Consider the following 72,089-nt stretch of genomic DNA (forward strand, 5'->3'; position numbering starts at 1 on the left):
CTGTCCCTCTTCAGGGACTCTTCTCATAAGATACTGTTAAAACAAGAAACGCATTCCCTACTAGAACTTGGGGCAGTGAAGGAGATGCCCTTAGGATTCAGGGGCAGGGATTCTCATTCACACTATTGTCTTATCTCAAAGAAGAAAATGGGGTGGCATCCCATTCTGGATCTTTGACATCTTGAATTCATCATTTCAAGTTCAATATGGTGATACTGGCCTTCATAATTCCCTTGATAGATCCTCAAAACTGGTTTGTAGCTTTTGACCTTCAAGATGCCTGCCTTCACATCCATTTGTCCAGGTCATAGGAAATACCTCAGATTGCTAGTAAGAACATTTCATGATCGGTACCCATACCTCACTGTCTGGCTGATCTGAGAGAGATCACCCCATTAGATGACCAACTCAATTCATATAACTTTAAAACTGTTCACCACACTGGGCCTCAGAGTCAGAGAAAAATCTGCGCATACTCTGACTCAAAGCATGGAATTCATAGGAGCAGTGTTAAAGCTGACTACTCGTCAGACAAATTCCTTATTATAGAGAACTTACTGACCAACTTTCAAGCTCACCCAAAGTCATTAGTAAGAGCATGCATTAGACTTTTGGGACACCTGGCCTCATGAACCTACGTGGTGCAATTTGCCAGACTTTACCTATGATGTACATAAGGATCGTTGAAACTCTGGTGACAGATATCTACACTCAAGAATTGGGAACCCATCTAGATTGCCTTTGAACTCAGGGCATATAATCCCCTCAGGAAGCTCATTTTGCAACTCAGAGCAATCCTCTTGCGATGCAAAATATTTCTGCCTTTACTTCAGAGAATCTCAATCTATATGCTGCTGACAGAAAACATTGCAGCTATGAATTATGGCAGACAAGGAGAAGCAAGGTCATTTCCACTCTTGCAAGGAGTCCATTTGTCTCTGTTCTTGATGTATTCCTCACTGGACCCCACCACTGGCCATGCATCTTCCAGGTTTTCAGAACTTGGTGGCAGATAATCTCAGACTGTTCTCAGACACCCATGATTTGTCCATCAGGTTCAAGTGTTGCAGATCCTCTTTTGCAATTAGAGATAGCCCTCAATAGACCTGATAAACAAGAGGGAAGCACGTCAAAGAATTTGCCTTCTCTAATGTCCCTCACTGTAAAAGGCATCTTCCCTCAGATAATTGTCTGCAGCATTGGATATCTTTCAGACTCAGTGCTGTTGAATGTCCAAATAACTAAGGGGGCAAAAAATGCTCACTTCCATCTGAGACTAGCCAGAAGACTGTGCCATGATGTCAGACAGATCTATCTACAGGGCTCCACCATTTGTAACCACTAGTTTTGATTATTGCAATTCATATCCTGAATCACATGTGCTGCAAAAACTCAGCTAGTATTTATGTTGACCACATGCGCAGCCCTCTGCATTGCCTCCCATTCTGAGTCCAATTCATAGTCTCCGCCCTGACATTTAAAGTACCCCATGGAATATATCCTACCTGCTCTCCTACAATCATGGCCATGTGACAGCTGCTTTCCACCGTAACAGTGAAACTGTACACTGGTAAGTAAAGTCTCATGAGCATGAGAAAATATCATAGGAGCTGGACTTAGAGTATGAAAAGGGTAAGAGTTGCACCATTCTCCCAACTACAGCAAAAGTAATTATTTCTTCAACTTAGCTTCCCTCAGTTCTGCTCACACCACACAAGAAAATTCTGAACTAATGGAGCTCTTTCTCTTATAGGGCTGGAAAGAGAAAAGATTCTTATTTGTAATGGAATTTAATTACATTGATGGGAACTACCGGTATGCAGGTACCTAGAGTGAGTTTTACTGGTACAAATGCACACAGAAAATATTTCAAAGTTAGGGCGAATAATTTGTTCCACGAATTTCACCTTTTTCCATTCAGAGATTGTTTATGAACAGATTGCAATTTTCAGTTTTTGTAGTAATTCAAAATCGTTTAAATAGTTTCTTGAAGATAATTCATGAGCAGTTCATTGTCAATACTTGATAGGAGCGCTATTAGATTTGATTGGGTCACAGTTTCATTCTGTATGCAGGGTGGATAAATAACTGATGTGGATACTCATTTAGGCATTCAAAACTTGCTTTCTGAAAATGTTCTAATAGTCCCTTAAATTTCACTGTTTCTATGAACATTCCTATCAGCAAACTCATTGCTGAAAGCAAATGAAAGGAGAAGAAACAGTAAGTGTAAATTCAGTGACAAAGAGATTGCACTACAGTACGTATATGAAGTGAATTGAAATTTTTTTATCATTTTTACAGTGCAACTATTTGTAATAAAAGTAATACACACTTTGATTTCAATTATAACACAGAATACTATATGAAAATGTAGAAAAACATCCAAAATATTTAATACATTTCAATTGGTATTCTATAGTGTAACAGTGCTATTAAAACTCTGATTAATCACAATTAATTTTTTTAATTGTGATTAATGTTTTGAGTTAATTGCATGAGTTAATTGCGATTAATCAACAGCCCTACTCTTAACACAACCTTACTTCATTGAGGAAGTATATTATGAAGTGTGACAGATTTATATCTGGGTAACTCCACTAAAGGGAATGCATTACCACCAGAAATTGGCCTGTTGTTTCAGGATCTAAATTACCTGATTGACTAATTTAAATTTAGATCCCCCCCAGCAAAGAGAGTTGTAGCTATTATGTAGCTACTAGTACAATTTGATTTACAATTAAAGTGCTGTAACTTGAGACACTATGACTGTGAGTGTTGATGAAAATGACAAGTATCTGTGGTGGTAAGCAGCTCACCTTACCTTATGGACGAGTTCTAAAAAATTTAGTAGAGTGTTAACTTACTATAGTATTTTTTAAAAGGTATTAACTATTCTACTCTGTAGGTTAGTTAAATTTTAGAGAAAATATATCCTTTCCTGTCAAATTCTATAAACTTTGTCATTTTTATGGAACCCTGTTTCTTTCATCTTAATTTCTACAGGACTGCTACATAAGGGGGATTGGTGGGAAGGAGAGTTTTGGCTTTGTCAAACTTAGTTTCCACTCTCATGCTCTCTTCTTCACTCACCTGCACAGTTTTTCAGAATGTTCTGTGGAGCAAAGACAGATACTACTGCTTTTGTTTTCTTGTGGACTGAAATGAGTTTAGATCAGTGGTGGACAAACTTTTTAGCCTGAGGGCCACATCGAGTTTCCAAGATTGTATGGAGGGCCGGTTAGGGGAGGCTGTGCCTTCCCAAACAGCCAGGCATGGCCCAACCCCCACCCCCATCCAACCCCCCGGCTTCTCACCCCCGGACAGCCCCCCCGGGACCCCTGCCCCATCCATCCATTCCTCCCTGTCCCCTGACTGCCCCCAGATCTCTCGCCCCTGACTGCCCCCCCATCACCCCATCCAACCCCTCCTCCTTCCTGACTGCTCCCCCAGAACCCCTGCCCCCATTCAACCCCCCTGTTCCCCTCCCTCTGACCTCCATGACCTCTATCTACACCCCCACCCCCTGACCACCACCCCAAACTCCCCAGCCCTCTATCCAATCCCACCTGCACCCTGTCCCCACATGCACTGCCTGGAGCACTGGTGGCTGGCGACGCTACCGTTGTGCCACCCAGAGCACCAGGACAGTCAGCCATGCTGCCCGGCTGGAGCCAGCCACGCCACCACGCAGCACAGAGCACTGGGTCAGGCAGCACAGCTGCAGAGCCACGGCCTGGCAAGAGCTCGCAGCCCTGCCGCCCAGAGGATTGTGCCGGCGGTGCAGTGAGCTGAGGCTGCAGGGGAGGAGGAACAGCAGGGGAGGGGCCGGGGGCTAGCCTCCCTGGCCAGGAGCTCAGGCCAGGTAGGAGGGTCCCGAGGGCCAGATGTGGCCCACGGGCCATAGTTTGCCCACCTCTGGTTTAGATTATCACTTTAAGAACATAAGAACGGCCATACTGGGTCAGACCAAAGGTCCATCTAGCCCAGTATCCTGTCTACCGACAGTGAGTGAACCTAACAGGTAATGATCAAGTGATCTCTCTCCTGCCATCCATCTCCACCCTCTGACAAACTAACAGAGGCTAGGGACACCATTCCTTACTCAGCCTGGCTAATAGCCATTAATGGACTTAATCTCCACGAATTTATCCAGTTCTCTTTTAAACACTGTTATAGTCCTAGCCTTTACAACCTCCTCAGGCATGGAGTTCCACAAGTTGACTGTGCGCTGTGTGAAGAACTTCCTTTTATTTGTTTTAAACCTGCTGCCCATTAATTTCATTTGGTGACCCCTCGTTCTTGTATTATGGAATAAGTAAATAACTTTTCCTTATCTACTTTCTCCACATCACTCATGATTTTATATACCTCTGTCATATCCCCCCTTAGTTTCCTCTTTTCCAAGCTGAAAAGTCCTAGCCTCTTTAATCTCTCCTCATATGGGACCCGTTCCAAACCTCTAATCATTTTAGTTGCCCTTCTCTGAACCTTTTCCAATGCCAGTATATCTTTTTTGAGATGAGGAGTCGACATCTGTACTCAGTATTCAAGATGTGGGCGTACCATCGATTTTATATAAGGGCAATAATATATTCTCCATCTTATTCTCTATCCCCTTTTTGATTCTCTCTATATTATTCATAGTTGGGTTTCCTATTTGTTAGACACACTTAAGGCTTCAAGTGAGTTTGGATTATTTGTTACAGAGATTTATGATGGTTTATAGTCTGCTTTAGTTACCATTTCATTAAATATTCCAGAGTTAGTGAAGCAGAGGGCAACACTGAGTTTGATCTGCATGTGGCTTTTTCCTCAGTACATCGCTCTTTGCATTGCAGTGTTGCTCAGATCCATTTATATACTGGTAATATATATTACCCACAAAATACATTAAGAAGGTTAAATTTGCAAAATCAAGTACAGATAGTCAATATATGGAGTTCCCAAATATCTCTGCAAACTTTGTTTATACATGCAGTACATATTCCAGCAAGGCTATGTTGGATGTGGGAGCTTGACTGCAGAAAGGTAACTAGAGGTGCTGGGCTCTCTTGAATTTATTAACTTCTGAAGTTTACATTTTTGAGTTCTAAAGTATAGATTTGATCTACTTTTGTTCTTTCAATGGGAACTGTGGACAACAGGGTGCTAGGAGGGAGACTAACAACATTCTCGAGATACAAGAACATACCTGAGTAGCATTATATACATTGCTTCTTTCTGTGGTGGCAAAAACATATTGAAACCAATCGTAATTGGGAGAAAAGCATATGTTGTTCTGCTTTTTCCTGATTAAGGGCATAGACCTAAATTTGCTGGAAGATTTCTGCCTGTTAGGGTTTTTTTTTTTTTCCAGTCAAGACTGCAGGTTTATAGGCCCTCTTTGGCTGTCTTTGATATATGAGCTAAAACACCCCATTTTGTACTGGGGAAGGACTCAGTAGTGGTTATTAGTGCAGCTGTTAGACTTTTTCTAAAATATACAGGTCATATAAATCCTAAAAATAAAACTGGCCTTTTGTCAGCATCTGAGCAGGAATACATAAAAAGGTTAATAAATAACCTATATGGATGAGAATACAGTCTGAGTCACTGGGTCAGAGAAAAGAGTGCTGTTGACCATTGTGGGGAAAGTAGTAGTTTAAGCTGTAATTTTATTCATTTTCAGAGCATCAGATTTTGTGTATATGTCTAAACATACACACACCCTGCATGCTGCAATTTGGGTGCTGCAGTTTGGTGTAATATAACCATTACTGCAGAAGATGGTGAGTCAAAAGACCTGGGTTCTATTCCTGCATCTACCACTGATTTGCCTTGTATTTTGGAGGTAGTCACCAATGAGGTGGCCTGTCAAGATCTTGAAATTATCAGGACCTTGCAAATACTTTGTAAACTCCTCACATGTCCATGCAATTGCTCAGTCTGTTTGTGTTTACCTGGACTTACAGTCTGAAAATCTTGAACAATATGTTATAGGCTTCCAAATATCTCTGTGTAACTGGAGGACCCCACCCCACCCCACCAAAGCTACAGCTGCTGACATCAGGCGCTGACTTGAAAACATTATAGGTTACCAAAACAGCTATGTGGCTAATATATTTAGATACTCTAAAAAGCACTCCTGTGCTTAATCTAGATCGACAGAGCATGTTTTAATCAGCTCATAAAGAAATATGCCTTTTAAGAATTGATTAGGTATGAATTTGCTACAAAGTTTTATACCAATGAACCACATCAGTTTGGATACATCTTCAGAAAATGGTATTTCAATTAGAGCTTAGACGTATAGAATTCTGAGTTACAGCCCTTTATTAATCATATGCCCTAAGCATTATAGTGGGGGTTGTTAAATTATCTGTTTCTCTATTTAAGCTTAGCCCAGCAGAACTTGTTTTAAACTGCCACTGTGTTTAACTTGAACTTCATTTGGAACAATTAAGGCCATGTAATATTACATATATAAGCACAAACTTTCTCCTCATTGAAACAGGTGCAATCTTATTGGCTTCCATGAAATTGCACAAATGTAACTAAGCAGGAAGTTTGACCCATAGACCCTTGAAATGCATTGAACTGACATTTTTCTTTTCCCAAAATTTATTTGATTGCCCTATATTCACGTATTCTTAGTCCAGGTAGAATGACCAATGAAAAACACCTTTGACCAGTACTTTGGAAAAACTAAAGAAGAGACTTTCCACCATTCTCTTTCTCTCTGCTCCTTCTTCGCCTTCCCACTCTCCTCCTCCCCCCCAAAAAAGTTCTCTACAAGATTCAGCGCATTTAAGCTTCAGCGCATAGTGGAATGGAACAGGAATCCGTGAGTTTTGGTTGTCCATGTCCCAACTAGAAAGGACCGTCAGGTTTTGCATAGGTCCAATGGTTTTGCTTCACTGATTTTAATTGTGTTATTACTCCTAATTTCAGGCCCTTCAAGTCAATGGAGCTACTCACACAAATAAACGTGCTTAAATTTAAATGCTTGCAAGTTTGGTATGGGAGTTAAATTGGGCCCAATATCACATCTGCTTCTGCAAACCCAGGTTCCAAGATTCCCGTCGACTCAGAGGGCACCCTAATATCTAGGGATTAAGTGTCTGAATAAGAGACAGGAAAAATGGACAGAGGTTGAAGAGAAGAAAATAACAATATAGATGTAAGCCCCAAAGCTAGAATGTTTAAAGGGAAAAGCTCCCCTTCTTTTCTTAGAAGAAGAGAAAAAGCTACTCCGACAGCTTAATTTACATGATTTTTTCTTGTATTCTGATTTTATTAATATAAGAGTTTGTTAATGTAACTATTTATGAAACGTTATCTGAATTGTGCAATATGCATCCTGTAGTAAGTGGAACTGACACGTAGAGGACTGGTGGGTGTGAAATCCAAGTTCAGCAGCCGGGCTCTGAAGGCTAGGCCTGTTTGAGAGAGCAATGACTCTATCCAGAGGTCCTCCTTTGTTCAGAGTTTGTCTTTCAGGATCCTGCTCCAAGCAAAGTGATGGCTGGAGGCCTGAGACCAAAGAAGATTGCCCTCAAGTCAGTAAAGGGCTCAGAAGTGTCCTTATGGCACCTGGCTGCTGGCAGCATGGCCGGCTCTAGGTTTTTTGCCGCCCCAAGCAAAACAAGTTTTGGTTGCCCCCCACCCCAGCCCTGGGCTCTCCCACCACCACCAGTGCCCTCCCCCACCCCCTGCCACCCCAGCCCTGGGCTCCCACCCACCCCAAATGTGACCTCCTCATTCACAACAGCAATCCCCATTTACACTTGATGTGGGGATCAAACCGTTTCTCCTAATTTTATTTCACTTTAGTATAGATCTCTCACACACACACACACACTCTCTCTCTCTCTCTCTCTCTGTCCCCGCAACCCCATCTTTAGTGCTCCAAATGCACATGGAAGGCATAGGGACTAACTCTCAAACCTTGTACCCTGAAAGGGATGGGGATCTAGTAAAGAGGGTTCAGGCAGAGGAGCGGGTGTGGGGGTGCTTGGGGGCTCTACACTGGCAGAGAAGCGGGGCGCGATGTACTTGTGGAGGAGGAGATGGGGTATCAGGAGGGTTGCAGAAGAGGTGCAGGGGAAGGGGGAGGTGCGGGAGGAGAGGGCTGGGGGAGGGTACAAGGGGAGAGATGCAGGTGAAGGGAGACTACAAGGGGAAGGGGTGCGGTGAAGGAGCAATAGGGGGAGGTACAAGTGGAAGGGCTGCGAGTGGAATGGGGGGTGCAAGGGCTGAGAGGGGCAGGCGCTGACAGCTGTTTCCCCAGCCCTGTGCAGGCAGAGCTGAGAGGACAGACACTGACCCCCCAGGTGCCAGAGCCGCGGGGGTCCCCTGGTGGGGCAATATCCACTGCCCCACTTGGAGCTGGGCTCTGCATCTCCCCGCATGGGGCTGAGGTGGGGGAGGTGTGCGGCGGGCTGGGTCTGGCATCAGGAGGGGGCGGTGGCAGTTCCCTGGCAGCTTGGGCTGCCCAGCCACTTGCCCTGGCAGCTCGTGAGCTGGGATCCACACACCCCTGCCCAGCCCGGCGGCACCCTGCACAGCCCACTTGGGTGGGGAAACACCGTGCCACCCTGGGGAGACTCAGAGCAGCAGCAGCAGGACCCCTCCCCCCCCCTTGCATCCCGGGCCTCACTTCCCTCCCTCCCCGGCTGGACTGGACAGGCTGGACTGCAGTTCAGGCTCCCCTGCCCCTGGAAAGCCAGACCATCATCCCCCGGAGCTGAGCCCGGGCTGCGGCAGCGAGAGAGGCTCAGCTCCTGGGGATGATGCTCTGGCTCTCCAGCGGCAGGGCAGCCTGAATTGCAGTCCAGCCTGTGCAACTCAGGCTGCCATGAGCGCCATCTAGCTATTGAAGCCAGAACTGCAGCGTCAGTTCCAGCTCAGCCTGAAAGCCTCAGCTGACAGGGAACATCTTGGTTCAGGGCCAGCTCCGGGCTTTTTGCACCCCCAAGCAAAAAAAAGAAAGGGGGGGGCTGGAGTGCCACCCCTTGGAAAGTGCCGCCCCTAGCACATGCTTGGAGCGCTGGTGCCTAGAGCCGGCTCTGGCTGGCAGCTGCCAGACCTGAATGTTGTGGCACCTGACTAGTGGCAGAGATGGTGGAGCTGAACTTGGAGAAACCAGACCAGATAGCCATAGATCAGAGGGGGTCTTGGTGACACAAGTTTTTCTGGACTGGAGTAAATGGGCTGAGGGGCTGCTTCCTGATGACTGCTTGATCACCACTGTGTGTAATGGAATTGGAGAATGATGATTGTATTGCAGATAAGCATTTTGGTCCCTCAGTAAGCTAGGCAATTAATGATGGGGACAGTGAGGTCAGCCATACACGATACATGATCTGGATTTTGCTCACTTTCTGTTATGTGAATATATGATTGTGTTCTTTTCCAAATAAAAGGCATTTGTGGTTACTTATTCACAAGTGATGATAGGTGGGCAAGCAACACATGTAAAGGTGACCAGAAGGGGCCAAGATTGTTAGTTCCTAAAACTTTATCTGCTCTCAGGTTTTAGATGGAAGCTCGAAATGCATTTCTAAACAGAACCCTTAGACAGCATTGAACTCGGCCCTGTTTCTGCTATGACACCTGGCAGCAGAGTTACGTGAATTAGGTTAGAAAATGTAATAATTTAATATAAAGCAAATAAAATGTGTCTAGCATTGAAACTGGCCAAAATTCAATTTTAACAGTAGCCAATCAACCATCTGTGACTGTTTCTCTATAGTCTAGTCTTTGACTTGGCTATTGAGTTAGTAGAAGGTGTAAGAAATATACAGGACCCTGTTCATAATAGCGTTCCTGGGCATTTTGAAATTGGATTTGTTTTTAAACCAGAGGTGGGTGGAGAGTGGAGAACATGTTTTTCATTTTTAGAGAGAAGTTTGAGACCCTTAGGAGTGCTTAATCCCTGTCAATGGGTACAGGAAAAGGTAGGGCAGCAAGATATATATTATATACACTGTACAGTATCTTGTCACATTGGCTAGATGCCAGTCCTAATAGATGTGAAGAATGGACTGTGCCAAGGAGAAGGAATGTCACTTGTAGATTGTGATGAGGCACCTTGAAAGAGTGGGAGGACCGGCTTGCAAATGTAATAGATGTAATTATACATAGAGGTTACTTGTGGGTTGATCACTTGCTGCCCATTCTTACTTTGAAGACAAAAAGACAATGTTGCAAGGGCAGTCATACCTCATGTTTAAGGTTGCTTACAATGGTTAGGCAGGGAAGAAATTCTTTCCCGCACCACGGTTCCCATGGTACCCAGGATGAGAGTCACCTTGTTACCCTGCAACCCCTGACTCCAGTGAGGGAGATATGGATCAGGATACTCTTGTAACTACCTTGTCAGTTGGCATAGAGGGTTTCATGCATCACAAACCACCACTTGTCTTCCATTTAAATATAGGCCTGATTAAAATAACTGGGTGAGAACTCAGACCGTTGGGAATGGGGATGGATTTGGCATCCAGGGTCTGAGCCTAAATTCCATACCCATCCCTAAAATGTTCTGTAACCAACTCGCTTCAGAGCAGTTAAACCAGTTTAAATTGTTGAGTCACAATCTACTTGCCAATTATAGAGTTTACAGACCTAAGCACTTAAAACCAAGGAAATGAATAATTAATGATTACTGCCCACTTCGATTTGGCCTGGTGGCCCTTCTATCATGAGTGGGACAAACCTGAGTGGTGCTGCAAACCTGTGCACCTGGTTGCAATGCCCAAGGCAGAGAGCTGGACCCAGCTCCATGGGACAAGAGCCATTACTGCAGGGAGAATGGGGGACGGGCTCAGTCTCCAGATCCCACCCCCAGGGACTCCCTTCCACAGTGGGTCAGGATTAGGGTTGCAGTGCCAGGGAAGAGGTTGCTGCTGTGGATGGTCAGTAGTTTATATAGTGCACCTATTGAATTTGGAGGCTGAATCCGCCCCTATAGGCAGGTAATAAGTCTGGAGAAGCCTTAACTCCTTGGGGAAATTGCATATACTAGATTGACCTGGTTCAGGAGGTGTGGCAAACAAGGAACTGAAAACTGTATATAATGTCCACTCTCACCCTAGGGCGAGAGGTCATTCTCATCTCATTCAAGAACAGATATGAAACTGTGACCCAGGAGAACATGCCCTGCAAGAGGGCCAGAAGTACTCTGAAACTTGCTAGGGTTCCCATGTGGAAGATGAGTCACACCAGGTAAAACATGCATATAAGCTGTTTTCAAGATAATTTTTGCTCTGTAATGCTTTTGATCTGAATAATAAATACTCTGTTATATGAAAGCTCACTGGTCACTGGTTAACCCTGTCATTGACCGTGAGAGAATAGAACTACAAGTGCTGAATTAAAATTAGATTTGCTGGGATGATCACAGTGAGCTATAGGAGTCTGCAGCCTAATCCCTAGTCTGGGAGTAGATCACAGGATCCTGCTCCAAGCCAAGTGATGGCTGGAGGCCTGAGAACAAAGGGGATTGCCCTCAAGGAGGTCAGTAAAGGTTTCAGAAGCGCAGTTACCTCAGATCTGTGACACCTGTTCTGGGATGTGTTTAACATCTTGTATATACGATGAAGCTTTTTCCAGTATATGTGCACTTGCTTTTGGAGTTCATCACTGTCATTCATCTTTCACCCTCCCCTCCACAAGTGCTGAATTCCTCAGCCATGCTTTTGGATTGTCTTGCTTATTTATAACTAGAAATTTTAGTTAGGAAATCTTAAACTAACATGGTATGGACATCTCTATAGACAAAAAGCCCGCTGTCTCTCTAATCGCACCATCATCATGTCCTTTGAAGGACCTGCTCATTCTCCTGCCACCTGTTTTCTGAGGCAGCTCCATAGGGCTCTGTTCTTGGTCATCTTCTCCTTTTACACCTTATCTCTGAGTATCTCATCTGCAAACACAAATTTAACTGCCATCTCTATATGGATGATACACAGATTTACTTCTCTACTCCAGACCTGTCTCCATCTGTCCAAACTAAAATATCAGTCTGTCTCTTACCTCTTCTGATGGTTGTCTAGAACTCAGCTGAAGCTCAACATGGCTAAAGAGAGCTCTTAATCTCCCCTCTTCCTGCCACCTTCTTTCTCAATCACTATGTCAACACCACCATCCTGCCTGTCACTTCAGGCCCATAACCTGGATGTCCTCTTATTGACTTGGATCTTTCTAGGTCCTCACATCCAGGCTATGGCAAAGTCTGGCAGTCTTTCTGCATAACATTTCTAAGATATGGTCTCTCCTGCCTACCTGCACAACTAAAACTCTCATCCAGACTTTCATCATCTTGCATCCAAATAACTGCAACACCCTTTTCTCTGACCTTGACAAATGTAGTATTGCCCTGTTGATATCCATTCAAAATGACGCTGCAAAGATCATCTTCCTAGCCAGTCACTTTGACCGTGTCATCCTTCTCTTTGCATTCCATCACTGGCTTTCCCTTCTCTATTGCATCAAACATAAGCTACTTGTCTTCACTGTCTATCAGGCTTTCTCTGCCCCCCTGATGAAGTTGTCAGTGACCTGACAACTCCCTGCTCGAGGAAAGTCCACTTGACCTTTGCTACTAGCAAGACTTAGTGCTTCAGAGAGCAAGAAGGGCCAGAAGGAGACACTGACCAATTGGGAGCCAGCATGGAAGTTAACAAGGCTTGTCTGCTTCTGGGTAGTTGTTGAGACTCAAACAGAGGAGGAATTCCACAGTACTAGTCCAAAACCCTAGGGTGAGGTCAGGGCCTTGCCTTCAAGTGTTGCAAATAACCACTTGCCTTTTCAGATTGATTGGTTTGTTTAAAGGCGAAGACAGTCAAATTCTGTGTTTATTTTTATTTAACTGATTAGAGACTGTTGGAGAGCTTATTGCATTGGCCACCCTACTCTGCGCAGGCAGCTATAACTTGTAAACTAGGGCAGGGAGAGCCTGCAGTACCATGTCTGGCCCCACAGGGGGCACTACAAAGCACCCGCACCTGTGACAAGGCCCATCATGACCTATCCCCACCCAACCTATCATCTTATTCCATATCAAAAAGGTGATTCCTGCCTCCAATTGACCCAGGATGCCAACCTCCTTTGTCCATTTATTACAGTTTCAAACAAACACCTTCATGCTTTCTCCCTAGCTGCTCCTCATGCTTGGGAGGCAGTCCTCATAAACATCTGCAGAACTAATTAATTATCTACCTTTAAAACCCTCCTTCAAACCTCTCAGTAACTGTGAGGTCTACAAGAAACTTGATAATTGTTAGGCTGCTGGTGTACTGAGATCACTACCTGCCATGCTGACTCGTACTGTTTCCTCATATTCCCCCATCTGTCCTTATCCATCTGTTGTCTCTTGTTGTTATACTTAGACTGTAACCTCTTTGGGGCAGGGACTGTCTTTGTTCTGTGTTTGTACAGTGCCTAGCACAATGGGGTCCAGGTCTATGACCGAGACTCATAGATGCACGATGATGCAAATAACAATATTCAGTCCAAATACACTGTAGTGAGGCGGCCTGGCTCCCGACGGCCCCTGAGAGGGAGGAACCGGAACAGCCACCTCAGTGGGCGGAGCCACCGCCGCCTGTTCCCGCCCCCCAGAAGTCAAGGGGCGGGACAGGAAGTATAAAAGCCCGGCCTCAACACTCAGTTGGAGCCCAGCGGCTGGAGGGGACGGACACTCCTGTTCGGGCTCCTGCCGGACCGAGCCTGCCCCGAGCCAGGTACCCTGACGCGGACGGACCGAGCCTCCCTCGAGCCAGGTACCCGGACGTGGACCGACCAAGCCTCCCTCGAGCCAGGTACCCCGAGGTGGACTGGCCGAGCCTGCCCCGAGCCCGGTACCCCGAGGAGCTGCCCGAGCGTTCCCGTGACCCGAGTCCGGAGGAGCAGCCCGACCTAGAGAGCCCTCAGCACGCCGAGGAGCCCATGGTGTGGGACCCCGCTGCAGAGCCCAGCGAGGAGCAGGTACCCATGGAGGGGGAGATGGAGTGTAGCCCGGGGGTAGCCGACCCCTGTCCGGCTGAGGGCACTGACGTGCCCATGTCAGTGTGTTGCGGCCAGGATCCCCACTGACTGCAGCGGATCCACGCCGCTGTTAGGGCCCCGGGCTGGGACACAGAGGAGTGGGTGGGCCTGTGTCCCCCCTGCCACCCCACGCACGGGTGGCAGACTCCCCCTCCTGCCAGCACTCAGGCAGAGAAGCCTGCACTTACCTGGGCCTTGAACTATGGTTTATTGCCCGCCCTGACTAAGCGTCTGGGCTTCCTGAATTGTTGCTGTGGTTCAGCTCCTGAGACAAGGACCTGAGCCCTGGACTGATATTACTGCTCAGCTCCTGCTAAAAAGGACCTGAGCCCTGAACTATTATTGTAGCTCAGCTCCTGATACAAGGACCTGAGCCCTGAACTCTCATTGCTGCTCAGCTCCTGATGCAAGGACCTGAGCCCTGAACTATTATTGTAGCTCAGCTCCTGATACAAGGACCTGAGCCCTGAACTATCATTGCTGCTCAGCCTTGCTGTAAGGACCTGAGCCTAGAACTATTATTGTTGCTCAGCTCCTGCTGTAAGGAGCTGAGCCTAGAACTGCTGTGTTTGGTGCCCCGCCCTGACTGAGGGCCTGGGCTTAGCCTGTTAACTTTGTTACTGCTCAGCCTGCAGGGGGGATCTGAGCTCCCTGGACTCTTGTGTGCTGCCCCGCCCTGAGCTAGGGCTTAGGGCTTACTGACTTTGTAACCGCTCAGCTCCGGCTGCCAGGACCGGAGCTTAGAACTGGTTCGCTGCCCCGCCCTGAATGAGGGCCGTGGCTTATTGACTTTATGGGTGCTCAGCCTGCGGGAAGGATCTGAGCCTAGCCCTAGTGTCTGCTGTCCCGCCCTGACTGAGGGCTGGGACTCATTGCATTAATCGTGTGCCTTCTGTTCAGCCCCTGCTTGAGGGGCAGAACCCCAAGACCTTCAGAACCCGGAGACTGATTTGGGCCGTGTAGTGAGGCGGCCTGGCTCCCGATGGCCCCTGAGAGGGCACGGCCCCAACCGCGGACTATTACATACACTTACGTTCAAAAGTCATTAGAGCAACATATGCCAACTTTCAAGCAATCCTGGGGGCAGACCAATTGGATCACAGGCCAGGAAGTTATCCTTCAAGCCCAAGCCATACTTGGCATGTTACTTTTACCATTGCACAGGTCAACTTCCTGGCGTTTCCTGGGCCAGTTATCAAATTTATGTAGATAATTTCACAAGAGTATGAGTTGTTTTGAGCCATTAACACTAGAAGAGATTGTTATAAATGTGCAGTATATGTCTACAAGAATGAAAATTGTTTATTACAAGGACTGTACCAATAGCTATGCCTGCAGTTAGAATTTAGACGATGACTAAATGTTTCAGACCTAAATTTACCCAAACATAATTTATATTTTGGAGAATGGTTGCATATTCATAATGGACTATAGTTTATACTCCACTAATATACACTTTTACTTGAAAATATATTTATTTTAGTGTGGTTTTTATACCTTAATTACACTTTAGAATGGATTGGTTTAACAGTTAAAGATTTTTTTAAGTGTTCATTTTATTTTTAAACAGTCCAGGTCTAAAATTTTGTAATTGACTGACTAGTAATTTTGGGTGCCCCAGTCTTTGGCTTCCCAACTCAACACCGTAAGAGGTCTGATTTTAACAGGTGTATGCTCAGTATTTATGTAAATAAGGCTCCTTTAGGTTCTCTCTGCTTTGGCACCCAAAAGTTGTTCACTTTAGAATATACAGGCCCCAGACTTTTGGGAATATCAGGTGGTATTTGTAACTCGGTATTTAAATACATAAGTGATTATTAGTAAGGATTGCATTTCAGAAGCTTGTTATATGAAGTTTGTGAAAACTTTGGTTACTGGATAATATATCCCCTGTCTATATTTTCTTCCTCCTTTGCACTCTATAAAAATCCAAGTTTATAAAGCTTAAAAGTCCCCTACATTTTCTACTCTGCGGTAATTTTAATATGCTGGCATCTTCCATGTTAAGGAGATATCACAGTTGTACTGGCTGAGTAGTCAATGTTGAGCTTTTTAATGGCAACTGCTGTATAAAGACTTTGATTTACCATGTTATGAATAACGAATCTGAAATTTGTCTGTTTAGTATTCTGATCAACTGCAATCTGCCAGTAATTCCAAGGCTACTTTGTGGAATATTATTCCATGTAGTTAAATAATTTCAGTCATAATAACAAGACATAAGATAATGTGGTGATGTTAAGATTAGATAGAGCAGGGGGTTTCCAAATATTTCCATAATCTGGAACACATTTTAATACAAGGATTATTATGTGAACCACCTTCCTCTCCAGGGTGATCTTATAACCTCCCTGTGGCATCTATAGCAATTGCTTTATATGGTTAATAATACAGTATGCATCTTAATAAAGTTTAAGATTAGGAACAAAGGAGGAGCCAGCACCTTGTGCCAGCGAGCTATGCACAGAGTAGCGTTTGGGAACCTCTATGATAGAGCGTTAGATAGAAAACCCTGTCAATTGGGACTCTGACTAATGCAAAGCAAGATTATGTAGGAACACAGATGGGAATCCTCTTTCTAAAAATGAGATATAACTGACCTAATGTCCGCTATAGGATGTTAACGATTACAATAGATCTCTTTTAATTATCCACTTTATAAACTACATAGAAATCTTTGCCCTCTCTCAGCAAAGATTTAATAACTGAGGTTGCAATAAAGTTTCATTACCCAGGTGTCATTTTTACACAGTATATTACTGTTTCCTTACTATTACATAGTGAGATATTATCATAAATAAAAATAAATATATGGAGTACATTGTGGTGCATTATTCTTGCTTTGATCACGCATTTGCAGAGTCACAAAATTCACCATTAGCAATACGAATCCCTGTCATTAGGACAAGTGATGTTTTTTTACAGAACAGAAATTAAAAGTAAATATTAAAAGTGATATTGTGAAATACTTTATGAATGTGATTAACAGTTTTAGCTACATTTAAACTGTTTGACTATTTCAAAGCTCTTAAGATCACTAAAAAGCAGAGACAGTATGCATAACTTTTCTTTGGTCGGAAAAAAGCTTAAAATTAAACTTTGCTCAAATTAGAACAGCTTTCTGGAGCTCTCCATTGAGCTCTGCAGAGAGGAAGTATAACTAGGAATAATAGATACAATTAAGGAATTGAAAGATTTGGGTGAATATCAGGAAAAAAAATAAAAAATGAAGTTAGTTAGACAGTGGAACAGTCTCCAAAGCAATGTGAAAGCCCCATTGCTTGGCTGGCAGGTTAAAACTTTACTGGACAAATGTCTAGAAAATGTGCTGTAAGGAACAGTCCTGTATTGGCAGGAGGATGGTCAAGATGATCTCAAAGCACTTTATGAATATTTAGTTAAGTCTCCTCACCATTATGAGGTAGGTAATACATACGGATCTGCACAGGGCATGAATTCTGTGCGTGCACAGCGGTGCAGAATTCTTCCATGAGTTATGTACCCACACTAATTTTATAATAATAAGTTGAAACAGCATGGAGAGTTAGGTTGGCAGCCTTAAAATAAATTTTGGCCAAGATATTGGCATGAACTCTAACCTAATAAGACTTTCTTCTCTACCTCAAACTTGTTTCTAATGGTGCAATGCAACACATCAGGTCAAATTCATATGTAGTGTAACTGTGTTCAAATGAGTGAACCAAATGCTGATCTTTGTTACATCAGTATAAATCTGCAGCAACTCCATTAACATCAAAGGAGGAGAGTTGGGCCTTTGACTTCAAAAGTTACAGCAGGGATTTATTTGGTTTGTTTTATGGAAAAAAATAGACTAGAGACGTTTGACACTGATTCAGAATATGTCCTAGTCTAATATGTACCTTTCTGTGAATTTGTTGTGTCCTATATTCTAGTAAATGATTAAACTTAATTATGTGTTTACATTTAAACTGGAAATTCAATCCTACATTTTGAGTCCCTACAATTATTTATTTGTAAGACTGATGCAATGAATTATTTATGCCCTTCGGTTTTAGACTGAGTGTTTTTTCTGTTAAAGCACTGTACATGACTAATTTGTTTTTCTGCTTATTCAAAAGCAAGAGATTGTCAGAAAGCTAGATCTATAGTGAATTGAAAACATGTTGTTTTGTTTCCATAGTTGTACTGTAACTTGGCCTTTTAAAAAAAAAAGTCATCATATTCCAAGTGTGATATTAGTATATCAGTGAAATGGCAAAGCGATGAACCACTGATATAAAGTGAAGGTGGACACAGTATAGAATTTGTTCTATAACACATTGCAAAAAGATGCTGAGGAATCTGACATTTGCATATTGTGTTTTCAGTTGCAGTAGCTCCCTTGGTTAATGTAATACAAAATGGTTTTAGGCAAACCAATACATTTGCTATTAATAAACAGTTACAATTCGGTGTCCAATATAATAATGGCATCATACATTAATTACTTCCATATCAGTTCTTTGTTCAAAATGTTCTGTGCAATGTCCCATGCAAGAAATTTCTGACTTGCAGCAAAACACGTTCATGTAAAAATCTGGTTCATCTTGCTTAGATTTGAAGTTATATTCTAGTATAGGTCAGGCATGGCCAAACTGTGGCTTGTGAGCCACATGCGGCTCTTTTACAATTAAAGTGCAGCTCGTGGAGTCCTCCCCATTCTCCGCCTACCAGGCTGGGTGGGGTGGAGCTCGGGCTGCCCCTTGGCACGGTGGTGGGACTAGGGACCCTGTGGTGGGATCTCTCCCCTGAAGGGTGGGGAGGGGTATAAACCTTTAGTCCTGCAGGGGAGGGGAGTCGGGGCAGAAGCCCCGCACCCTGGCAGGCGCCGGCCGTCGGTACAGATTGTGTGTGTGTGTTGTGGCTCTCAAGCTTCTGAAGATTATTGTATGCGGCTCCGAGGGTCAGTAAGTTTGGCCACTCCTGGTATAGATATCTGCTGAGTTCTCTGCTTAAGTTAGCTTGTAGCAGAGTCTTTCATTCTGTTATAGCCAGGGTCCTGAAACTGTCCCTATATTGTACTCTATATCCACGCTTTTAAGGGTCAATTTAGTCTTAGACATTTTACAATCTTTATAATCTTTTGTCAATTCTTCAGTCTTCAGAGAAAGATGAAAACTTCTTAGATAATAGTTTCATATTAAACCAGTGGATTCTAATAATAGATATTTTTAATTGATGTTACCTGAAACTGCCCATTAGATCCCATCACCACTGGACTGGTTTCTGTGCAATATAACTGTAGGATTAAATTGCAGTGAATTTAGGGTTGCAAGTAACTACGCTGCAAGCCTGCAAGAAACAAGTGCAGTACTGCTGCAACCTGTAGTTTCCAATATGATTCTTATGGCACAGCAAGCACATTAATCATTTTATATAGCATGAGGAACAAAAGGCTTCTCAGATACAGTGCAGCTGCCGAGAAAAGGATATAAAAGGGATCACTTATCCCTCATAATTTTGGTGAAACAAAACAGAATTACCTGCTGCTGTTTTTAGGTTAGTGTATTATAGGTTACTTTATATAGCATCACTAGCTAAATTGGGAATTGCAGCTGCAGGGGTGATGAATTAAGCAATAAAGAATAAGTCTCTGTACATGATATTTCTTTTCTGGATAGCTATGGATAGTAATGTATGAGTCATAGGCAAGTGAATGAATTTCTCCAGTTTAATATCAACTTATTCTATACCACTAACAGTATATCAGGTGTCCTAACACATTGAAGAAGTGATGCTGCTTTCCCATTATTATTTTATAAAGTCAGATGGCCCTTACGCCTAAATGAAATAATTGCTGGATTAAAATTTTTAATCTTTTATATTATTTATAGAACTCCATGAATTCACAGGGCACGGTGTGAAGTCTAAATATATAGAACAAAGGGAGTCCCTGCTCTTGAAAGGTTTAGGGAGATACAGCCTTGAGATGTCAGGGGGAGTTGGCGCCAGTCAGAACCTTGCAAGAGGTGCACAGCGCCTTGAAGGAAACATCATTACATGATACACTATAAAGTGGGGCAGTGTCTGGTTCCTACTTCACAGGAAATTAGACATAGTCACTAGTGATAAGCACATTTAAGTGGTAAAATCGTGACAAGGTGTAAGGGGAGGTGTTTGTTTCCAGAGATTGCGTGACTGTTGTGACTAGAAATTCAATATGAGGAAAAGATGCAGACAATGTGGCTCTTGTTTGAGTCAGACCACTTCAGCTCTGGAAATCAGCATCTGTGTAAGGAGTCAGACTATTTACTTTAGTGGCTCCTTGATTGTTATGTATTTTGCCACTGAAATAATTGCCACAGTACATGCTGAACAAAGACTTGGAAGTAAACCAGCAAGCAACTTGCTACTTAGTCAAAACAAAAACAAAACAAAACCGTTTATTAATGGCAAGGTCAGCTGGGGAAAGTAATCTGGTTTTGAAAGAGGTGGTAGAAACCCATTCATCAGTACTTATCATAGTATGTTGAGTATCTTTTGGAGATTGTCCAGAAGTAGTGGAGCCCAGTCTCGTTCCTATCAAATCTTGTAGGAGAGTCAGGCCTTTGGGCCTTATCTACATTAGAGAGGTTTTTGGCAAAAATAATCCACCATTGCTACCACTGGAGCAGCTCCACTGGTATTAGAGGTGGGATTCCTAGCAAATGCAGCATTTAAAATTGTTTAGCTGTGCTCTGAGCAGGCTTAGTCAACATATTACCAGCCCTGGTGGCCATGGGCATCTTGTGCATACTTGTACTCTCACCATTGCTACTGCTGGTGGGAAGTGTTTGCATAAGAACCCAACTGTCAGTAGCCTATGATTCTGTCATCCAGTTACACATGCATGGAGTGATGTTTATAGCCAAAAGGGCACCGTAGAAAAGATGCCTATATCTGTCTCAGTCAGAGGCTTCATAATACACAATAGTGTGATTAAAACCCTAACTCTTACACAGTGAAATTTATGGGAGGAAGTGCTACCTAATTCAGACAGTTTTCTTCTTTACATTGTTACACTGCTGTAAATGATATTGCTGAGCAGGAAAAAAAAATTCAACTCTGCATGCCTGATAAATAATACACTCATAACATTTGCAGAAGGTTTGAATTGGAATTTTTTTCTCCTGGTTGGAGTTTACAGCAGGTGAGTAGTGTTAGTTATTGAATTTTCCTTGCATAATGGACCACATTGTTACTAACTTGTTATCCAACTTCCATGGAAGTAGGGTGTGTAACAAGGCTATCTTCTCCATCCTTTGGACCGCTGCACACAGACTGGATGCTTTCACCTTCGTAAGCACCTCTGTATTATTTATTGGGGTCCTCCAGCTCATCAGTACAGGTGACTTACAAGTGAGCTTCCCCATTAGCCCACTCTCCAGAAGCAAAGGGAAAGATTTCCTCATCCTGAGATCCTGTATCCCCTGGCCCCTACCATCCTCCTACCCATACTCTTCTTTCCTCAGCTTTAACTCTTCCCAGCTGATGGGTTGCTTGTTCTCATTAGCTTGTCAGCCTCCTGCCTACTTAAGCCATGGAGCACCCATCTCCAAATTATGTCCACTCCAGGATGGAATAGCTGGTACGTTAGTAACCAGAGTGCTGGGTCAGCTTTACACTACTAGCACTATGTGACAGGGTGTCAAGTTGACACGGAAGCAGCCCCATTGTTGCAGGAATATCTGTTGCAAAATAATCAAACTATAAAACTTATACTTGCTTATTTCTGGTATTTCTAGTTTTTCTATAAATTGCAACTAGGTAGTTCCATGCCTAAGCACCACTGGGGATACTGTGTGTTGAACAGAACGTTGCTGTGCCCTATCAATAGCTGTGTAGATGGTGCCAACCACTGCAGCATGTTGACATATTGTCAGGCAACATAAGTGGCTGTGAGGTTGCCAGTTCTACTGGGCTGCCATGCTCAATACTCTCCCTTGCGTCTTTTTCCAGTCTCTCTGTATTCTCAGGCTACCACCTTGTCCATGAGTAGCTTTTGGGAAAGATTATCAATATTGCCTACAAAGTATAGAAGGCTGCAAGTTTGCTGCATTGAGGTCCAATTTCCTGTCCCATTTAGGTCAATGTGAATTTTTGAATCAAAATTTGGCCTTTAATGCAGCATTGGGATCCAGAGCCCCCATCCTATAATACGGAAATAACCCGATTGCTTACACTGGTTGTCTAGTAGTGGGTACCCCTTCCTACCAATCTCTCAGATAATACGTTAAATGATTAAACCATAATTGCAGCCTGGACAAAATCATTTTCAGCCCAATTACAGAAAATGTGCCTGAGACTTGTTGTGGAATGAGGGCTACCGCATCCCCCGCAGGGCCAACAACAACCAGCTAACACATTTTAAAGGCGTTAAACTGTGTCAACACTAGATGTCAAATAGTGTTTAAAAACATGTTACCTAGCTTTCAAACATGACCTACTTTCCGAGTCTAGATGGCGAAAAAAGAGTGAAGTTGACTATTTCCAGCTGATGATTCTAGACAAAGCCTGAGAGGTTACCTGATCAACCGTGAAACTTTCCTAGAAGATAGGGAACGAACATTCAAAAGTGATAGAGAAAATGACTTTTTCTTTTTCTTCTTTTTTTAACCACAGACCAATATTAATTTCACAAACTCAGGAGTGACAGTAACATCAAGCAATAGTACAAGATCAATTCAGTGAATCATTGTGTGCATATGCTTATATCTGATGTCTGGCACCATGTGAGAAGTTTATTCCTCACACTGCTTTGTAATTCCCCAATATCATCACTGAATTAATAAGTCTGTTTTTACTGCCCAGTACAACTAAAAAGCAATTTTAATGGTATTTTCCCCATTTAACATCTAAATAATCATTAGCTTCCTATATCTAATTTTATAACACAGACATACTGTCTGAGTTAATTACAGCAACACTCTACAATAAGTGGAAAATCATTATGAATTCCTTTGGTATTCGTAACATTAATCATGAATTGTTTTGGTGCTAATATGAATGCACTATGTGATGCTTAATGCGGAGATGAACTACAACAAAGACATTAATATATGTTATAAAATGTATTATTTAAAGATGCAAAAGCAATTGGATTGAGGATTACAATCAAAAATGTATATGGAATAGCAGCTATAGACAGTGCCTTGTGACAACTTGTGACCTGCAGACAACTTGTTGTGACCTGCAGCCCTTGTAGGAGAGATTTGTCATTGAAATACTATTTAATAGATTTCTATAGTAGTGGCTCAAAAAATACCGATCATGCAATTAATCATGTTAAGCTAATTTGTCCTTGCAGCCTCTCTCTTTCAGACTATGCTAAGCCACTGGTTTCTATTGTTACCTGTCCTTGGCAGTGAGTTTCACAAGGTCACCATTCTGTTCGTGAAACAATTCTTTGTTCATTTCCTTATTTTTATACTGTCTAAGATTTTATTGCCTTCCATCTTCACTAGACAGATCAACTGAGCTAGAGCTCTGGTGCTATTGTTTCCCTTCTTACTGAGCACTTGTGTGGACACTCAGCACTGTTAGTGTGATGGAATGAAGGTTTAAACATGTCAACAAATGTTTGTAAGTTGTCCTTTTCTCTATTTGCCAGGTAGCATTTGAGAGTCACAGGTGTAACAAGATGAAAGCTAGGTAACTGGGGTATCTGGTACCCATGTTGGATTATTGTCGCTAAGGACTGACTGATGCTCAATATATGAGTGAGGCAGAATGTGTGACATTACATTTTTGTCTTTTTGGAACATATAAGCAAGCATCACCAGCAAACTTTTGGATCAGGAAGATTGCCAGCTGAACAAACTGGTAATAACTTAATATATATGCATGGTCTTTTGGTTGCTTATGTGTCTGAGGACAAGATTCGCAGCCTGGAAGGTTGAAGCATCTCTTCTCAAGTGACTGCATTTGACTGGTTCACTGCTACTCTAGATTGATGCTACACTGCCTGAAGATTGTGAACTCGAGTCCAACGCCATCATGTTGTGGGTTGAGGTTTTGTTATTGGGGAATTGGGATTCCAGGAGCGTAACATTATTACAAGGAAACCACCACCACTTTCTGCCTTTTCAATGTTACTCTGCCAAACACAACCTAAACAATATACATGGTGAAGTCTGAAGGAGCTCTTGAATGGTTTGCAGATTTGATGGCATTCACTTGTGAATATCCCAGACTAAATTAGTGATACTTTGTGTCCCACAAATTTGGATTCTAGAATTGCATACGGGTATGAAAAGACTATTATTTTGTTGTTGTGACTGGAATTCATACTGACCTCACAAATACCGAAGTTATCGGTCAAGAAGCCAGTTCCATAACTGAACTCAGATGAGCAGTTCCATTGAATTCAGCTGAAGTATACACTCAAGTATAGGTTTGGGTCTCCAGTGATCTACTTCTTGTATCAGGCATATTCCTACTTCTATTTCTACCATTTATGCTTAATACAAGTTTTTAAAAACTTCTCATCTACTGCAGCCTTGACACCTGATATCCAATGTATGTGAACCTTGAAAAGTGTCAGAGTTCCAAAACACACAGAAAAGTATGGAGTATTATTTAAAGCACTGGTTCTCAACCAATGGTCTGGGGCCTCTGAGGGGCCGTGAGCAAGTTTCAGGAGGTCTGCCAAGCACGGCCAGCATTAGACTCGCTAGGGCCCAGGACAGAAAGCCGAAGTCCCACCATGCAGGACTGCAACCTGGGGCTCCAGGGCTGAAGTCTAAGCCTGAGCAACTTAGCTTTGTGGGCCTTGGGCAGTTACCGTGCTTGCTACCCTCTAACACTGGCCCTTGCTTTTATATGCAGGAAAACAGTTGTTGTGTGGTACAGTTGGGCCATGGAGTATTTATAGCATGGTGGTGATGGTGGGGAGTGGGGGAGAGCAAGAAAGTATATGTTTGAGAATCCCTGATTTAAAGCATGGCAGCTGTCTAAATCTGTTTCATCTGCAACACAGAGGAAAAGGTCAGATTTCTAGCTCTAAATTAGTTTTACTTCTCATTTTCGGTTGGGCAAGCAGTGGACAAAGCAGGCAGCTGCCAAAGGACGTTAGAATTGCATCGCACAACTTTAAACGAGCATGTTCCCTAATTGATCAGCAATGTAACAATGAAACAACGTTAACCGGGACGACTTTAAGTGAGGAGTTACTGTATACTGATTGGTTGGCTTGTCATCCACATGCCTCATTTCACTCAACCCATCCACCTATTTTAAAAGAACAAATCCACAATCACCATCTATCCTCAATTTCTGGCACACACAAAAAAACAAACAAAAGTAATTAAATAAATCAAAACAAAAAGCAAAAAAAGAGTAGCTAGTAACAGTAAATACACAGCTCATTCTAATGGCACAGGCCAGACCTTCCTACTGTATTTAAGAAAGAATCCCATGGCATAGTAGCTGTAATCCTAAAAGAAAAAATATGAGATTGCTTAAAACTAATTGATTACTAAATCATTCAAGAGTAAAAATAAATTAAACTGACACTAATGGCAAACAAAATATCAGTCTTGAATACCTAAATGTTTCTTCTGGTTCTCACAGACTATAAGAATTAATCTAAATTGAGTACATAATACAATGAGGCAATCATATATCTAGGTTCTAAGTGCACGTGCATAACAATTACAAGAGCATGCATCGATCCGTGTATTAATCAGCTTCATAACAATGGGCCGCTTCTTTCCTTGAGGAACAAGGTTATGAATTACAACATGTATACTTACTGATCACACTTGAATAACCTAATTAGGTACAACAAAGATAGGTTGAAAAGAAAATAAAAAATCTGTACAGTAATTGCAAATTTCACTCCTTCAAGTACCCTTCTGTAGCATTGCTCTGTAATAAATTCTATGGGAGAAAAAAAAGTTGTCTCATTATCTTAACTTTCTGATTTTTTTCCTGTCTACTTTATCCCATACTCTGCCCCACCACGCCAACGGAACTAAACACACTTACTGAGACCAATCTCTAGTTATGAAGCAAGTGCTGGCTTCTATTTGTTACAATTTACATAAACACACACTGTATATAACTTACTGGTCTATATTGGAACTGGATTTCTGTGACATGAGAAATGTTAAATCAATCTTTAAATATTTATCTTTGAATTCCCCTGCTTGAATGTACTTAAGAATGTTTTCATAAATACATCAATAACTGTCTTGTATGGCTCATTAAGGAAGCTTTTTATCCTTTAATGTAATAGTACAGTTTACAGCTGGCTGTGAATCATTTTTACGGACCTCCATTAAGTATGCCCTTCAAACTGCAATTATTTGTCAGATTTTTTTTAGATACTTGAGCAATCACCAGAGAAACCATGAAAGCTGAGAAGATACACAAACATTTGGAATTAAAAACTGGCCCATTTCCAGCTGTATGTTCTCTCATATAACTAGTACTGATACCATAATATAACAGATTTACTTAACAGATCCGTTCATTTAAGTGAATCTGTTTATCCACGTGAAGGACAACCTGTTCAAATAGACTAAAACATTATCCCTTGAATTTTCATTTCAAACCTGATAGGAACCTTCTTTGAGGTTTGAAGAAGGTTAAGCTGCATTTATTTCATTTTTCCCTAGATACTTTAGTTTTGGATTCATGATGAGCCTGGGAAAGGTAGTTCCAAGTAAGAATATAAGACTGACCATACAGTAACTCCTCACTTAAAGTCGTCCCGGTTAATGTTGTTTCATTGTTACGTTGCTGATCAATTAGGGAACATGCTCATTTAAAGTTGTCCAATGCTCCCTACTAATGTTCTTTGGCAGCTGCCTGCTTTGTCCACTGCTTGCAGGAAGGGCAGCCTGTTGCAGCTAGCTGGTGGGGGCTTGTAACCAGGGTGGACTGCCAGCCCCCCCATCAGCTCCCCCAAGTTCCCTGTGCTGCAACCGCCCAGCAAGGTATCAATTGCCAGCAGTTCAGCTGTCCCTCACTCCACTGCCATGTGCTGCTCCTGCCCTCTACCTTGGAGCTGCTCCCAGAGACTCCTGCTTGCTGTGCAAGAGGGAAAGGGGGGGGCTAATGTCAGGGTGTCCTCCTTCCCCCTGATCCTGCACCCCACTTACCCCTTCTCCATATAGAGCAGGGAGGGGACACCGACGGAGAGAGACATAGAGAGCTTGGGGCAGCAGCTGCTGTCTCCACTTCCTGATCCACTTAAAAAGACAATGCACTTAAGAGTGGGTCAGCTTACTTAAAGGGGCAGTGTGCATTTCTCTCTCTTTCCGCCCCCCCCCACACACAAGGTGTGTGTCTGTCTCTATCTGCTGTTTGTGCTGCCTTGTGTGAAAGGCTACATTAACAACAGTGTGTTAACCTTGAGGGCTCAGCCGAGTGCTAGTTCATCATTTAGCAGCAAGGCATTCCCAGGGAAATATCTCTCCCTCTAACTTCACCACCTCAACCAAGCTTCACAGTCATCATAGCTGTGAACAGTATTAAATTGTTTGTTTAAAACGTATACTGTGTGTATATCTATATAATATATAGTTTTTTGTCTGGTGAAAAATATTTCCCTGGAACCTAACCCTCCCATTTACATTAATTTTTATGGGGAAATTGGATTCGCTTAACATCGTTTCACTTAAAGTCGCATTTTTCAAGAACATAACTACAACGTTAAGTGAGGAGTTACTGTATAGCATGCAGATAACATTGGTATTGGGAAGTTGAGTGGCAGTGGTGGAGGAGGTCCTGAAGTAGCATGGTCAAGTGCCAAAGAAGAATAACAGAAGGATCCAACCAACAAAGTTGTAGGGAGCAATGGATAAAGTAGATTTAAACAGGATGGGGGATTTCTTACTGGACAAGCAAAGAAGGAAGGGGATCACTGTCCTAAGTAAGGAAGAGGAGGAGGAAGAGCTCACTGTGCTTCCTCATCTCTTCTTACTTAACCTCTCTTATTAGAGTATGGATTTTCCCTTTATATCAATGTTCTATCATCTGTTTTGCTAAAAATCTTTTTATGCACTTTTGCCCAATTTTTTTTTGTACATTTACCTTTCTCCATTTATATCTTTCAAACCCACTTTTCATATCTTTTCAGGTGTTGATCTGGACAATCATTTTTTAGCTATGCTAATTAGAATTTGACAAATTAACAGTGACAGATAAATTAAACACACAAATTTAGACATTGTAACTGTCACAGTTCATGAGATAACTGCACCTCTTACCTAACATTGGAGGGCACCCCTCTTACATCTCTGGCCTCTATCTGTTACCTTCATTGGGGCAGAGTCCTTTGACTTTCTCCCTCTAGACCTAGGCCTCCTTAGGCTGTAGAGTCCTACAGTTCTTTGTGATTATCTCAGTAGTCCTGTTCTCTCAGTGACCAGCCTGCTTTCATAAAACCAAGTACTGCTTATTCAGAACAAAAGCATTACAGAGATAACATATCTTAAAAACAGTAAACAAGTTATATGCAGACCTCTTGTAGGCAGTTCTCCACCTTCCACATGGAGCCACTGATAAGATAAACCCTTTCTACAGGATCTTTCTTTCTCTTAGTCACAGCTTCATGTCAGTTTCTGGATAGAGTGAGAATGACCCTTCTCTTAGGTAAGGGCTGTGTCCTTATCCAGTTTTAAGATTTTTGTTTGCCAGGCCTCCTTAACCAGGTCAAACCAGTTTCTGCCCAGTGTGTGAACCTTCTTACGGACTTGTTACCTGCATTAGGGATTTGTATTAATTGTCCCCCAGTGACATTAGTTCCTATGCCAAACATCTTTTAGCTCACCCACTGAGCCAGAAATACAATCACTAGTCAGTCTATAAAGAGAAACATAATACTTGAAAGTTTTTGAATATTCCAGGTGTCCATGGAATCTATCACATCTCAATACAATACTGTATGATTAGTCTATGTTTCCAGAGCATCACAGTGCTCAGTACAACTGTCACAGTAAACATCTCATGTCACAAACAAAGAAGTTAAAGGTGCAATAAAGTTAAAACTTGGGAAAGCTGCAGGTGAAGACTTAGGCCTAGATCCTCAGTGGTATTTAGCCTCCTAACTTTCATTCAAATCAGTGGAAGTTTTGAGCCTTAATACCTTTTGAGGTCCTGGGTCTAAGTCACTGGGGAAGTGTTGAAAGCTTGCAATGAGACCAGTGATGAAATAACCAACCTCCCAACAAAGCATGGAAGCAGGAAAAGGTTCCAGACAAATGGTATTATAGTCAAAATATCAAATAAGGGTGACAAAGTATTGCAACAGCTGGTGAGGTGTTATATTCCTTTCAATGATTAGGTGAAGTCTTCCACAGTATCGTCTTGAGCAGAATAAAGGAAGAAGTTGTTGAGGCAAAGCTTAGGGAAGAGTGTCAACCAGATTTTCACCCTAAGAATAATAATCAAAGAAGGCATTGAATGGTAAAAACTACTTCTTATGAACTTCATAGATGCCAAGGAAGTATGTGATAGGCTTTGTTGTGATTCACTCTGGAACATCCTCAAGTGTTATACGCCAACAAAAACATCATCAAAGCTTTATATCAAGGTGCAGCAAGCACAGGTAAAGTAAGCACAGCCTTAAGTGATTGTTCAGCATAGACTCTGTGGACAAACAGGGATGCATTGTCTCACCTCTGTTGTTTGGCACTGTCATTGACTTAATTATGAGGAAAAAAATGTGGCCTGATAAAACAGAAGCATTGCATGACTCAACAGTATGCTGGAAGATCTACATTTTGTTGGCGACGTGAGAACTAACATGCAAGTAAAGACTGAAAGACTGACCATTATACAAAAGAGATAGGTTTAAATATTAGTTATGAAAAAAACCCCAAATCTAATCAGAAACCCAGCAACTCCCAACTCAAGCATTATTTCGGATGGCAAAGAAATACAAGTATTGAGTCAATTTACAAACCTTGACAGTAATGTGCAAGCCATTGGATATGTCCAGAAGGAAATGATGTCACGAATTGGCAAGGTGGCATCTGTGTTCACCAGTTTAAACAAGATTTGGACATAGAAAAATCTATAGTTTTAAAGACCAAACTACTTCAATTCCAGTTTTATTTCCATCTTAACACATGGATGTGAAAGCTGGAAAATCAAAGAGACATCTAAATTCCTTTGAAAGCAAATTCTTTTAAAAATTAATTCCATGTATTTTTCAGAAATGTGAAGATTCATCATATTTCAGAAACCCCTTATTTTTAAAGTTATCCAGGAAAGATGGAAATATTTGGGACATGTATTAAGAAGGAAGCCAGAGCATCTGCCATGGCAAGCATGTCATTGGGCAGCTGGACGAATACACAAAAGCGGCTGACTGACAGAATTCCTCCATCAAAAACTGAGAGGGAAAATTTTTATGGGGCTTATATGGGTGAGAGACGGGGATGGTTTAACCTTTTTTTGTGCCCTAAATTATATCTGATGCATGGGATTAATTTGGATTCAGAATTGAAATCTGGGCTTCAAAGTAGAAATAAGGCCATATCCAATTTGATTTTGTGTTCTGGAATCTATATTACTTTCCATAAAAGTCAGTATTTGTTATGTGATATTTGTCACAGTTCCAGAGTTGACTGTACCTTTGACCTGCTACACTATGGTCTTCTTGAGGGAACCCCCTCAAGGTTCTAGGATGGGAACATCCATCACCTCTCTTGGTGCAGAGAATCATGTCTTTCTCCCTTCAGACCAGAGGTATAGGCTTGCAGTCCCTCCGCACTTCAGTGTGATTTCCCAGCAGGTCTGACTAGGGTCCGACACCTGTGCTTAACTCCTTCTCCAGGGACTATAACTGTACACAAAGCAAGCTGCATTGATTCTTACGGCAAAAGCATTACAGAGAAATCATGTATGTAAAAAGGAAAAAACTTATACACATACTAAAAGCTTACCAGATATCACTCCCAACTCTAACGTAGGCCCTGGTAGGTGTCAGACTTTCAAACCTTACAAGTGAGTTTGCCCTGTTGGTTACAAGTTCATGTCAGTTTTTAGATCAGGAACCAGACCCCAACTGGTCAGTTCAGCTGTTTCTTTACACAGCTAATGCCTGTGATCTCTAGTCTGCTGGAACAGGTAATCACCAGTCAGGGAGTTGCTTCAAAAGTTGCTTTTCAGGGAGTTGCTTCAAAAGATTGGGTTTTTGCATAAGTGGAGTTGTGGAATTTGTAATAACTGCACCCCAGGGATTCCCCAGGAAACCCATTTAACACTTCTTATCCCTAAAGTCTGTGCCTGTCTAGCATATTTTAATATAGTTGTTTGAACTCCTTCGCTTCCCAGGTCTCCTATCTGTCACAGCGGTACAGTATTTAGTTTTATTGTGAAGAATTTTGCAGTGTTCAGAAGATACCTAAATAGGAAGTTTTCCATAGGCAACATAACACTTCAGAAAATAAAAATTACTTTTCGAGGATTCCAAGATTCCTTCCAATATTACTTTTATTCTGCCACTTCCTTTCTTACTTCCCCGCCCCCATTGGATGGGCTAATTTTGACTCAAAACCTTAATACATTGTGGTTGTCATTTGACATTTGTTTTCCCTTTCTGATAAAGTTCTTTTGCATCTTTCATCACTTCATAAAAAAGATATCAAAGCTAGTTATCAAATGCTGAAAAACTGTTTATATTTATATTTTGGAAAACTGCTTTTCTATAGACCCTCAATCCTCCTCCAGTCAATCTCAATCTCAAACCATCAGCTCTTAAAATGTAAGGATTGAAGCAAATCCAAAAAAACCTGCCTACTTAGGGCCCAATTCTGCAAACCAAACTCATGGGCATTCACTAACCTCGAGTGACATCTTCCCATGTGAGTGAAGGTTGCAGGCTCAGGCACTATCTTTCTGAGTACTAAATTCCTTGAAGTCATTTCCAAATATTGAAGACTCAATCTGTACCGAATATCTGCAACCATACAATCTTGGGCTAACTCCCCATACACCAATTTAAAAGATTAGTTTATACTGATTACTTTGTTAATTGGGAGGATATTTGTTTTAGTTGGGAAAATTAAAAAAACAACAGTTGAGAAATACCACATGTTCACACATTATATTATGTTAACAGCTGCAATGCATGTATTGTAGCATCTTATCTGAGACTGATTTTAAGCTCTTGCTGTTTTATTGCTTGGATGTATGTATTTCAGCCTCATCCTTTCCTCTCTTTGATTGACCTAAATTTTGCCTGTTGGCTAATCTCTATGCCATGCCATTTTTGCTCCTGCTCTTTCCTTTCACTTTTTTTCAGTTTGATAGTTATGGTACAGTAGTTCTAATTTAATGAGTAATTTTAATAATGTCTTTAAAATGAAATAGTTTGTTTAAGGAATTCCTTTATGAAAAGTTGTAAGTAGAAACTGCTGGTTAGTTGCTTGGCTGGAGTGTGAAGGATGGAGAGATGGCTATAGAGAAGACAAAGATTTTGGTACTTACGAAAGTGAGACCTAAACATTTGCTACAGTATGAATTCTAAGGGTTTATACAAATTCTCAGTCCAGCTCTGTTCATGCATCTCACACTTAGTTTGTACCAACCCCTGCTGTTTTCATCTTATAACTCTCTTGAGCAGAGTCTAACAAGCCTGCCTGTAGCAGGGTGATCCCTTGCTCCTGCCCTAACGGGCTTAAAATAGCCCTGGGGGAGGGTTGTGGCTGGGAGCTACTAAGCTGGGCTGATTGGGAAGTGGCTGCAGCTGGGCCGCGCCTCAATCAGGCCACAGCTGGCCTGTATAGAGGCTGGGAGCCAGAAGCTCAGCAGTCTCCCTCTGCCTGTAGAGGGAGAAGGGCCTTGCTGCAGGGAGCTAGAGACAGGGTATGTGAGTGAAGCAGGGCTGGGGACAGGCAGAGGAGCTGGGGAGCTCCAGCCTGGAAAGCCCCAGGCTGTGGCCTAGCATAAGGCCAACAGGTATGGGGGGTTGCAGAGGGCAGTCCAGGGGTAGGCCAAGGCAGCAGGTCCAAACCCAACCTTGCCAGTGATGAGTGGCTGATACTGCAGTCTGCCCTAGGGCATGGGGCTAGATGATGACTGGCAGTAGCCTTATACTGAGGTGAGGTGGGAATAGTGGGTGGGGGTTCCCTGGGGAGGGGAGACGCTAAGACTGAGGGGTTACTGCCAGGGAGCAACACCCCAGATAAGAGGGCACCGAGGTCCTGGGAGGGACATGGGGGCCTGAAGACAGGCGGATCACCAGCCTGCAGAGGGCACTCCGGAGCTGGAATGAGCTAATTCCTGGAAGTCACCAGCAGGAGGTGCCGCAGGGGTGAGTCTGCCCATCTACACTGCACAATTGGTACAAATGTCTGACCTCTTCTAATTGTGACCTAAACTAGATTTTAAAGGTTAGTGTATTTGGCCTACTCTTCCAGTCTTTGTTTTCAAACTAGCGGTGCTGGTATGCAATGTTAAAACAAATTAAGGGCCAGAGTCAGTCCTAGATTCAGTGGCTTGAAGTACTTAGAATACCCTGAAAGAACTCATTTACATGCACACTTCAGCTCTGATATCCTTTACTCTTGCTCCTGTTTTGAAGATGCATTTGCCCTAATAAGTTCCCCTCTGTCTTGCTGCTTTGCAGAAATGCATTTCTGCTAAAGTCAACAGTGGTGCCTTTATTTCTTTCAATGGAAAGAATCTGAAATGTTGTCACTGTAAACCACTCTGAATTCACAAATCTATACATATGAAAGGGACAAGCGCTGAAATAATCTCTGGGACTGTCAGACCATGTTACATTCATCTGTGTTTGTTGCCTTGCCATGTTTTCTTTGGAAGACTGTGGTTCTCAGTTCTCAATGGGGGCATGCATATGTGACACCAAAATCAATTCCTACAGTGCTTTCTACGTTAATTCCAGGAAATTATATGGGGAATACAGTTTTTGCATATTACTTTTTTCTGTAACAGGCTACACCTTTCAGGAGGATCTTTTCATCTTCAAAGTGATATACAAACAGTTTCAGACCCTGCGAGTTAAGTATTATTCCCATTTTGCCAGGCAGGAAGTTGAAACAAGTTGTGACAAACAGGGCCCCAGAAGGCAGGAGTTCCAGTTCTATACTGAGGCCCTGACATTTGCTAAACAGTTCTGGTAATTGACATACTTTTGGTAGAAATGCATTAGGAACCTTTCAGAAATATAAAGATGCCTAAATTACCTGGAGCAATTATACTGTAAAAACGGAGCATATACACAGATTATAGTCAGATTTAATCTCTGTACTAAAGTAGTTACCTTGGCAACTATTATATTGCAGGAGATTTGGGTAATTAGCAAGTAACACACCGACTAAAGTCTGACAGGTGGGATGCAACACTTCACCAATGTGTTTCATAAGAACTAAGCATAAAGTGGCATATACACTTGTGTTATTTTCAGTTTAAGAAAAAATATGCCAAAAGCAACACTACATTCAAGGAACGTTTGTTTTAAATGCATTAGTGTGCCTTTTAATATAGCAGTCTGTGCAGTATTGTATACACTATACCAGCACTCATTGAAGCAACATGACATGCATGGGCATAATTAAGACAACATTGTTTGTCTCAATCTATAAGCCTTCTGTCTAAAACATCTTAATAATCCTTATTAGTACAAGTGTGCAATTGTATATTACTGAAGTTCCGTCTTAAATCTGGGGTGGTTGTAGGCTTGGTTAGATTAAAGGCTTGTCTCCATGGTGCCACACTATGCTTTTCAGAGTGTGTCTTGTAGAACGCACATGTTAGAGTATTCTGCAATTGCCCCATGTAGACCCTGCTGGCACAAACTAAAGGATACCTAGTATGCATTAACATAGTCCTGTTTGAAATGGGACCACATCAGTGCAAACTAGATACCTTTATTTCATGCCAGCAGGGCTTACCTAGGGCAGTTAGAGCAATCTGTAGTTCACACGCATGTAGAGCACACTGCAGCACTGTGTAGATTAGCCCTAAGGCTCTGATTTTTTAATTAAATCTTATATGAACAGATGCATAAAAAGTTAGTTTTCAATATAGGCTTAATATGTGCTTGTGTGACAGGGTCCAGCAAGACTTCTCTGCCCTCTGCTGGAGGCATCAGTGTCTTGCCACTCCCTGCTAAAGAAAATCCGCTCTGATTGGGCTGCCAACACGATTTACTCCTCCAAAGAATTAGAAGGCCAAAGTAGACTGGTGGAGACGCTGACTAAGAAGGCTTGGCTACTTCCTCTCAGGGTGAGTGCTGGGTGAGCCTGGGACAGAGGAGAAGGTGCTCAGTGCTGGCTCTGAAGCTCAGGGCCAGGTCAGGACCTTGGCTTAAAGCACTGTGACCAAGTGCTTGCCTTTTGTGTTTCTTAGTTTAAAAATGCAGTCAACTCACATTCTGAGTTTATCATTTAATTGTTTAAAGGGTGAAGCCGAGCTTTATTCCTCAAGCTTCGATGAGCACAAGATTTCCTCTCACTTGTGTGATTTCTGGAATATTTGGGGTAAAATTTGAAACAGTCATTTGAATAAAAAAATCAAAATGTTTTGAAAATGTAACAATATTTTAATTTTTGTTCAGAATCTTTTTTTTTATTACTATAATTGGCAAATTTGATACTAATGTGCAAAATGTGTTCATTGACCTGAATCTGCATTTTTTTTTTACAGAACAAAGTTTTGGCCCAAAAATATCACCCAGCTCTACACTTAAATTTTTACATACAAAGTATAAGAAAGCTGTTAAGTCCTGACTATTTAAAGTGAAAAAATATCTGGTATCTGACACCGGAGGTTCAGAAACATAAGGGAATGTTGTAGATATGAGCTAATTTGAAGAAGTCTCATCACTTTCTGTAGTTCTTCTTCGAGAGATGTCCCTGTGGGTGCTCCGCTCCAGTGCGCCTTCACTCGGAGATTTTTGCAGCAGTACTCATACCGGCCACGCATGCACAGAGCCTGCCCCCCCCGCTCAGACCCCCGCTACAAGCCTACCTACCTGTAAACGAGCGGATCGCAAGTACTTCATCCCTTCTAAGGGCTCTGAAGTCTTTTTTACCCATCCAGCGCCAAACTCGTTGGTAGTAGATACAGCCAGCCAAAGGGCCAAACAGCAGTATTCCCGCTCCACCCCATCCAACAAAGACAGTAAACGCTTGGACCTCCTTGGACACAAAGTATATGCATCTTCAATGCTACAATTTTGTATTGCTAATTATACTGCAGTTCTCGCAAAGTATGACCACAAGAACTATAACAAATTCATGGACTTTATTGATGACATTCCAGATGAAAAGAAGCAACAATTCACAGCTCTAGTCTCTGAGGGACAAATCATATCATGTACCGCTCTTCAAGCGGCCCTCGATGCAGCCAATACTGCAGCAAGATACACCACCACAGCAGTGGTCATGTGCAGAGGTTCATGGCTCTCCTCCTCTTCCTTTCCACAAGAGGTCCAGAGTACCATTGAAGATCTTCTCTTTGATGGTGACAAACTCTTTGCTTCCACCATGAATTATGTACTTCATTCAATGAAGGACTCAAGGGCAACCCTCCGGTCCTTAGGAATCCAAACCCCTATGACCAGAAGGCAACATTATAGATTTCAACCTTACCACCGTCCACGCTATCCCGCATATACACAGCACTTCCATAGATCACAGGAGCAACAACAACAGCAATGCCAGAGACCCAGATACCAGCACCGTCATCTCAATTCTTCGGTAATGCCTCAACCCCCTCCAACTAATAAGTAGATTTGAAATTTTGGTCGAGGATCTAAAAAACAACATTCCCACTTCAGCGCTTACACCCCATGGCCCTATTTTTGGACACCACCTACGGCCATTCTCCCACCAATGGCAGAGCATTACCACCAACAAGTGGGTTATAGAGCTTGTCACAGTTGGCTACTCTATTCCCTTCCGCTCCCTGCCTCCCACCCACCCACCCTCCCCATCCCTTGTCAGGAACCCCTCTCACGAGCCACTGGTCTTCCAAGAAGTACAACATCTCCTTCAGTTGGGAGCAGTGGAACTTGTGCCCGAACGACACAGAGGGAAGGGCTTTTATTCCCATTACTTCTTAATAGAAAAGAAAACTGGGGGATGGCGACCGATCCTCAATCTCAGGCGCTCAACAAATTTATCAAAAAGCAAAAGTTCAAGATGGTTACTCTCACCACCATAATCCCAGCGCTGGAGCAGGGCGATTGGTTTTCAGCCCTCGACCTATAGGACACCTATTTTCATGTCACTATATATCCAGCCCACAGACGTTTCCTTCGTTTTACCCTCGGCTCGACACATTTTCAATACAGGGTTCTACCTTTCGGACTTTCCACCACCACTTGGAGTTTTCTCCAAGCTCCTAGCCGTAGTCACCGCCTACCTCAGGAAATAAGGAGAAGGAGTCATAATATTTTCTTACCTCGACAATTGCCTCCTCAAAGCCTCAATGTTCGATGAAGCTCTCCGATTTACGCGGCTCACCATGTATTGTTTCCTATCTCTTGGCCTACAAATAAACAAAAACAAATCCACATTACGTCCTGCTCAGCACCTGGAGTTCATAGGAGCGTACCTCGATTCCCAAATGGGGTTGGCATCTCTCCCACCTGACCGATTCAACACCATAAAACTTCTGGCCACAAAACTTCGCAACAGTCCCCAGGTCACTGCCCGAGACTGCCTACAACTACTAGCTCACATGGCCTCGTGCACTTTCGTGGTCCTAAATGCACGTCTGTACATGAGGTGCTTCCAAGCTCGGTTGGCCACGGTTTACAAACCAAATGTGCATGCTCTAAACAAGCCTCTTTCCATACCCTTCCGAGTCAAAGACTCTCTACTATGGTGGACAGTTCCCTCCAACCTCTGCTCTGGAGTCCCCTTTCTCCAGGACGCTCCATCCCTCATAATGACTACCAATGCATCCCTCACAGGGTGGGGTGTACACATGTCTCACCACACAGTCCAGCGGCTATGGTCTTCAACGGAAACCTCCCTGCACATAAATGTCCTAGAACTTCGAGCCATACGCAATGCCTGCCATCACTTCCTCCCACTAATCAGGAATCAACATGTATGCATAATGACAGACAACATTGCCTGCCTGTTCTATGTAAACAGGCAAGGAGGAGCTCACTCTCACTCGCTTTGCACAGAGGTTATGAAGCTCTGGAATTGGTGCCTTGCAAACAACATCCGGATATCAGCTGCCTATCTTCCCAGAGTTATGAATACCACAGTGGACGAATTAAGCAGACGCTTTCCCTGGGATCATGAATGGGAGATAAATGAGACAATCATCCACAGCATATTCCGCATTTGGGGGTCACCCAACCATAGACCTTTTCGCAACTGCGAAAAACACGAAATGTTCCGAATTTTGCTCCAGGGCAGGACTCGGCAAACATTCCCTGGGAGACGCATTCATGGTCTCATGGCACCGGAACTTACTCTACGCTTCCCCCCCATACTGGTTCTCCACAGAGTTATGACAAAGATACGAACAGATCATGCCAAGGTGATCTTGATTGCCCGTCGTGACCCAGACAACCATGGTTTCTGTTCCTCACCAGAATGTCAATTCGACCACCAATTTCGTTGCCCCTCACTCTGAAACTCTTATCACAGCAACACGGCCGATTTCTTCACCCCAACCTGTCCATGCTTCACCTCAAAGCCTGGTTCCTATATGCTTCTCCCAAAACTAGCTTGCTCTGACCAAGTTCAGAGTGTTCCTACACAGCAGAACACAATCTACTCACACCACCTATCTACAAAAGTGGAAACAATTCACACAATGGTGTTCACCTAAACAAATTTCTCCCACATCGGTACCTCTCCTGCTCATACTTGACTACTTATTGGACATTAAGCAATCTGGCCTTTCTTTCAGCTCCATCAGAGTCCGTTTAGCTACTATTACAACCTTTCATGACAGAATCAACAATACCTCTGTCTTTGCTCGTCTGATCAACAAACGTTTCCTCAAGGGACTCCAAACCCTATACTCAGACATTAAACCGCCTACCCCTCCGTGGGACCTTCATTTAGTATTATCCTGCCTAACTCAACAACCATTTGAGCCCCTAGCCATGGGCGCCAACTTATATGGGCTGGTGGAGCTAAAGCCCCAGGAATATTCAAAATCAGGGGCTCTGCTCCACCAATATTTGGAGCAAGGTTTCGCCCCTTTAAATCCCAGCCGCCCCCGGGAATCAGAGGGTTCTGGGCTGCCCGCTGCTGCGGGGAGCCCAGAGCCTTTTAAATCCCAGCCGCGGCCGGGAATCAGAGGGCTCTGGGCTGCCTGCAACCGCGGGGAGCCCAGAGCCCTTTAAATCCCAGCCGCGGCTGGGAATCAGAGGGCTCTGGGCTGCCCGCTGCGGCGGGGAGCCCAGAGCCTTTTAAATCCCAGCCGCAGCCGGGAATCAGAGGGCTCTGGGCTGCCCGCGGTGGCGGGGAGCCCAGAGCCTTTTAAATCCCAGCCGCGGACGGGAATCAGAGGGCTCTGGGCTGCCTGCAACTGCGGGGAGCCCAGAGCCCTTTAAATCCCAGCCGCGGCTGGGAATCAGAGGGCTCTGGGCTGCCCGTGGCAGCGGGGAGCCCAGAGCCTTTTAAATCCCAGCCGCGGACGGGAATCAGAGGGCTCTGGGCTGCCCGCAGGGGCAGAGAGCCCAGAGCCCTTTGAATCCCAGCCGCGGCGGCTGGGATTTAAAGGGCTCAGGGCTCCCGGCGGCTGCCAGCAGCTCAGAGCCCTTTGAATCCCAGCCCCTGGCCGCTGATTGCCCCCTCCCCAGACCCCTGCCCCAACTGCCCCCCAGGATCCCCATCCCCTATCTAAGCACCACTGGTCCTTGTCCCCCGTTACCCACTCCTGAGACAACTGCCCCTTGGGACTCCAGCCCCTATCTAAGCCTCCCTTCTCCTTGTCCCCAACTGCCCCCTCCTGAGACCCCACCCAACTTTCCCCCAGGACCCCACCCCCTACCTGTCCCCTGATAAACCTCCTAGACTCCCGTGCCTATCCAATTGCTGCCTGTCCCCTGACTGCCCCTCCGATCCTCTGCCCCATCCAACCCCCCCTGCTCCTTGTCCCTTGACTGGCCCCTGGAACCCCCTACTCCTTCTCCAACCTTGTAATCTTGTGGCACTGACGCGTTGTAGCTTCATTTTATATCGGCTTACAGGGCGGGAGTGGGGGGGGGGCACCACCATTTTGGGCCCCACCAAAAATTATACAAACCTGCCGCCTATGCCCCTAGCCACTTGCTCCCTTTTACACCTCTCTATGAAAACAGCATTTTTAGTGGCAATTACCTCCGCCAGACGGGCAGGAGAAATAGCAGCTGTTATGGCAGATCCACCATATAGGCTATTTTTCAAGGACAAGGTTACCCTTGGATTACACCCCAAATTTCTTCCAAAGGTTCATTCCTCATTAATGAGCCGATACACCTACCGACCTTCTTTCCAAAACCATATGCAAACTCTTTCGAAGCCACAATGCATACGTTAGATGTATGCAGGGCCTTGTCTTTCTATTTGGATAGAACCAAACCTTTTAGAAGCTCTTCTAGACTTTTTGTCTCCATCGCGGAGTGTTCCAAAGGGACACCTATTTCTGCCCAGAGACTTTCAAACTGGATTTCTGACTGCATCCGATTGTGCTATCAGATAAAGAAAGTTACACCTCCAGCCTGCATCAGAACTCATTCCACTAGATCTGTAGCTACCTCTGTAGCTTTCTTACGCAAAGTTCCCCTGGCTGACATCTGTAAAGCAGCCACTTGGTCCTCTGAACACACATTTGTTAAACACTATGCCCTTACTCAAGGCCCTCTCTCTCATATATGATTGGGCAGAGCTGTATTATCTACTGAATTCCTATCAGATCCAAAGTCCCTACCTCCTTGAGACGCACTGCTTTTAAGTCACCTGGAGTGGAGCACCCGCAGGGACATCTCTCTCTCTCGAAGAGGAGGTTACTCACCCTGTGCAGTAACTGACGTTCTTCGAGATGAGTGTCCCTGTGGGTGCTCCACTACCCACCCTCCTCCCCTCTACTTTGGAGTTGGGGTACCTCTGTTGTAAAGAAGGAACTGAGGAGACCGGTCATGCATGCGTACTATTAAAGTATACTCAGAGCGGGGGGGGGGGGGGGGGGGCAAGCTCTGCGCATGAGTGGCCGGTACAGGTACTGCTGCAAAAATCTCCAAGCGAAGGCACAGGAACGCACCAACACCTGGAGTGGAGCACCCACAGGGACACTCATCTCGAAGAACATCAGTTACTGCACAGGGTGAGTAACCTCCTCTTCTGTGAGAGATTAATTATATGAAACAAAGCTTCATTTTTAAATGAGTACAACAGTACTGGTGATGTCCTGTGTATTTCATCATATTATGTACGAAGGATAAGGGTACTGTATTGTGTGTTGTGGAAACAGAACCCAGTTCTGTATGTGCTTTCCCATGGACTAACAATTAAGTCATTGCACAGAATTACTCTTGAGCGCTGGGATGAAGATTATTTTTGTTGTTTACATAATTTTAAGCCTTTTAAAACTGAAGTGCATGCATAGTACATTTTATATGGTATCTTTTATTAAGCTTGTAAACTGTGGCTAAGGAAGTCTGCACTGAATATGTGTGAGTGGCTAACTGCAGATCTTGGAGACCTTTAAAAGACACCCTCCACTACTGCCCATATTGTAAGCATCTCTCAGCCTCCTCTTGTGAATCTGTGTGGCAGAGTTCTGTTGAATGGGGTAATTCCCAAATATCTCTACAGAAGTGCTGTCCTGCTCTATAGACCTTCTGAGATGCACTGGAGACTTATCTTCCTGCAGACCTCCCAAGATGTGGGTGGGACCATTTGATCAGTGTCCATTGATTTTTTTTTGATTTTTTTTGATTTTTTTTTATTTTTATTTTTATTTTTGGCAAGCCAGCAGAGCTTTCTAGTCTAGGAGACAAACATTTATGTCCTCTACTTTATCCTTTTTAAATTCCATACAAAGTTACAATGTTGGAGTTGCGTGGTTAAGCACTCAAGTCAAGAAATACAAAAATTAGGGTTGCATGCACAACCATTTTGCCCCTTGTATTTTTGAATTTGATATGGTCTTAAAATGTATGTTCATCACATACCATTTCTAATTTCACACAATGTACTATTTTCCCTACAAACTTAAATCTGTGTGTATCTTTGAGTACTGTGCACATTATGCAAGAATCTGAGTAGTGATACATGAAAAGTAAAGTAAATGTTTATACCTGATTCAGATTCTATCTAGGAGCAGAGATTAATGTGTATGAGAATTAAAATTAGATGGCATAGGTAGACCATTTAAGTATGTAGCTAAATTACTTGATTAGTTGGCTATTTCAGCCCCTGAAAGGCACCTAAAGATTGTGCTGCTGTTGGAAGAATATACACACACACACACACCCCCCACACCTCTTTAGGTGTCTTTATATATACACAGTACAAGGTGTGATGAGATATACCCCGCACACTGGCTCTAAAAGGGCTGAGGTAAACAAGGTGGACCCAATTAGCAAGCTGGGAGAATTAAGGATGAGCGTAAAGCCGTAATTATGAGGAAACTCTCCTGAGCAAAGGTGGGCTGGGCTAGCGTAAAGACAGGAAGCTGACAGCAGCAAGGGATTGCTTGGAGGAAGTTTGCGGTCACCCTCTGTTTAGTAGAGAGGGAAAGAGGGAACACAGGGAAAAAGCAGTACCCTGAGAGCCTGGTTCAGAGGGAAGGGTGTACCCTGAAGAGAGCAGGGTGGAGAAGAGAGCCCGTGGGATGGGACATGGGGTAGGAAGTAGCCCAGCGAATTAGCAGCAAGGTTGGGGACTGAACAGACCTTGGCTCCATGTTGTAGGGTCCCTGGGCTGGAACTCAGGGTCGAGGGCTGGGGAAGTGGCACCGGTGGGGCAGTGAATTGGAAGGCTGCCTGAGTCACTGAACATAAGAACGGCTGTACCGGGTCAGATGAAAGGTCCATCTAGCTCAGTATCTGTCTACCGACAGTGGCCAGTGCCAGGTGCCCCAGAGGGAGTGAACCTAACAGCAGGGCCGGCTCCAGACCCCAGCGCATCAAGCGCGTGCTTGGGGCGGCGTGCCACGGGAAGGCGGCAGGCGGCTCTGGTGGACCTCCCGCAGGCGTGCCTGGGGAGGGTCCGCTGGTCCCGCGGCTTCGGTGGAGCATCCGCAGGCATGTCTGTGGGAGGTCCACCGGAGCCGCGGGACCGGCGACCGGGAGAGCGCCCCCCCGCGGCGTGCCGCCCTGCTTGGGGCGGTGCAATTCCTAGAGCCGCCTCTGCCTAACAGGCAACGATCAAGTGATCTCTCTCCTGCAGGGGTGACAGGATCAGGATACCAGGCATGAGGACTTCTGGATGCCCCTTGTACAGGAGAGATTTTGAAGGACTCTACCCTGGAAGGGGGGAAATGTTGAGTGACCTCGCCAGAGGGCCAAATCACTAAGAGGGAGCAACAGTTAATGAAGTGAGCGTAGGGCTGTGGCCTGAGAGTGAGAGGCAGAGAAACCGCATGCGACCGCAGGAAGAGGCATTGGTCTCATGGAGCGAATCCCCAGAACAGCCAGGAGGAGGCACCATTCCAGCAGTGAGTAGAGCACACATGTGGGTATTGATAGTTATTACAATGTATTAAAGAGAAGACAACGTATCAAGAATTTGGTATTTTGACAGTAAAAGCAATATAAATACACATCAGTGTCTAATCCTGCATGGTATGAATGTCTACTGTGAGCAGGGCTGTGCAATACATCTGCTCTTTCAGAGTCTGTTCTGGTTTGGCTACCCACCGTTTGAGACTTACACCTGTCTTATTTTGAAGCCTCTGGACTGCTGACTCCCAAGATAGATAATCTAGTTTTAAGGTTTTGAAACTGTGTGAATGTAATTTATACTCTTTACACTTCCACTGAAGAATGCATCCCATCATGTCATACAAACATGTGACGTTGTTCTTGCTGGCATATTGGAGAGATCATATCCTTAGCATCAATACCATGCTGTGAATTTATTGTGGGTGATGACATGTATCCACTCACTTATACACAGCCTGTTTCAGAATTTCTAGAAAGGCAACTGAAACAACAAAATTGTCATCAAGAAATACAGTAATAAACTGTGCTATAAAAATACTGAGGATTTGCAGTGCAGATCTGGATTTTATTCCCATAAGCATTAGAATAAAAACCTAGACATTTGCTGATTTAATGCCCACTTCCTCTTAAGAAGTCGTAGCTTCATGCTATCCTAAATCACAAACTACAGCATCTCTTACCACACTGAATCTCACTATGAGACTTTGCTCACACATTGCCCACCTGCAATAAACTGTGCTTCAAATTGAAAGTGTATGTAAGGTAACATGAACCCACCATTCTCACCCTACTATTGAGGCTGAACCAACTACTAGAGAATGACTTCAAGTCACACAGCATCTCAGAACTGCCCTATTGAAAGTAAATTGAAACTACCATGTAGAAAAATAAGTTCCTAGAAGATCATTTTAACTTCATTCAGTTCAAGCTTGTATGACTATCTACACATTTCCATGGTCTTTCAGTTTCTAGGGACAGTTTACCCTACTGATATCTGAAAGGTAGCAATCAGTGTGAGTAGGCTCTGAAAATGTATATGAATTCTTTCACATACATGACAGCTTGTTTTGAGCAGGAGATGCAAGTGAATGCAGATAGACACATGGATGGATTTAAGCACGAGGCCACAACTTTATTAATGCTCTATTACATACCAGGCATTTAAGTGGGACCAGTGCAGGGTTACAGGGCTCCCAACATTTAACCTGTAACTTGGGTTAGATTCTCCTCAGCTTAGCCCTTGGATTCTGCTCATTCTTCTGAATCCTCTTTACCCTGATACCCCTGAGGGGGACAGAGGGTATGAAAAAGGGGGGACCTTGGTATGCACAAGCTTCAGATCTCCTTTCTCCAGCAGACATAAGGCCCACCAGCAAAATCCCAGGTGTCTCTCTCTCTTTTTTTCCCTTTGGGAGCAAGCCCCTTTTTGGCTGTTATCTGCAGTGGACACTAAGAGTGCCAGCAATTAGACTGCTCTCATCCTCCACTGCACAGTACCTGTTTTCTGCCTGATCCAATCCCCAGTTGCCATCATACATCGTAATGGGAAATTCATTTACAGACTTATCCGCGTTCCTTCCCCTGCATCGAGCTTGCCTGTGCTCCACTGCCGGGCTGACTGGACTGTGGTGGAGTCTCAAATTGGTCCTGGCTCACGGCATAGCTAAAAAGTTGCATGTCCCCCATCTCCTCCTCATCCTCACTGTTCACATCAGGAATCTGTGTCTCAGGCGCCTCAGAGGTATCCACAGTGGTATGGTGGTGGAGTCTCTGCCAGGTATGGCATGCAGCTCTTTGTAAAAGCATAAGGTCTTAAACTTTGCAGCAGATTGACTGTTGGCCTCCCTGGCCTTCTGATATGCATGCCACAATTTCTTTGCTTGCACACAGCACTGTTGCTGATCCCTCTCATACTCTCTTGCATCCCCTGTCCACATTTCTACATCTGGTCCATGGCTGTGCCTGCACAGCCTCCTCTTCCCACAGCCCAGGAGATCCAGTATCTCCTGTCAACTCCAGAATGGAGCATGCCTGGAGCGTGTAGCAAACATGGGCAGCTGGGCAGTTGCACACAAGAATGGAGAGCTGCTAGGTGTGTTGCCAAGCTGGACAATCAGGAAAAGGCATTTCAAAAATCTCAGGGTTTTAAAGGCGAGGAATAGGGGGGCTTCCAGTCTCCATGGCCACTGGGCAGTGGAGTTCACAATTATAACCAGAGCAGTTGGTATAGGGCATTATAGGACAGCTGCTGGAGGATATAGGGTCAACATAGGTAAGGCAGTATCTACACTTCACTGCATTGACCTCAGTACGATTGACTGTAGCTCAACGTGCTGGGTGAGGTGGTGTTACTGTGTTGCCATAATGGGGTGCTTATATTGGTGTGAAACAAATTTAACTGATGACACATGGACAACTAGATCAATGCAAGGCACCTTACATCAGGGCCACCCAGAGGATTCAGGGGGCCTGGGGCAAAGCGGGGGAGCTGTGGCGCTTGTACTCACCCGGCGGCGGTCCGGGTCTTTGGTGGCATTTCAGTGGTGGGGGGCTTTCAGTCGCTCCGCATCTTTGGCAACACTGAAGGGCCCCCTGCCGCTGAAGACCTGGACTGCTGCCGGGCCAGGGCTCGCGGGGCCCCTGCGGGGCCCAGGGCCTGGGGCAAATTGGCCCACTTGCCCCCCCTCTGGGCAGCCTTGCCTTACATTGACCTGATGTAGGGGAACCAAGCCTTATTTTCTACTTACAATAGGCATATATTTTCTAGTAATACTTTAACAAGGAAGGACAAAACAGCAAATCTTAGAAGTTTTTTCAAAACTATTTCAGCCCAATTCACACTTGTTCTACTGATGCATAAGGTAGTCTAATGTAAGTCACCTAACATCACTTCTGAATTTGGCCCTTAATGTGTATATGCAATGTGTAATATTTTACACTTATACACACAGATCTTACATTTTTCTGGTTTCTATTATAACTCTTTATTTTCCACTTGAGTTTTTAATATTTAAATCTTTTGGGATGAAAGTTTCTATATTTGGTGTCTGTCTGAAGTAGAAATCTGATTATTTTGAACAAAATCTTCAGCCATTTTTCTGTGTTGGAAAATATTCTAGCTGTATTTTTTTTAGAAGTGGCTCCAGCAGAAGTCACTAAATTTCAAAACCGGAACACTGTCCTCATTGAGGCGTTATCAGTGTTGGAGACTTAGGCCCTGATCCTGCAAAAAATTATACCTGTGCTTAGCTTTACTGTGTTATTGGTCCCTTTGAAGTCCACAGGACTACTTGCATTGTTTGAAGGATGTACATGAAGTCTTTGGACTATCGTGACCTTCATTTTTTGTTTCCCCACTTTGCATTGCTTCAATTGTGTGACTTCAGCATTACTTAAAGGAATTGTTATTAAATATAAATCCTTCATTGCAGTCCTGTGTATTAGTGCCTGTATCTTGCGTAACAGGAGTTTTGGATGTTGAAGAAATACAAGACTGGATCCATTGTGTACACAAAATGTACTATAGTTGTCTCATGCAAGTATATTTCAGCATACATTTGACGTAGTAAATAGATGTGAGAAACAATATTTGAAAAGCTATCTTTTGCTTGAACTTTGATTTATAAAGGAAAATTCTGCTAATTCCAGTAGGATAAGACTAGTGACTTCTAATTCAATTGCTTGTGCATAAAGATGTAACATGGGCTCATAGGATGAAAAAGGGTACTCTTGCCTCAGCTGAATCAGACAAAATACAGTGCTTAAGCTGTTGACTAATACATGACATGACTGCTGCCAAGATTATGCTGTTCATTTATAAAGGTTGGGGATGACTCAAAGGCAGCACATGTTTCACATTAGTGCCCAGAGGCAATTACTGTTTACATCATGACAATGTCAATTATCACCTACAGCACTTCTGCAAGGAATAAAATGGTACTGACAAAGATATAATTATTTGGCCATTTGCTTCTTTACTACTTCAAATGTCAGTGTCTGAGTTGTTTCTCTAGTGATGTTTATATGGCCATATTTTCTCAGCTAAAATGGTATGAAAGCTACAGTCTCTTCCCACTTGAGTATTGGGGAAATATGTTGTTTAAAGCAAAACCTCTTCCTGTGTGACCTTTGATACTGAGCTAGATTTGGGGGGGATTTTCATGGTCTGAAATTAGCTTCCATACAGTTACATTTTTATTTTAAATTTACGTGTTAACATGGCTTAGCCAGCCCCAACAGTTGTGCTAAAGAGTCAAGGACTTTGGAAGTGAATATTAGAGCCATTGCTGAAAGCCAGTAATTAGTGGTGCCATTTGGATGGAATAGAAAAATAGTAATATAAAATTTCAGTGTCGCTCATTACTGTGTCAGCATGGAGAGGCACTAAATAGTGGAAGAACTAAGTTGTAATCCTGGATGTAGCAGTAGGTCTCCAAGACAACATGAGTTTCAAGTGCTGCATAAGAAAGCTGTAAATGTGCTCACAGTTCCTACTATGGACTTCCAGCTGTGTCAGCTTCTGTGACTATTAATATTATGTGCAATTATGTACATTCTAAACTCAGCCTTTTTATCAGCTCAGTTCCTAAGCATCATCACACACAAACCCCCACTAGAACTGCTGCTAATTGGTGCTATTGTTGACATTGCTGACAGAGGTATTGAGGAGCCAGTGGGCAGGGAGTCTAAATTCTTCTCACTCCCAGAAGTGGATCTCTAGATCAGAATTGTGGCACATTGGCATGGTGTGATGATGTTGTAAAAAGTTACACTCCATTTGCTGGTTATTCTGTGTATAGAGAATTTTGTTTTCCAGGGATGTTAATCTGGAACCTCTTACAAGAAGTACATTTTGAACAAAGGTGATATCTTTACTTTCTTGATTCCTGATTCAGGAATCATATTAGTGATTCATTTAATGTAGAACCTGGAAGGGGAGTAAGCTTATTAATAACAAAGTATTTCTCCACCCTCATTGGATCTTTCTGCCCATAAAAAGAATCCATCTAGCTTCAAGGTTGTGCTGGTCAAAAATTTTCTGATGGAATGTTTCCCATCCAAAAACAACAGTTAATTGAAACAGAAACTTTCCAAGGGAACATGTTTCGACAAAATTTCATCAATCGACAATTGAATATTAAATTGGTCCAATAAAAGATATTACCTCACCCACTTTTGTCTCTAATATCCTGGGACCAACATGGATACAATAACACAGCATAAAAATTAATATTGGGTTTAACAAGGTTGAAAAATCCATTTTGGTGGTTTTGGAATGGAATACTATTTTTCATTTCAAACTTTATTTTTATTAAAAGTCAAAATTGAAACAAAACACGTCTACAGACAATAATTTTTTTGAAAACATTTTTCAGTGGTAAATTTCAAATTTTTGTTTTTATTCCAATTTGGAATTAAATAAATCTTGAAATTGTGGAATATTCTGCAAAACAGAAATTCCAGTTCTTTGCACAGCTCAATTTCCAGGATGCAAATAAGTTTTTTTAGGGGTGTCTTGCAGTTTCCCTGGTCTTTTGCACAATGGAAAATTATTTTGCTCAGTCAGATCCTTTCCCTTCTTTGCAGCCATATTCCCAAAGGAAAGGGAGAGTAAAGCAAATAATGGGGGATGGAGAGACTAAGTTTAAAAATCTCACAACTTGAGAGATATTCCAACTCTTCAAACTGGAAAAATTCTGTAGACTTGAAATGAGAACTCCTACCTGTTTTAACTGCCAGTGATGAACTTACGCGTGCTGCTTGCTGGAACACACGAAACAATTTTGAATATATATTCTATGCTTTATAGTATGAAATGTTGGATTTCTTTGACAGCTTCATATGAATTTTACATGCATTTCTGCACCAACAAAAAGCAATGTCAATCAAATGGAGTGATTATGCAACAAAATATTGCTTGGAAGTGGTTCTTAAAGTTGCAAGATATGTTTTTATCACCCTCCATAATAAGGGCTGAAAACCTAATTATTACATGCATAATAGTCTGAGCTGAGTCATTCCTACAGCTGTTTCTCTTTCTGAATGTAGATAATTGGTAAGAGTAGCAATCATAGCTCTTGTTAAAATGGAAAATACCAAATTGCTCTGAGAATCACCATGAAATAAATTTGAGTTGGGCCTTTCTAAAAAACACATTCTAAGTAAGCTAATCTGTTTGCTGCAAAGCTAGTATAACAGCCACTCCTGTCCACTTGTAGCAGAAGAACCAGACTTCAATAGCTCCAGAAATGAACCAGCAAGGGCTGCAACTGGACCTTCAGCCATTAGGACATACAAAAAGATCTGATCTGTCCCAGATCACTGAATGTAGATGGAATTCCACTTCTACTTTGTTTTACTCTGCTCAGTTTATCTACATTGGGTAACTTTTGCAAAACTGATTTATAAGGAAGTTAATGTTTAAGGATGATTGTTGCTGGCATGAAAAATTAAACACTTATTTGATAACAGTTTGATATAATTTGCATTATAAGGTTTTACAGGACAAAGAAAGTAGTCCAGATACAGAGTATGTGTTTGTTCTCTGTATTCTCTTAAAAAGATAAAATTGACCAGTTTCATCCAGTTTTTAGTGGTTGGCCAGAACCCAGAAATTAGATGGAAGAAAAGCTTGTTGAGTTAATTTAAATAATGCAGGAACACATGGTATAACCTGTTCTTCAAAACAGTGCCAGACATTAATTAGTGGAACTGACAGTTTAAGGATATAGCCCTGTTGGAAAGACTGATTATTAATACATAAAGAAGGGGAGAAGAATATGATCAGTTCTAATTGCTACCCTTTGACTGTTTTAAAGATTGTGAGGAGAGATCCCTGTTTACAGGGCCTCTAAGAGCTTAAGAAATTATGTAGTTTTTACCAAGACATGTATTACTATAGGTCTATGTCTACACTGCAATTAAAAACCTGTGGCTGGCCCATGCCAGCTGACTTGGGCTCGGGCTAAGGGGCTGTTTAATTGCAGTTAGTCTGGGTGATATAGAGCCCGGGAGAACTTCAAGTCCAGTAGTCTAAATAAAGAATGCCCTTTATATTATTTACAACTGTCTCCTTGTTGTTGAGAGATCCTGCAATAGCCAGTTTGCCTGACTATGTCATAGATTGTGTACATCTAAACAAGTTCCTTTGGCTGTTATCACCTTTAAGATTATACTTATTCAGAAACTTGTAGTTTTCTTAAGTTTTTTCAAACTTCAGATGCTTATAATACCTAAATTGAGCCTTTGTCCCAAACAAGCTGATCCCTAACTAAAGCTGGGTCCATAGAACATAAGTCATTTTAGTTAAATTAAATGATAGTCTTGATTTCTTTGCCCACCTTAATAAGATGGGTGAATAGTAGAGAAATACTCTTGTGCATTTTAAAACATAGAACATTCAAATAAGTTTTGCATAAATATTATTTGACCATCTCTATCATTCCAGTTTTTTGGTTAGTTAATTACTTTATGGTAATTTGAATTCCAGTTGTAGCCCTTTGAATTTCTGGGCTACAACTGGAATTGGTAATGCAGCACCCAAAATACCACGAGAAATCCTCTCTGTGGTGTTATAGGCCAACTGGAATAGAAAAACAGTAGAAACCTTACTCAAAAGCCTTACCATGTGAATTTCCAAGCCCAGATCTGTTTATTTGAATAGGTTTAAATAAGTATCAGAATCTTTTGAACTTTATTGGCTAATAGTGAAAAAATAACATAAAAAAACCAAAACCCAAAAACCTAGTAATGTGAATGTAACTGAGTTGACAACCATATCCCGTGAGCATCCCCTTATGGCTGAAAAGTGCCTGCAGTCACTTAGTTTTGAAATGGAGTGGCACCTTTCATGAACACCCTCCTTCTGGTTGGGTGTGAGCCTGCTTTTCTTTGAGTTCTTACAATAGGGTGGCACCTGCATCTCGTGAGCACCCCCATGGCCAACGACTGGTGGGTCTTCGGTGACTCAGCCTTCTGGTGAAGTCACACTATCTCCCCTTCTGAGGTATACACTCTCTAGTTCTTTCTCTCAGCCCTGGTATGGGGCTGTAGCATGAAGGCTTCCTTCCCAGAGGGACTGCCTTCTTTAACAGCCCAACAGGGGCCCATCTCGGTACCCTCAGTGTCTTTTCAGCAGCCTTTCTTGGGCTCAGTCTTCAACCAGAGTCCATCACAGTACTCTCTGGTCTGGCTGGGTTCTTGGCTCAGTCCCCTGGGCTCAGCCTGTCCGCATTGACCTGTCCAGGTCCTGCTAATCTTCCAGCCAGCCAGGCACCTGGTCTTTGGCAGCCTTCCCTCTGCTCAGTCCTGCCTGTAGTAAACTGTCTGCAGGCCTGCTGCTCTTCCAACCAGCCAGGCACCCGATCCACCCTCTTCAAGCTCCAGGCAGTAACTGACTGCTCTGCCTCTGCTGCTTCTTTTTATAGGCCCCTTCTGGCCCCTGATTGGTTGCTCCAGCAGCCCCTGTAGGCTGCCTGTAGGACTTCTCCCCTGTTCTTTTCTGGGGCGGGGCGAAGCAGGGCTGCAAGGCCTCCAGCAGAGGGCCTCTGGACCTAGTCCACTCTGTCACAGTGAAAAAAAGGGCATGAATTGCGCTGTATTGTACTGTAGACATAGTAGAACCTCTAAGATACAAACACCAGAGTTACGGACTGACCAGTCAACTGGACATCATGTGAAACCAGAAGTAACCAATCAGGCAGCAGCAAACACCAAAAAAAAAAAGAGCAAATACTGTACTGTGCCTATATTGCATCTTAAAGGTAGGCACATGTGGGCTGCCTGTCCCCATCCCCACCCGCATACGTGGGGAAGCCACTTACATCTAGGAGTGAAGACGCTGGGGCTTCCAGCCCAAGGCAACTGGCAGAGCACGAGCAGCACTGGGGTCTGTGCTGCTTTCACCCCTCTCCTTCTCCCTTGGACAGGAGGTGGCACTGTTTTCACCCCTCCTCCCCCAGCTGGAAGGGGGACACAGTTGCAGTCTGACCCAGGGAAAGAAGCTGCCTGCGAGGAAGCTGCTAGCACTTAGGAGGGAGTTCAGCTGCTGCTGGAACTTGGCTTGGAGTGACAGCTGCTAGAACTGGAGCCCGAACTGCACTTTTTTCAGAGTTACGAACATTCCAGAGTTACAGACAACCTCCATTCCCAAGATGTCTGTAACTCTGAGGTTCTACTGTACAAATAAATACCCATTTTGCTTGGAATTTCTTTTTTCTTAAGGTGTAGGATTTACTTCATTTTTCATCTGAGATCAGAGGCAAGAGCTCATGACACATTCCCACAATTAAAGAACTCAAAATTAGAAAAACTTTTCTCAAACTCCTGAGAAATTTTGGTTATGACTCACAGAACAATCCCAAACCTTGCAGTTCTTATTTTCATTGTACGAGCTTGTGTTTGCAGACCAAAACCTTTGAGGCTGAATATCACCCTTCTAGGTCAGGTAAGGATTAACTTAAAAATGCAATAATGAAGCTACACTCTGAAAGACCATTGCTACTGTCTTGCACTATGTATCACAGAAAGTTGTTCTGACACAAATACAAGCAGAGGGAGTTTGAATACAAGCATATGTTACAAACCGCCTGTGTTGTATATATTCATTACAAGAATATATACATATATATACATATACTTCATTACAAGAAGTATATACATATATACATATACAAGAAGTATATACATATATACATATACTTCATTACAAGAAGTACTGTGCCCCCTTGCAGTGTAAGATTTCAGAAACGATAGAATCTTTCAAATTTCAGTATGCTCCCTTGTTCTTATTATCTTTGGTGCTGGTTTTATCGTCTTGCGCACAGTCAGCTTCCGCACCTCACAGGCTCCACAGCCTTTTAAAGAGCAAGCCAGTATTTCCTTTCCGTAGCCTCTTGTCTGTGTCATTTCATGATTTGTTTGTGGTTTTGCATGCTTTTATTTAGCAGATGTGACTGCCCTCTACAGATTTTAACCTAGGTTCCTGGGCTCTGTGTAGGTCTGTAGGCCTTCGCAAGCATACACTCCATTACACATTCAGTCTCTGAAAAAAGGAGAAAAATGTGAAATGAAATGACTGAATAATATGCTAGATAGTTTCTGCTTCTTCAGTATCTCTTTTACATTACAGTAGCATCTAGAGTACCCGAACATGATCAGGACCCATTATGCTAGGCACGGAACAGACCAAAGAAAAGCCCTGTCCTGGAGACCTTCCACTATGAATATACAAGACAAACAAAGGGTAGGAGAAAGGGAGTATTTTACAGATGAGGAACTGAGGCAGGGATAAAATGATTTTCCAAAGGTTATACAGGGCATATATGACAGAGCTTAGAATTGAACCCAGATCCATTTCCTAGTCCAGTGGCTTACCTACAAGACCAAATTTCCTCTGATTTCCTTTGTGTATATCATACCGAGACTATTTAAGGAGTAATTTCTGGTACAATTCCAATCATGTGGACACCAATCCATTATCTGACCTTAAATATGGTTTTCCAGACTTCCATGCTCTTCCACATTTTTTGGAATAAAAACTACAGACTAGGAGGGGCAGGGGGGAAGGGCACTCTGACACATGGTAGTTTAAGTAGACCGAGCTTATTGCACACAGCAGGGGCTCCTTGTATCATTCCATTCCACCCAACAAGCTCCCTGTCTGCCACCATCCCAGGCCCTTCTAATTCAGGGACTCTCAGAAACTCCCCTTGGTTGCCCCGCCACCCTGGAGTTCAGTGTGACCCGCATTCTCCCTCCTCCTATACCAGGGTCCTTTATTCTCCCTCATGCCAGTTAGCTCTACCCCATACTCCATATTAGGTTCCCCTTACCTCCTCCACCCACTAAGGGTTCTGTGTGACCCCATTCTATCCTCCCCCTGCGCCACTGTCCTCTCTTCTCCCTCATGCCTTGGGTTCTATGTGCATGTCTTCCTCCCCCATGCTAGGGGCTCTGTGTGCCCCCAACCCCACATACCACGGTTCCCCAATTTCCCGCACCAAGGATAGTACATGTCCCCATTCCCCATGTGCCTTCCCACTCCCATTATTATTTGTCTGGGAGATATCATTCAGGATGTCAACATGTTAAACTCTATAGGGAGGATGAGCAGGGGTATTGTTATGCTGGAAGACTTTAACCCTTGCCACCACCAATTGTTTGATCTCTAGACAATTGCAGAGGTGCTCAAAGCTGTGGCTGTGCTATCTGGATGGGAGGGTACCCCGTTTCCCCTCTTTCGACTTTCTGATTTTTCCCATTGATGGCTAGAACATTCCCTGTAATTTTTAAATGATTGGATCCATGTTCAAAGACTATTGTGTTACACACAGAAAACATCATCACATTGCGTGTAAGTGCACATTGAATTTGATCAATGAACTTAGCATCTTTCCACTCACTCTGCAGTCCCAATTTCCTGTGATTTAATTATTCAAAATTTACTAGACTCAGTTAAATAATACACTGGATAGATTGTGAACGGGTTCCATTATTCTTTCGACATTTAGTATCCCAAAGTAGAGACCACTTTTTGAAAGAAAGAGAGATTGTTTTTGTGTCCTATCACAATGGTAACTGGGCACATAAACTACCCACAACTGCCAGCACAAACAGCTCTGACCTAACCAAGTGATTGTCCAGTTTCTAAGTTGTTGTTTGGTTATATAAATGTGCACACCAAAAAAAACTTCTGCCACTCGAGTTTGAAGGATGACAGATTCAGGCTCTGGAAGGCTGCCCAGAAGGAATGAGTTCCACAGATGGGACCCTTCAGTGAACTACTCTGCTGATAGTCTCTATGGGAGGGGTGAGAGAGGGGAAAGGAAATTTTCAACTCCTAATGCCCTTTGGTGTTTGGAAAATCTCATCCAAAGTGTGTATATTTTGGTATAGTCAGCAATACATATCAGGTGCTATCCGCTGGTTAAGTAGTACTAACAAATATTAAATGATTTTTGGTCACCATGGTCTTGAACTGGATGCTGACTGGTAATAAATGCCAATGGCTTGAGCTAATCAATCCAGCATACAAGCAGCCTTAAATGTTTATTCATCCTTGAAGGAAATTAAAAAATAGCTGATCTGATCAGTTGAGACTAGAACTGATTACTTATTCATTGCGCTCAATCTATTGGCTAATGTAGCCATTTTTTCCTGTTTGTGAATTGTCTAATAATTTATTAACTTAACTGAAATTGTTTGTTGAATGGTTTTTATGAACATTTATTCAGTTTTGATTGTTCAGGAACTGCCCTTAATAATTACTTACGGTATTAGATATCCAGAACTATTCGAGCTGTGTGATTGGTCAAGTTACATGGTTTCTGCTCCTTGATTTTCATGGGTTTTAAACTTCAATATTTCTGCTTGAAACAAGTTTAAGTTCAAGAGGAAGTGAATTTCATTTTGTGGTTTAACAAATACATAATTTTTTTGCTAACTTCTGGACAGGCAAAATTTTGCTTTCACAATCTTTCATGAAAGGTTATTAAAACAGGTGTATGTTCAGCACAAGGCAAAAATCTATTTAGAATTTGCCAAGTGTTTATGCAGAATTCTTCCCGCTGTTTCTCCAACTGGAGGGCAGTTCTTGGAGATGCGTGAAAATGTATGTGCATTTTTCTAAAACGGAGTCTAAACAGAGAGAGCTCTTAACTCTAATGAGGTGAAAGACAAAATAAATAACTGCTCTTTGTTGTAAGGGGAAAATGACTTGAGTATACATATTACTAACATACAATGGAGAATGTAAGTGAGCTTTAGTCTCAGAGCAAAAACTGGACAAATGAAAATGTTACCAATTAATTTATTTAAACTTCAGGTTCTCTGTGAAATGTGAAGTCTCAAGGGTCATTTTTCAAATCTGCTGTTTAATATTTCATTAAAAGTAATTTAAACTAAGGGAGAATAAGTAACATTAGTTTAAAAGTAATTTAAACTAAGGGAGAATAAGTAACATTTGCACATCATATCTTCTCAGCTCTACACTGTCTTGACCTGCACGGCTACCTTTGGCTGCTACTCATCAAATATTGAACAGCTGTTAGTGTAATTGCATTCACTGCACATCCCCATAAAAGATAATCAATGCTGTGCTTGCCATGCAGGCCAAGAAACAAGAGCATCTTAACCCGCCCCTCCCCTGAAACTGTTCCCAGCATATTACATCTTGAATTGAGATTAATGAAGTTAACTGTCACTTTGTCTCTGAGATTGTATCAGCCACGCTGCAGAGAAGACCATGGGGACATAGAGCATTCAGAATTTACTCAGGAGTCATTTAGTGCTGCTGCCCTTGAGGGTTATCAAAAATTAAATAAATTAGAGTATTAAAAATAAAGATGTACAATGTTCTTAACTAGGGGTGTCAGATGATTTAAAAAAAAATTAATTGCAATTAATTACAGTCTTAATCACACTGTTAATAATAGAATACCACTTATTTAAATATTTTGGGTGTTTTCTATATTTTCAAATATATTCAATTACAACACAAAAGACAAAGTGTATAGTGCTCACTGTTATTTTTATTACAAATATTTGCACTGTAAAAGAGATAAAATAGTATTTTTCAAGTCACCTCAGACAAGTACTGTAGTGCAATCTGTTTATCATGAAAGTGCAATTTACAAATGTAGAATTTATTTGTTTTTACACAACAGCACTCAAAAACAAAACAATGTAAAACTTCAGAGCCTACAAGTCCACTCAGTCCTACTTCTTGTTCAGCCAATCGCTACGACAAATAAGTTTGTTTACATTTACGGGAGATAATGCTGTCCTCTTCTTATTTACACTATCACCTGAAAGTGAGAACAGATGTTCAAATGGCATTTTTGTAGCCGGCATTAGAAGGTGTTTACGTGCCAGATATGCTAACATTTACATGTTCAACCACCATTCCAGAAGGCATGTTTCTATGATGATGATGATGGGTTCTGCTCGATAGCAATCGGAAGCAATGTGGACTGACGCATGTTAATTTTCATCATCTGAGTCAGATGCCACCAGCAGAAGGTTGATTTTCTTTTTTGGTGGTTCTTTTAAGACTTCTGACAGCACGTTCCACATCTCATCCCGCTCAGATTTTGGAAGGCACTTCTGATTCTTAAACCTTGGGTTGAGTGCTGTAGATATCTTTAGAAATCTCACATTGGTACCTTCTTCACATTTTGTCAAATGTGCAGTGAAAATGTTCTTCAATTGAACAACACGTGCTGGGTCATCATCTGAGACTGCCATAACACGATATATATGGCAGAATGCTGGTAAAACCACAGAGCAGGAGATGTACAATTCTCCCCCAAGGAGTTCAGTCACAAATTTAATTAACGCGTTATTTTTTTAATGAGCTTCATCAGCATGGAAGCATGTCTTCTGGAATAGTTGACGAAGCATGAAGGGGCACACAAATGTTTAGCATATCTGGCATGTAAATAAGAAGGAGGCATTATCTCTTGTAAATGTAAAGAAACTTGTTTGTCTTAGCAATTGGCTAAACAAGAATTAGGACTGAGTGGACTTGTAGGTTCTAATGTTTTACAATGTTTTGTTTTTGCGTGAAGTTATGTAACAAAAAGAATCACATTTGTAAGTTGTACTTTGATGATCACACTGCAGTACTTGTATGAGGTGAATTGAAAAATACTGTTTCTTTTGTTTATCTTTTTTACTGTGCAAATATTTGTAACACTTTGTATTCTGTTTTGTAATGGAAATCAATATATTTGAAAATGTAGAAAAACGTCCAAAAATATTTATAATAAATTTCAATTGGTATTCTATTATTGTTTAACACTGAGATTAAAACTGCGATTAATCACAATACATTCTTAAATTGGGTTAATTTGTTTTGAGTTAATCACTTGAGTTAACTGCGATTAATTGACAGCTCTATTTTTAAAAAAAGAACAGAAGTACTTGTGGCACCTTAGAGACTAACAAATTTATTTGAGCATAAGCTTTCATGGGCTACTGCCCATTTCATCAGATGCATGCAGTGGAAACTACAGTAGGAAGTTTTTATATCTATATATATACACACATACATAGAGAACATGAAACAATGGGTTTACCATACACACTATAAGGAGAGTGATCAGTTAAGGTGAGCTATTATCAGCAGGAGAGAAAAAGAACTGTTTGTAGTGGTCATGATGACATCTTCATCATCTGGATCCATAGAAAAGAAGCCTTGAGGAATTCCATCATGATTTCAACAATTTCTACCCCACCATCAACCTCAGCCTGTCATCAATGTAGCGCAAGTAGAGTACTCACGAGCAACCACACACCACACAACAAAAACACTAACCCAGGAACCTATCCTTGCAACAAAGCCCATTGCCAACTCTGTCCACGTATCTGTTCAGGGGATACCATCATAGGACCTAATCACATCAGCCACACTATCAGAGGCTCATTCACCTGCACATCTACCGATGTGATATATGCCATCATGTGCCAGCAATGCCCTTCTGCCATGTACATTGGCCAAACCAGACAGTCTCTACATCAGGCCTGCACAACTCGTAAAGTGGCGAGGGCCATATTACTCCAAAGAAAACAGCTGAGGGCTGAACTCCCCTGCCCCACGCCACCCCCCAGCACTGCCCGCCCCATGGAAACAAACCCTCCTTCCCCAGCACTGCTCCACTGGAACAGCGGTATTGAACCTTGGTAATATGTTATAGCGGGCCCCTAAGGTAGTATAATTAAGGTAAAAGAAAAATGTCTTTTTGCTAGAAGTAGAATAAGATCTCCCCCCCACTTTGTAATCAATTGCCCTGTTGAATGAATGAGGTGTGACGGAGGAAGGCGTGGAAGGCAGCACCTCCAGACAGCTGCAATCCCTGGAGAGGGGATGGGAGCCAGACCAAATCAGTAGAACAGGTCAGCCACTGACTCCTTGCTCACCTCCTCAGCTCCCCCCCCCCCCCGGCTCACCTACTCAGCCCCCACCACTGCCCGCCCGCTCGCCTCCTCAGCCCCCCACCCCGCCTGGCTCGCCTCCTCACCCCCTGCCACTGCCCACCCGCCCCTTCAGCCCCCCTCCCTCACCTGCCGCTTGCCTACTCACCCCCCGCGGGCTGCACAGTGAGCCCACCTACTCACCCCCCGTGGGCTGCACAGTGAGCCAACGTGGGCCGCATGCGGCCCCCGGGCCGCATGTTGTGCAGGCCTGCTCTACATAAAAGAATAAATGGACACAAATCAGATGTCAAGAATTACAACATTCAAAAACAAGTTGGAGAACACTTCAGTCTCCCTGGCCACTTCATTACAGACCTAAAAATCGTAATATTACAACAAAAAAAACCAGACTCCAATGAGAGATTGCTGAATTGGAATTAATTTGCAAATTGGACACCATTAAATTAGACTTGAATAAAGACTGGGAGTAGATGGGAGTGGATGGCCCCCAACAGTTCCTCACATCTTGTCAATTGCTGGAAATGGGCCATTTTCATTACCACTACAAACAGTTCTTTTTCTCTCCTACTGATAATAGCTCACCTTAACCGATCACTCTCCTTATAGTGTGTATGGTAATACCCATTGTTTCATGTTCTCTGTGTGTATATATATATCTTCCTACTGTATTTTCCACTGCATGCATCCGATGAAGTGGGCTGTAGCCCACGAAAGCTTATGCTCAAATAAATTTGTTAGTCTCTAAGGTGCCACAAGTACTCCTGTTCTTTTTGTGGATACAGACTAACACTGCTGCTACTATGAAACCTCTATTTTTAACACATCTGAAGGCTTGGTAGTCTCTGTTCAAGAGATGCCCAAGAATGCGAGAAGCGACGGGTGATAAAGACCAGGAAATTGGATGCATTGTGACGGGAACTTGTACATTACCTGTGTGTTCTGCCTGTACTCAGGCCAGTATTGTTCCTATCCTTTCTTTCCTGAACACTAAATTCACTCAACATTAAAAGTCAGTTTCTGACCAGCTACGTATACATACTTAGGCTGCGGGCTGGTCTACACTACACAGTTAGGTCAACATAAGGCAGCTTATGTCAACCTAATTATGTCAGTGTCTACACTACAGCCTTCCTCACAGGAGCTGTGAAATTGACAAGAAAGCTGGGCAACTAGATCCCAGCTGCCACCCGCTCTCCTGGAGAGCTGGGTGGCTGCACCCAGCTCCCGGTGGCTTCAGACCATGCTCTCCGCTTGGAAGCAGGGCAAGAATCCCCAGCAGCTTTGGATCCCACTCCCATCCGAGAGCGGGTGATAAGCCCCGGCGCCGCCCTTCCACACCCCGCTGGGAGCTGGGCAACTTTGTCAATTTCATGTCTCAGTGAGCTGTGAAATTGACAAGGTTACCTGGCTCCCAATGTGGGAGCCAAGAAGTCACAACAGCTGGACCCTGCTCCCAGGGGACAAGAAGCCCGGGGCAGCTTCCCCTCGCTCCTGGTGGGGAATGGGGAGGGGAGAAGACCTGCGTGGCTTCCCCTGCTGCCAGTGTGGAGCAAGTAGCAGGGGGCAGTCCTCCGGGAGCCTGTGGGGCAGCTGGGCTCCCAGAAGGGAGTTCCCAGTGGAGCTGAGAGATCGTGGTCTCAGCTCCCAGCACTGCCCTTCTTAGGTCATTCCTGGTGAGGATGTGCTCCATTGACTCCAGGAGGGTGGTGTGGACATGCACCACCATAGTAATAACTGTGGTGGCTGTAAGTGGATCAAATATAGGTTGACTTGCATGTAGACATAGTGTAGACATAGCCTGAGACTTTCAAAGTCACCTTAGGGACTGAAGCACAGAACTCCTATTAATTTAAATGGATCTCAATCGTGGATGGTGAAAGGCTGCTTTAACTTTTTGCAACAGCAATGCACTACATCAATTATAAGCTCTTTGGGGCAGAGATTATACTGTTGTCTCTTTGTACAGCGCCAAGCACAATGAGGTCCTAGTCTATAACTGAGACTCTTATGCACTACTGAACTACAAATAGTAATATCTGTACATTTATCTCATTGCAGAAGAGAAGACTTACTGCCATAATTACAAACTAAGTTGCTATTACACAAGATCAGCACTAGAATGTTGAAAATAATTCATTGGTTAGTTGAAGGTATTTGACCAAATTAATTCCAGGTTTAACTCCACTGAAGTCTTGGTAGATAAGAAGGAGTTAGCTTTTTACTTTTTTGTTAGAAAAAGTGCTAATTCTTCATTTTAATTAAGTACCAGTTATAATCAGCACTCTTGTAACTTTGAATAGTTTATACATTTAGTTTGTGTGATTTTGCTAATGTTTGAAGATACCCAGATGTTACAAAGCTATGAGAAAATACATTTTAAAATAGTTATATTCTTTGGCATTTGGAAATTAAAGATTTTAAACCTCTTTAATTCCCTTTTGTTAGTAGATAAAGTTTTTTAAAATAGGTTATTTGCGTGGCGGGATTGTGTCTTGTGAACTTCAAGAAAAAATGACACTATTTACACTGAAAACCACATCGCATTATTTATGTGGATTTTATGGAGGATTGAATGTTCTGCTTTAAACCGAAACCATGTTGCAGTCTTTAACTATGGTGCAGCCAGGGGCGGCTCTAGGATTTCCGCCGCCCCAAGCAGGGCGGCACGCCGCGGGGGGCGCTCTGGCGGTCGCCGGTCCCGCGACTCCAGTGGACCTCCTGCAGACGTCCCTGAGGAGGGTCCCCTGGTCCCACGGCATGCCTGCGGGAGGTCCACCGGAGCCGCCTGCCGCCCTCCCGCGGGACGCGCTGGTGTCTGGAGCCAGCCCTGGGTGCAGCTATCACTGTCCCATACTGTGTGGAGTTAGCAATGTATCAGATACTTAGGGGGTGTTTGTTGGTTCAATTTACTGACTATAAGTTTTTATTCTTAGAAATAGGTAGATTTTTACCCCCAAAACGCGTTTTTAAAAATTCTTTTATTTGGCATGTATATATAAATGACCCTGCTTTGCAGCTCAATAGTTCCAGGGAGCTCCTAGCAGGTATGGGGAAATGTTAAGGCCTGCTGCTCCCCCTCTGGAAACAATTTTCAGCACTGCCAAAGTGTTTCAGGTATATATGGAGTATATTACACAAGTAGTAATGCTTCAATTTTTGCTTCACTTTCTTATGATTAGGCTTTATATTTTCATCTAAATCTGGGAACACTGCAAAAAATTACCATGTGACCAGAACTCAGCAGGTTTTGGACTGGATATGTAAAAGGTGAAAGGAATGATGATCTCCAGCTGTACACAGGCTGAACGAGGTATGTCTATACTGCAGTCATGGGATGAGATTGCACTAGAATAGAAATTCTGTAGCTAGCTTTAATCTAGCTAGCTCAGGTTCTGGATCAGTGAAATGTACCAGCTACCCAAAACCCTGGGTAATTACCTGTGGGTCTAGCCCATGCTGAAGCACATGGTGAGCTGCTTCACTGTTCGGGTGCCCAAGCTAGCTCAGGTATGTCTACTCAAGCTGCAGTCCTGCACCATGATTGCAGTATAGACATGCCCTTAGTACAGTTTTGTTCCTGAAGGTGCCAAAGGACACTTGCAAGCATTCTTGTAGGGGGCAACCGATCAGACTAGTCCAACATGCTAGTGGATTACAAACAATTCCAGTAGCGGAATTTGGAGACAAATGAAAACAAGCCCTACCCTCCCCCTTTCCAGGAATTTATTATTAATTTATTATTAATTTTTTTTTGCATCTGTGAAATTGCTGCCTAACAGTGATATGTCTCGGTGATGAAATATAGCCACTTATCACTCCATGCATTTTTCAAAGTATATAGCAGATACTCAGTGTTCAAAAATTGATTAAACAAAACCACCATTTCATTTTTAATATTTTCATGATTTAATCATTGTTACTCCTTCTGTATTACAGGCTCATGCAGTATTGAATCTGAAATCTGTTTCCTCAGTGTCCTTCTCCCCACCCCTCCTATGTAAAATTGTTCATGATTTCTGGGCTGCTGGCACAAATTTTATTCTACAAAAACTAAGATCAATGAAGTGTGTATTTTCTGTTTTAAAATGTACAATACAAAAGATTTGCTGACTTGCAAAAAAAGGTAAGAATAGCAAGACATTTCCATTAGCAGTCTTGAAACTAGTGGATATTGAGGTTGGGAAGATGGAGCACGGCACTGCTACCCATACACCACAGTCTGTAATAAGGGATAATGGAGAATGGAAATGCACAGGCATATTCAGAACCATTTGTAGCCCAAGGTGAAGCCTATCCACACCCTATATCATTTGCAGGTAGTTTCTGTATTCACAGATATCTTTATGATGTGTCACTGAAGTGAATATATTTGCTTTTATCAAGTCACTAATGACTAGAGCAACATTGATTTTTAGTTTTCTGGCGTAATTTTAACGTTAGGGTAACACTTACAGTATGTGGAAGCAGGGAAATAATTAACAAGGATTTGAAGGGGATTTTAATGCATGTCAGTCAGTTAGCAAGAGTCAGGCCATACTGTAACCCTAATGACGTGAGACTTGTAGAAGCAAGGATAGTGCGAGGCGAGAGGACAAGAACTGTGTACAAAGTTATTACGACCTTGTAACTGATAACCAAATATGCAGGCTTGCTTTTCTTAGGAGTGAGACAAATAAGATAGCAGAATGGCTTATGTATAAACAAAATGTAGTGTTGCTCTTTATTGTCTGTATTATTGTTAGTTATTGTCTGTAACAAAAGTATAAAGGCTTGCTGTAATTGTTTACCAGTGGAGAGACCTGTCCAGGACTGGGGCAACCCTGTGTCCTATGGCACTCTCTCCCTCCATTGTAATTACTGGAGAAATAATAAAGTATTTGATTTTGCTGCACCCAAACAAAAAGCGAGAACTGAGTTTTTCTCCGACAAGTATTTTGGTCTTGCCATGACTTTTCCCACATATCTCTACACCACACTCTCTTTGGGGAGTTTGCGGGTACTTGAACTGTTTTTGAAGTGTAAACTGATTTGACTGTCATACCCAGTAAAAAGTTTTAATCTTGTTTGTAGCCTTTCAAATATTTTTTATAGTCAGTTGGCACACTTCAGTGTACAAGCCAAGGGAGCATCTAAACATATCTGATGTTAATAGATCTGGGGTCAGGAAGCATATGCAGTATTCCCTTTTCAATAAGTACTTCTATCAGCTCTCTTCACCTAGGTTCAGAAATAATGAACAACACTTTTTGTAAGTTTCCTGAGATCATTGACTATTGCTACATCTTTCTTGGAAAGCGTGTCTACATAGTCAGGCAGATAAATGCAGTAAAGCCAATTTAGCAGTATTCTAGTTAGAGCTGAAAAGTGCTATGTCATCTTTAAAATCTAGGATTGCTCCTGGCCTTCACTGACTTTCAATTAATTTTCATAAATCTTTTTCTGATTTTTTTTGTCCTTAAAAGTTCTGACTTTTGCTCTGGAGATTTAATCTGCATCCTGTTTAAAAAAAAAAGTCCTCAAGATTACAAGGACTCCAGATACAGTAATTGGGGCACCACTGTCTTATTTTTCAACAGTTTTTGTACTTGATTGAAAATGGATTTAAATAGGCATAATTCCTAGGGACTATAGGACCAGATTGGAATTGTTCAATGTCACAATGATCTGCAACCTGTTTTATAAGTTAAAATGCTTTTTCCAAAGCACAAGAGAAAAATCTAAACAGCATGACATCTTTAGTAGATGCTACTACATGGTATGCTAAAAAAGGCATTCCATAAGGTAGGCTTTTTTTTTTATCATTAGGATGACAAGAAATTGCTTTCATGCAAACAGTAGTTAATATGAATGAAATAGTTATATCAAATAATACAATTAAGATTGGTGGGTGAAGAATCTTTAAAGATACAGATCTTTGTTTCTCTTTAGGTAAACAACTAAAAGCTCTTGTCTGTTTTTATCCAAATTTACCAGAACATCTCTCTTGGTGTATAAACGGCATTGACAGTCTCACAAGAACAGCCTTTCCAAGTGTCTTCTTACTTTGGTTTCCAACTTGTGCCTTTAACTATGATCTGCATAAAGGGACATGCACAGGGCCGCCCAGAGAGGGGGGCAAGTGGGGCAATTTGCCCCGGTCCCCACAGGGGCCCCTTCAAGAGTTTTTCGGGGGCCCTGGGGCAGGGTCCTTCACTCGCTCCGGAGGCCCCGGAAACCTCTCGCGGGGCCTGGGCCCCCAGAGCTTCTTCTGCTCCCGGTCTTCGCCAGCGGGGGGTCCTTCCGCTCTGGGGCGGAAGGACCCCCCGCCGCCGAAGTGCAGCCGGGTCTTTGGCAGTAATTCGGCGGCTGGGGGCCCTTCCGCTCCGGGACCCACCGCCAAAGTGCCCCGAAGACCTGCAGTGGGGGCCCCCGCTGCCGAATTACCGCCGAAGACCCAGCTGCACTTCGGCGGTAATTCAGCAGCAAGGGGCCCCCGCTGCGGGTCTTCGGGGCACTTCGGCAGAAGGGCCCCCCCCCGCCAAATTACCACTGAAGCGGGAGCCCCCCACCACTGAAGACCCCCGGAATCTTCTGGGCGGCCCTGGACATGCATAAATACCAGGGTATGAAATAAATCACTGTACTTTTAGGGGGAAAAAAACGTTCACATTGACTTGTGATGAGATTCTGAATCATGTTAATTTGATTTATGTTGTGTGCATGCTATTTATCCAAGGCACATGTACAGTTTAAATACTGATACAAAAGGCTATACTCTGATAAAAGATCAGCAGTCTTCAAACAGAGTTCCTTCTTTCTTTCTTTCCATTCAGGAAACCTGGGTAATCCAAAAAGACTCTACAACATGTCCTGAAATTCCAGCATATTGTAGCTTTGTCAGTCCAAGTGGGGAAGCAAGTACCAAAGTCAGGGAGCCTCCAAAACTACCCTTGGCTTAAGTACCTTAGGGCAGGTCTACACTACGGGGGGAAAGTCGATCTAAGCTATGCAATTTGAGTTACATTAGTAGTGTAACTCAAGTCAACGTAGCTTAGATCTACTTACTGCGGGGTCCACACTACGCTATGTTGATGGGAGAGTGGTGGATTTTAGCGGTTCTTCACTAGACCTGCTAAATCGACCCCCGGTGGATCAATTGCTGTCGTGTCGATCCACCAGTAAGAGTACTCAAGCCCTTAGTTGATAAGATATTGGGATGGTAGATGGGGAAAGGAGATCTCTAAGGCCTGGTCTACACTAAGGGGGGGGGGTGTCGAACTAAGGTACGCGACTGAAGTCGAAGTACCTTAGTTCGGGCTACTCACCCGTCCAGACGCTGCGGGAATGAAGTCCGCGGCTCCCCCATCGACTCCGCCACCGCCACTCGCTCCGGTGGAGTTCCGGAGTCGACGGGAGCGCGTCCGGAGTTCGAACTATCGCGTCTAGATTAGACACGATAGTTCGAACTCCGAGAAGTCGAACGCCGCCCGTCGACCCGGCAGGTAAGTGTAGACCTACCCTAAGCTATTTATGGTTTAAGCCATAGAGGACTTGGATAGATACATGACTCGAGCCTCTCGGACTATTCAGAATGTCTTAGATAGAGACCATCCCCACTCCAAAATAATTAAAAATAAAACTAAAACCTCCTTTAGCTAATATATTTTACCAGAGACCTAGTACTAAAAGCTTGGAGAGAGAGATCCATATTTAGTATTAAAAATGATGCCTACTATTCAACACAAGTATTACAAAAATGTGAAGTTGTCATATCTAGTTTATGTTCAGTTCAATTTACTTGGAAATTTATGATTGTGGTTTGGAGAGTACATACCTGATTGTAGTGGATACACAACCTATTTTGTATGCGTGGATCTAAATTGTTTTTCTGATATCGCCTACTCCTTCCCAGGAAGATTTATAATGCCTAAAATCAAGCAAAGACAACTACTGGATAGTAATAAATCATTGCTCTGCTTTAGTTATTCATGGTTGGCTCTGGGTAAACTTCACCAGGGCAGTGTTTCTGCCTCCAAGCGCATCCCTGGGTTGCGAACAGTGGAACAGCCTTCAGATATGGAGGTTCGCTGTGTTATAAGCAGGGAAATCTGTAAATAAGCGGGAGTGGACAATTTGATGACAGTACTGAGTCATGGCAAGTGCAGGCTGCCATTTAATAAGCCTGCTGCCTTGTGGGTTAAGTGTTTTGGCCAAAAGTTAGGGTTCCAATATGGAAAAATGGCTGTGCTTTATTCTTGGGGCCCCAAAATCGTAACATTATAATCAATGTAATATTCCTCAGCTGCCATACATTCTGACTGGCCCTCAGCATGAACGGGTGCCCTATATGGCTGGAGATATGAAACTGGCAACTGCAGGGATTGCCACATGGAATGTAAGGCCAACCTGGTAAGCTAGCCAATTTATGCAGAGAAATGGACAGGCTAGACATTCTAGAGAAGGCAAGATGACTTTGTCATAAGTCTACCAAGCAGTAAAGAATACAGTTATCTGTGCAGGTGGATGTCAAAGTAGGAAAGGAATGTAAATTATAGTAGTGATAATAGTGGTAAAAGCACATCCAAAAGATATGATTATTCAAGAACATCCCCAACAACTGCAGTTTCTGATGAGGATGTTGAAAAAATATATGAAAACATTGAAGAAGCAATGGAAATCAGTGATGGAAAGAAAGAGAGCGTGATAATTCTTATGGAAGACTGGAATGCAAATGTAGGAAGGGAAAGAATATCTGTGGCAGTTGGCCTACTTGGCCTTAGTGAAAGAAATAACAGAGGAGAAATATTAATAGAATTTTGCAAGAAACATGATCTCATTATCTGCTATAGTTATTTTGAATTAAAGAAAGAGCAAGGCATACATGGAAATCACCAGAAGGGGTCAATAAAAACCAAAATGATTTTACCATGATCAATCATAGTTATAGAAATGGTGTTAGGAAGGTTACATTTTTGCTAAGTGTAGATTGGTATTAATGAAACTGAATATCAAACAGGAAAAATTGCAGGAAATCACAATGGAAACTTGAAGCTCTGAGGAATCATGAAATACCCAGTCACTACCAAGAAGAAGTGTTGTGAATCATTGATGAAAACAAAGATCTAATGATTTGGGAATGTCTGAAAGATGCTGTCAAAGAATCTGTAGATAAACAGGCAGGGAAGAAGTTAATAGCCAAGAAAAACCCATGGATAAGAGATGATATCATTGCTCTGATGGACAAAGGAAGGAAAGTAAAAGCACAACGATTGACAACAGAAAAAGAGAAATACCAAGACTAAATACAATGTTAAAGAATAAATGCAGGTTAGCAAAGTCTGAATGGCTGAATGAGAAATGAAAAGAAATTGAACAACTTTGTTTTTAAAGACCAAAGAGGTTCAGAATATTAAGTTTTAAGAAAAATCCAAACACCTGGATTCCAAACAGAAACTTTTGGGGTTCAACAATCACATCTGTTTTTCACCAGCAATTTAACACCCTATGCTCATTTACCAGAAAGTAACTAAGATCAAGTCAGTCTGTAACAGGGTCGGACTAACCCCTGCGGCGCCTCCTGCTGGTGACTCCAGGAATTAGCTCTCTGCAGTGCTGGAGCGCCCTCTGCAGGCTGGTGATCCACCTGTCTTCAGGCCCCCGTGTCCCTCCCTGGACCCGGTGCCCTCTTACATGGGGTGCTGCCCCCTAGCAGTAACCCCGTTCTCTCTGGGTTTCCCCTGCCCAGGGAACCCCCACCTTCTATCCCCACTTCACCTCAGTAGTGGCTACTGCCAGTCATTCTCTAGCCCCACGTCCTGGGGCAGACTGCAGTATCAGCCTGTTCATCATTGGCAAGGAGGTTTGGACCTGCTGCCTTGGCCTACCCCTGGGCTGCCCTCTACAACCCCCAGTACCTTTTAGCCCTCTGCTAGGCCACAGCCTGGGGCTTTCCAGACTGGAGCTCCCCAGCTCCTCTGCCTTTCATAGAATCATAGAATCCAAGATCAGAAGGGACCAATATGATCATCTAGTCTGACCTCCTGCAAGATGCAGGCCACATTAGCCGATCCCCCCACTCCTTTAGCAAGCGACCCCTGCCCCATGCTTCGGAGGAAGGCGAAAAACCTCCAGGGCCACAGCCAATCTACCCTGGAGGAAAATTCCTTCCCGACCCCAAATATGGCAGTCAGCTGAACCCCGAGCATGCGGGCAAGACTCTCCAGCCATACCCTCTAGAAAAAGGTTAAGAATATCATATCATTGACCCATTGTACTATTTACCAGTGTGGCACTTAATTAACCTATTGACTAAGCCCGGTATCCTATCATACCATCTCCTCCATAAACTTATCTAGCTTAGTCTTGAAGTCATGGAGGTCCTTCGCCCCCACTGTTTCCCTCGGTAGGCTGTTCCAGTATTGCACTCCCCTGATAGTTAGAAACCTTCGTCTAATTTCAAGCCTAAATTTCCTAACTGACAATTTATATCCGTTTGTCCTCGTGTCCACATTAGCACTGAGCTGAAATAATTCCTCTCCTTCCCTGGTATTTATCCCTCTGATATATTTAAAGAGTGCAATCATATCTCCTCTTATCCTTCTTTTGGTTAGGGAAAACAAACCGAGCTCCTCAAGTCTCCTTTCATACGACAGGCCTTCCATTCCTCGGACCATTCTAGTGGCCCTTCTTTGTACCCGTTCCAGTTTGAATTCATCCTTCTTAAACATGGGAGACCAAAACTGCACACAATACTCCAGATGAGGTCTCACCAACGCCTTATATAACGGGACTAGCACCTCCTTATCCCTACTAGAAATACCTCGCCTAATGCATCCCAAGACCGCATTTGCTTTCTTAACGGCCACATCACATTGCCTGCTCATAGTCATCCTACGATCAACCAGGACTCCTAGGTCCTTCTTCTCCTCCGTTACGTGCATCTGGTGCGTACCTAGCTTATAACTAAAATTCTTGTTAGTCATCCCTAAATGCATAACCTTACACTTCTCACTATTGAATTTCATCCTGTTACTAATACTCCAGTTTACAAGGTCATCCAAATCTCCCTGGAGGATATCCCGATCCTTTTCCGAATTGGCAATACCTCCCAACTTGGTGTCGTCCGCAAACTTTATCAGCCCACTCCTACTCTTGGTTCCCAGGTCAGCAATAAATAGATTGAATAAAATCGGACCCAAAACCGAACCTTGAGGAACTCCACTAGTAACCCCCCTCCAACCCGACAGTTCCCCCTTCAATACTACCCTCTGCAGTCTCCCCTTTAACCAGCTCCTTATCCACCTCTGGATTTTCATTTCAATCCCCATCTTTTCCCATTTAACCAGTAATTCCTCATGCGGTACCGTATCAAACGCCTTACTGAAATCCAAATATATTAGATCCACCGCATTTCCCTTGTCTAAAAAATCTGTTACTTTCTCAAAGAAGGAGATCAGGTTGGTTTGGCACGATCTACCTTTCGTAAATCCATGCTGTAAACTATCCCAGTTGCCATCGGCCTCCTGCTCCGTAACCACTCTCTCTTTTAAAATTTTTTCCATGACTTTGCATACTACAGATGTTAAACTAACAGGCCTGTAGTTACCCGGGTCACTTTTTTTCCCCTTCTTGAATATAGGAACTACATTAGCTAATCTCCAGTCCAACGGTACAATCCCCGAATTTAGAGATTTATTAAAAATCATCGCTAACGGGCTAGCAATATCACTCGCTAATTCCCTTAATATTCTAGGATGAAGATTATCCGGGCCCCCCGATTTACTTCCGTTAAGCTGTTCAAGTTTGGCTTCCACCTCCGATACCGTAATGTCTACCCCCATATCCTCATTCCCATCGGTCCCTCTATCACTATTCCTTAGCCCTTCATTAGCCTCATTGAAGACCGAGGCAAAATATTCGTTCAGATATTGTGCCATTCCAAGATTATCCCTAATCTCCACTCCGTTCAAAGTTTTAAGCGGACCCACTTCTTCTTTCTTGGTTTTCTTCCTATTTATATGGCTAAAAAACCTTTTGCTATTGGTTTTAATCCCCTTCGCTAGGTCCATCTCCACCCATCGCTTTGCCTTTCTCACTGCTTCCCTACACCCTCTGACCTCAATAAGGTAGGTTTCTTTGCTGATCCCTCCCATTTTCCAGTCCTGGTACGCTTTCTGTTTTTTCTTAATCACTCCTCTAAGACACTTGCTCATCCAGCTCAGTCTAAAACTGCTACCTACGAACCGTTTTCCCTTTCTCGGGATACATGCCTCTGACATCTCCTGCAACTTCAACCTGAAGTAACCCCAGGCGTCATCTGCCTTTAGATCCCTAAATATGTTAGTCCAGTCCACTTCCCTAACTAGTCGCCTTAGTTTAGTAAAGTTAGCCCTTTTGAAATCGTAAACCCTAGTCTCAGATGCAATATTGATTATCCTCTCATTTATTTTGAAACGAATTAGCTCATGATCACTCGAGCCAAGGTTGTCCCCTACAACTATTTCCTCAACAAGGTCCTCGTTACTCACCAAAACCA

The 72,089-nt window shown here is 43.0% G+C and overlaps 1 long non-coding RNA gene across 1 annotated transcript; it reads left to right on the forward strand.

Moving 5' to 3' along the window:
* Window positions 1–11,103: 11,103 nt before the first annotated feature.
* LOC123373627 lies at window positions 11,104–43,869 on the forward strand. Its single transcript, XR_006580789.1, has 3 exons — window positions 11,104–11,208; window positions 35,065–35,238; window positions 43,365–43,869. It is a non-coding gene; the product is annotated as an uncharacterized LOC123373627 (long non-coding RNA).
* Window positions 43,870–72,089: the final 28,220 nt, after the last annotated feature.

Source organism: Mauremys mutica, chromosome 7, assembly GCF_020497125.1.
Source record: "Mauremys mutica isolate MM-2020 ecotype Southern chromosome 7, ASM2049712v1, whole genome shotgun sequence".
NCBI lineage: Eukaryota > Metazoa > Chordata > Testudines > Geoemydidae > Mauremys > Mauremys mutica.